Source organism: Gobius niger, assembly GCF_951799975.1.
Source record: "Gobius niger genome assembly, chromosome: 21".
Lineage (NCBI taxonomy): Eukaryota > Metazoa > Chordata > Actinopteri > Gobiiformes > Gobiidae > Gobius > Gobius niger.
Window position 1 is genome coordinate 22,060,777 of NC_136872.1, and position 72,089 is coordinate 22,132,865.

Here is a 72,089-nt window from a genome sequence, read left to right on the forward strand (position 1 = left end):
AGGTCAACACCTTTGCAGCTATAAGCCTTAATCTGAACGACCCTTCACTCAGCTGATCGCTGCTCGGGCCGTTCAGACTGAAACCCAGGTGAAACCCAAGACTCGTAGCTACACAGATGTTTACCTCCAGGTGAGAGCAGACAGTAAGAGAGGCGTGGCTTAGCCAAGCTGAGCTCCTCCCTCTGGTCTGTATCTAGTCTGCGAGCTGAGCTGAGACTTTAGTGTCGCTGACGAAGCCTTTTGGATCAGAGGTGAAACGTTCTACACTTCAACTGCACAGTACAGAAGACGACTCAAAAACCTTCGCTGAAGACGGACGACTCCTGTGCGACTGAGAGCCTGCACGGACGTCTCATTGTCACAGCTGTTAATGGGCTGTAAACTAAAGCTTAACGACACAAAAAAAAAGAAATATATGTGATTAATAATGGCTGATAAAAGCTTAAAGGTTCGATCCAAATTTGACTTTGCAGGATTCACACGACGTGTCTGCTTCCAGAGCCTTTAAGACGTCCTCAAAGTCGCTCTGCAGGTCCGCCTTGCTCTCTGTGAGACACGTTATTATGTCTCGCTGGGCTGCGATGGTTGAGAGATGGGCTTTCTCTCTTTCAGAAGAATAATTCGTCTTCTGTAGGACACGACGCTCCTGCTCTAAGCTGGAATCTCTATCTCGAAGTTCGGCCTTGTCTGATTCCAGAGCCTTTAAGACGTCCTCAAAGTCGCTCTGCAGGTCCGCCTTGCTCTCTGTGAGACACGTTATTATGTCTCGCTGAGCTGAGATGGTTGAGAGATGGGCTTTCTCTCTTTCAGAATAATCGTTCATCTTCTGTAGGACACGACGCTCCTGCTCTAAGCTGGAAACTTTGTCTCGAAGTGCGGCCTTGTCCGATTCCAGCTTCATAACCTCCTCAGCATAATCCTGAATTGTTATTTCTTGAGCGACTATTTTCTCGTCCTGCTCAAACTGAATAGTCGTGACCTCGTTGTCAAACGCCGCCATGCTGTCCTTCAGGTCCTCATACGCCGTCTGCAGTTCGAGGATCCTCTCCTGATCACACTTGGCACGAGCCTCCATCGCGGCTTGTAGTGATTCAAGACTTGCAATTTCTTCAGCGTGATCCTGAATTATTGTTTCTTGAGCGGCGAGTTTCTCGTCCTGCTCTGCCTGAACATTCATCATCTCCTGCTCAAAGGTTTCCATGTTTACCTGCAGGTCGTCAAATGCTGTTTTCAACTGTAAAATCTTTACAGAATTCTTCTCCTGTTCGGCCTTGGCTTTAACCTCACTCTTCCTCATCTGGAAGTCAAGTTCATTCTTCATCTCCTCCAGATGTAAGATCTCCGCCCGAGCTTCTGTGAGTTGTTTCTGGATCTTGTCATTTTCCATTTTTAACCTGTCGGCGTCTCCCTCGGCCGTCTGTCTGTCCTCCAGAGCCGTTAAGACGTACTCAAAGTCTCTCTGCAGGTCCTCCATGCTCTCTGTGAGACGGGTTATTGTGTCTCGCTGAGCTTTCTCTCTTTCAGAAGAATGATTAATCTTCTGTAGGACACGACGCTCCTGCTCTAAGCTGGAATCTCTATCTCGAAGTGCGGCCTTGTCTGATTCCAGAGCTTTTAAGACGTCCTCAAAGTCGCTCTGCAGGTCAGCCTTGCTCTCTGTGAGACACGTTATTATGTCTCTCTGGGCTGAGATGGTTGAGAGATGAGCTTTCTCTCTTTCAGAATAATCGTTCATCTTCTGTAGGACACGACGCTCCTGCTCTAAGCTGGAAACTTTATCTCGAAGTGCGGCCTTGTCTGATTCCAGCTTCATAACCTCCTCAGCATAATCCTCAATTATTACTTCTTGAGCGACTATTTTCTCGTCCTGCTCAAACTGAATAGTCGTGACCTCGTCGTCAAACGCCGCCATGCTGTCCTTCAGGTCCTCATACGCCGTCTGCAGTTCGAGGATCCTCTCCTGATCACACTTGGCACGAGCCTCCATCGCGGCTTGTAGCGATTCAAGACTTGTAATTTCTTCAGCGTAATCCTGAATTATTGTTTCCTGAGCGGCAAGTTTCTGCTCTGACTGAACCTCATTCTGCCTCATCTGGAAGTCAAGGTCATTCTTCATCTCCTCAACAATCTGCTTTTGTTGAGACAGATTCTGTTCAGCCTCAGAGATTTTCTGAACTTCACAAAGATGAAGTTCTCGCTTCAGAAAACGTACTTCTGCGTCCAGAGCAGCGTTGGCCACGGTGAGTTCTTGATTTGTTGATTGTAGCTCGGAGATTTCTGCGTCTTTGGTCTCTTTCTGGAGACGCAGTTTGGCTTCCAGGTCTGAGATGGTTTCCTTGTGCATCTCAAGTTCGTCGAGGTTGACGTGGTCGTTCCTGCAGCGTTCCTGTGTGGCCAGGAGCTCTGCTTTGAGACGAGCGATCTCTCTCTCATAACGGCACAGTTTATCTTCTGAATCTTCACTCAAAACGTTCAAAGTCTTCTTCTGATCGCCAACAACCATGTGGACATCGACCAACGCTCCCACGAGGGCGCCGCTCTCCCCTCGGAGGGTCTGAACCTCCTTCTTCAGAGTCTTGCCCGGCTGGAGACTCTTGAGACCTTTTGCAATCCTGCGTTTGGCCTTTCCGGCGTAATTCTTAATTTGCTGGGCCAATATGGGGGGAGGCTTTGCATTTCCTTCCCCAAAGCCCCTGTTCCCGCACTCCTCCATGGAGGGGAACCGCTCTGAAAAGTCCCAGAACTCCAAATCTGCCCCAAAGGATGAGCCAGAGGCTTGGATCTGAGACATTTCCAGATCTGTGTTTTGCAACAGTGAAACTGTGCTGTGATTCTCCATTTTCTGAGAAAATAAGAGAATTAACAAGGTTTTCGTGGAGAAATACCTGAGGTTTTGATAAATACTGTGTCTGCTGAACGAGATGTGTGCGAACGTGTGTCAGGTGAGCTCGAATGTGGAGGTCAGAGTGTTTGCTAATGCTAGAACTGTCCCGTTTATGATGACGTCACCGCTGTCGTTATGGCGATGAGCCAGTTGTAGAATTCAGATCCGAGAATGGGACGATGTCGTGTTCTCAGATGGGAGGGGCTTATCGTTGCCATAGCAATAAGGAATTCAGTGGTGAAATGTCATGTGACTGAACCCCACCCACAGATACAGATGGAAATGCCCATATATGGTCATGTTCGAAGCAGCCAGAGGGAAAACAAAGAAGAGAAATAAACTCCCATTTCTCCACCAAGACTTTAACAAAGGCTGAATTATGAATAAATGTTTCTACTAAATAAAGATACAGAGACATGGACTGGAACAAAGTGGTTCAACAGCCCAAAAACTCTTACAAAATGGACAATGCTAACCAGGAAGCTACGTTAGCTTCATGCTACATATGCTAACGCTAGCAACGAGTGCCATTTTTTGCTTCTTGTTTTGAAAAAACATCCCCATGGACCCAATTTTGACTTGACTTTATTGGTGTGAGATAAATATGTTTATAATCCGCCAGAAAACTTTAAAAAACTTTCGTCCAATTTCTCCAGTTTTGGCATCAAAGAAATCCAAAAGCTTCTCTAAAAAAGTGTTTAACATAGCGACAAAATGAGACGAAAAGCAAAGGCAACAATGGACAAAAAGCAACAAAAATGTGTGACGGAAAACGCACGAAAAAAAAAGGTGAGAACAAAGCGAAGAAAAGGCTCCATTTAGATGCGTTTTGTGGGTCTTTCAACTGAGGCATTACACTGTCCTATAAACTGCAACCTTTTAGATTTTGGTAAAGCTGAACTGGAGAAAGTACACTCGGTAAGGCGGGGGTTAAGAGGTTAAAGTGTACACATCATATCAAGGGACCTTCCTAAACCACAACTCAGCTGTAAACAGTAGAAGTCGAAAGCCTACGTTATGAAATCAAACCACAAAATTATTGCGCAAAACGACGCATGAATCACTAAAAACAGTCAGATTATCTTCGTCACGTTTTTGGTTGCCAGTTTCACGTGTATATTTCTGGCACGCATCATTAAGGGGCCGGCTTTTGCGCTGAAACTGGGCGGAGTCTCGCTCTGACCTGGCAACCCCCGCTCCCTCTGACTGACCCAAAACTCGGAAGAAACTACACTCTCTCTCTCCCAGCGAAACCCGATCCTCCCGCGGGCGCCTTTGCATAAAACAACACCGGCATTTAACCAGCTTTACCCACGGACACTCGCATCCAACTTCCCCCCAACTTTGAGCGCGATTTCGGGGGTGAATTTATCGGTTTTCCGCCACTTTTACGCACTTGTTTTGGTTGCGCCGCGGCGGTGTTGGTGGTGGAGGCGGTGAGTTGTTGTTGGAGGAATAATGTTGGTTCAGCTGTCGCAAACTGCGCGTTAAAGCCAGCGCTGTTTTGCCTCGCAGATAACCCGGGGAAGGGCACGCAAACACGGCCACAGAGGAGGGGCGGAGATGGCCGAGGCTCGGTCCGAAGAGGACGAGGAGAACATGAGGGAAAGTCGGGAGCAAGTGGTGAGGAGGCAGAGCAACAGCTCCGGAGGTAAACACGCGCACAAAAACCTGTTATTTTCATCAAGATTCAACATGTAGGTGCGTTTTTATGCTCTTTTATGTAGGAAGAGGCTTGTCATTTTGCTAAGTGTGAGAGAACTTACTTTCGCAAACGTAGTCCATTAATCACTCTGACGTATTCTCAGGTGTTTCTAGCATTTGCGTAACCAAAAGGAGAGTTTACTGCACGTGTTTGTCAAAAAATACTAGAATAAGACGCGTTCAACCGCAGTTTTGGCTGAAACTGTTGCCATTTGTGTCTGATTCGGTTTTGATTACTGCCGTACGATATTGACCAAAAATTGCGATAAGATACCTGCGATATTGCGCATTTGCGATATTAGGCCGACTGTGATATTTCTCACAAATTATGTCAAAACAAGACGGGAGACAAAATACGACAAGCAGAACCAAAACGAGGCTTAAATGTAGCTCAAGGTGAATTTCAGGCATTTGTATTTTATGTTTACCTTTTAACTCCCGCCTTAACCCTCGTCAAAATAGAGACAAGAAAGAGACGTAATGAGGATGGAAACACAGCACAAAAAGCATCAAAAGAGCAACAAAAAGTATAAGATAAGATAAGATAAGATGACACTTTATTGATCTCACAGATGGAGAAATTGCATTCGATGAGAGAGCATCCGGCAGCAGCACCCATTCAGTGCGCACCACTCTTTTTTCTTTTTTTTTTCTTTGGTGAAAGATCGTTGTGTCGCGGCCGCCATCTTCACTGTTTTGGTCACAGGAGGAGCACTGGTTGATGGGAAACGATGACCACGGCGGTGGAGCTCTTGCGCTTGGCCACGATGTTCTTGGCCACACAGGTGTAGTTGGCCGTGTCGGACAGACGCGCCTGCTTGATGATCAGGTTGTGTCCACGGTGATGTAGAAGTTCCTGTGACAAAACAAGTAAAAATAGTGAAAAAAAAAGCAACATATAGGGCATTACACTGCCCTACACTCTTAGCCTGGTAAAGACCCTGTCGTAGAAAAGCTACTGCTGGAGGCGGGACTAATGTGGGACAACCGAAGCGCAGAGCAGCCAATGAGAACATAACGGATGTGACGACAGAAACAGCGACAAGAAAGTTGTCGTCATTCGGACATTAACAATGGCGCTCCTGCCACACGAGTTCAGTAAATGACTTCTGTCGTTTATGTCAGAAAAACTTACGAATACAAGCAAACCGGAGCATTACGTGAAGTGGTTGCTTGTGTTGAAAAACTACAAAACAAAGGCGCAACAACGTGACGTTCAGGGAGCTGCTCTGATTGGTCGGTAGGCTCCATATCGCTGCGTCACTTCCTTTGAAAGCGCACAATGGAGTGTTGCCAGACCCTCTTCTGTAAAGAAGCGGAGTCTGGTTGGCGAGACTACTATAGTCTAGGGCTGAACGATATGGACAAAATTTCATATCTCGATATTTATGCCCAATATCTCGATATCGATGCGATACAATATAACTACGGGATCGGTGAAAACCAAGCATTTTTCAGAAAAATGAAAACATCATAATACAGAAGAGTGCAGTCTGGAATGTTCATATCTCGATATCGATACGATAACGATGTATCTTTCAGCCCTGCTATAGTCTGTAAGCTCCAGTTAAGAAGCTTTTTGATTTGGGTAAAGCCAAACTGCAGAAAATGTGCTTAGTTAAAAGCTTCCCAACTGAAGTTTACAGCCTATAGGCCAGAATATCACCTCATTTGAAAGCTAAGACCTACAATTGATTGTATCTTTTTTGCAGCATTGTCACTGCTTTTTTAAATCTCGTTTTTTGACGTGTTTTTGTTGCTTTTTTGTCGCTCTGTAGCCGTTTTTTTTAATCACTTTTTGGTCATGTTTTTCATCCTCGTTTTGACACTAGTTTAGATTTGGATAAAACCAAACTGGAGAATATGTGCTCGGTTAAGGCGGGGGTTAAGAGGCTGAGTTTGTCAAAAATGTGTCAGACTGACAGAGGAATTTCGTGATTTTTTATTGCGGATCCTGCCTCTCTTAATAATGCAATACGATATTTGTTGGTGATATTGTGCAGCCCTGTTTTGTCAAAATTTACACCCATTCCTTCATTTGATGGAATATTTGCAAATCTTACAAAATGAAATGTACATATTTTTTCTTCTGTGGCATTAAGAATATAGTATTTCTGTATAAAAATGTCATTAAACAGCCTTCAATTTGAGTATATGCTAAAAAGGAAACGTCGAACCGCAGGACATTTGAGAATTATTAACCCTTTTTCTTCAAATATCTAACCCTAGACCTTTCCTTGGTTAATGAATCACATGTGGACTGTTCATAGGTTTCTTAATAACGGCCAGATTCAAATTGAACCCTTTTTGTTGCACCGCAGGACAATAGCATGAAACATACGGATAACGATGCCATTTAACTTCATCTAAAATAAATCTTATGAGTGCTACATGTCCAAATAAGAAAAGATTTGAAATAAATGTGCTTAAAACTTATTCAGTTGCATAAAATAGGTCCTAGTTTGTGAGACAATAATGGAAGAAAATGGATGTCGTCTGTCTTGATTAAACCCAGCCGGGGTCAAGGTTAAAACATGGGCGAGTGCCAAGGAGGGAAAAACGAAAACAAAGCATTTCCTGAGTCTGTCCCGAGCTGCTGAGCATTCTGAAATTATTTTTAGCAACCTATCATTACAGTGGAAGCTGTAATCTCCCCAAGTCGAGTCACGGCGGTGTTTTTAAACGGAGATAATTGATATTTTTGTGCAGGGTTGTTGCTGAAATGCCCTGATGTTGGAAGGCAGAGAGAGTGCACTTGTGTGATTTGCTAAAGATGTTGCTTCTTGAGCCTTTTTGCTGCTTTTTGGTGTTAAAGCGTTGCATACCTTGGCTAAAATGACAGAATACTGTGGCGTAGGATCTGAAGCATTGTTGGCAGCGTGTAGAGTTTGTCCATGTGAGTCTCTCTGTATGTTTTCGATCAGCCGGGGTTTTCACGTGCCGCATTCTTCAGCTCTGACTCGGGTCTCTAAGGGTTTTGCTCACGTTTGGAGCCTATATGTAGCATTACTGACCTTCTCTGCATGGTTTGGAGTGAAAACTGATAGAGAATGATTGTAGGGCTGCAAGATTTTGGGGAAAACATCTGGAATGGCTTCATTTTCTGACCGTTATTCCTGTCAATATGAGTGATCGCTGTTGTTTACTTTTTACAGCACAAGGGAAGCAATGCCCTGTTAATGAACATTGTTTTTGCCGATTAGGGTAAATGGTCTCAACTTATATAGTGCTTTTCAACCTTCATCAGGCACAATCTGTGGGCTAGCGTCACTTAAAGGGACTGTACGGAGTTTAAAAATGTTAAAATTATGTGTTTCCTCCCCCTACATGTTCCAACAATGTCCTACTAATGTGTAGAATGAGCTCAGACCTGTTCACCACCTCTAAAATCCTGCACTGTCACTCAAAACGGTGTTAATTCGGGTCCGAGGTGCCGTCATGCACAGCTTAATACAGAAGGTGCAGTTACACGTATGACCTGAGGTGGCAGTAGTGAGTAAAATGGTGAACTTATATCTAGTCTCTTTGAAGATAAACTAAACACCAGTGCCCGGCCTTACTCCGCCCACAAGAAAAATGTAGAAAATTCTATCTGAAAGGGGTGTTACTCAGCGGACCAGGTGACCTTGACCTTGTATTGACCCAGCGGCTGTTTGAGTGGTCAGCATGGCGCCTTTACTTTCCTTTCCTTTTTCTACAACAGTCCAACTTTCGGTTGATTGATCCTGGAGTGTCCGAGAGACCACTGTGATGGAAAGTCATGCCGACCACTCATGCAGCCGCTGGGTACCTTTAAATTGCCAACACTGCCCCGGATGTGACCGCATCGCGATAAGATCTGTAACTTTAAGTTCACAGTGTGCATTTCAAACACGTCTAGGAGCATTAAAGCAGAACTAAGTAACTCATGCCCCTAGAGGCCATAAGCGCCACTGCAGGTGTCGTAGCATGTTACATTTTTTTACTCATGAATTGTCCGTGAGAGTAAACACTACGCTGACAGAAAAGACAAAGGGACAAAGGGATTGTTCATCCAATTGCACAATGGAGATCATTTCTTTCACTCAAACTTGGCAGTAAATACTGTTTAAGTGGTGCTAGCCCACAGTTAGCTTTGCCCGTTAGCCTGTTAGCTTCTTCTTCTTGATTCCATTAGTGTGTATTGGTGTGTAAGACCCCAATCATCCCATTAACACTTGTATTACACCCAAAGGGACTCCGGAAAGGATTTATTAAGGTAAAGACGTTTCCTAGTTCTGCTTTAATATTTCACAGACGATATTACCAAAAATAATGTCAGCTTTGTTTATTTGCACCCAAGGCCAGTCGTAACCATCCTGCAGAACTGCCGACATTTTTAATCTATTGTTTTGTATAGCCTGATATCACAGCAGGTCCCTGTCGTTGTGGGAAGATCAGCTTGAAAACTCTAGTTTCTGACACTAAAGATCACAAGTCTCTCATTACTTCAGCTCTAAAGTTATGTCTGATGAGTGATGTTGTAGAAACATCAAATCTGGCCCTCCAGCACTGAACCTCTGGCCCCCAAGATGATTTTGAGAAATATTAATATGCAAATAAGATCAAATACCTGTTGAAGTACTCTTAAAATGCGAGAAGTAGTGTCAGTATTTTAATGTCCTGTCAGAACATCCCGCTTGGTCATATATAATGATAAACAGTGATTCTCTACTTGTAGGACGGGACCCTAAAGTGGGTCACGGAACCATTTTCAGTGGGTCGCGAGTCCAGAGGGAACTTTTAGTCAATATTTTCCATCCGAAACTACATGGAAACACTAACTGTGTCTGTTAGAATGAATGTTATGGGGTTGTTTTGATCATAATTTCAGTTTTAAAAAGGGAAATCTACTGCTTGTTCAACAAACACTTGTGTGGAAAGTACAATATTTGATACGATATATGACAAATTGCAGTTTTATTTGGGGCCTCGGCTCGTCATCCGAGGGGAAAGGCGCGTCCCAAAGCCCTGCCACCTGAGAACCGCTGATGTAAAACAGAAAACAGTTCTTTACTTTAGGCTGCAATGTTGAGGTTCGGCCCTTGGGTGTGTTGGCAATGATGAAAATCGTCCCTCCACGAAGCAAACTTTCCTACCCCTGTTGTAGACGGTGCGGGATGGACCTCACAGGGTTAAACAAAGAAGCACAATTCCACATCCCCTCCGGCGTTTGGGCAGGGCCTGTTTGCACCTTTTTGTCCTTGAAACCTGTCATATCAAGTCCAGAATGTCCCAGGTTTGGACTCCCGCACCGCTCTGTTACTGTTACACTGGTGCCTGACTTCCCCTTCTCATGGCGAGGGAAGAGTCGACTTTCCCGTGGTTCACAGCCCGGTTTTTTTGCGGTTTGTCCTTTTGCTCCTCGTGGTTTTGGTTTTGACAAGAGAGTTTTCGCTGACGCAGACCAAATGTGGAGATGGGACACACCCAGAGCTCGACTGCAGTGGTTAGAGGCGGCGCCAGTTCCAGCTTGTTGTTGTCCCGCACTTTGTCTCTGAATCTTATGTGCACGAATGAGCTTCAGGCAGTGTTTGTGGTGCTTCGTATCGTCATTGCACATACACTGCCCGACCCAGAAAGAGGCCACACATAGATACACAGTAAGCTTCTGCAAAGTCAAAAGAATATTTGATTTGTATTGATGATGGGAGAGTGTGATCACTGCACAAAGCCTTACCCAGCACATCCCAAATGTTCTCAATGGGGTAAAGATCTGGACTCTTTGAAGAAGTAATCCATTGATCGAATAACCTGGTCATTCAGGATGTTCAGCTGATCTCATTGTTTGGGCTCATAGAGTTGCTGAACCTAAATATATTTGAAGAGTTACGCGGTGCTAGGCTAGTGCATTTCTATGGTATCAGCTAGCCTGCATTAAAGACAGTCTAACCCGCTCCACAGTGCACCTGAGGCAAATCACCTGTAACACCAGACTAACCATATACCGTAAATGCTCTAATATAGGCCGGGGCCTTTATTTACTCAAGGGCATCTAGGATCAGGCCTTTATTGGAACCAGGCCACAATTAGAGACAGGCCTTTATTTCTATTTGAGCAAAACGGACGACCAGGAAAATGAAGAAAAACGAGACTTGTGTCCATTCGCACCTAAAATATTAGGTTCATTTATTAATTAACTTTGCAAACCCTCTCCCAGCGGCTGGAACATTGACGCCTTTTATTTTGTCGGGACAACAGGAAGTGTTTCGTTGCTGTTAGCGGAACATTGACATCAATGTCACTGCAGATTTCTGTTTCGTTTTTACCGCGGACCGGATTATTTGTTGTTTTCTTGTGTAAAAGGCGAGTTTAGACGGAGCGTTTGTGTTTGTGATCGATCATGAGACTGACCCGAGAGAAGACGAGACGCTCGCGCTGATGGGAGGAGTTATTTTGAGGCGTGGGACTGACCTGCACACGGAGCAGCTGGACGTGCTTTGAAGACGCGATGGAGGGTCACACAACATTTGTTGCTTGCCCTGCTTCTAAATATTGTCACAGGAGGTTTGACAAGAGGCTAAATCTGTGTCAAAGTTGCGCTTGGATCAGCTCCTCCCCAGCGTTCCCATCAGCCCGGGTTACCGTTTGTTTACTTCCTGCACTTGAGTTATCATTTACACCAGTATGAGACAAATTCCTAACATGGGGAATATTTCTACCGCTATAGTTTCTAATAGAAGCCCCGGCCTGTTTTAGAGACCGGCTTTAATTTGCCTCCCGGCCTCTGTTAGAGACCCGGCCGCTAATGGAATACAGGCCAGTATTAGAGAATGTGAATGATCGCATTTTGAGGGACTATTTTCTAGCAGATCACTCCGCCGCTGCGTAGCTTATACAACCACGAAGCTGATGCTGCTCAAATATAAGGTCTTTTAAATGCAAAAATGGTTCAAATGATTCTATCAATCTTTTGCAACTAGGGAGATATGGCCTAAAAATCTATATCACAATATAAAAAGGCAATATCACGGTAATATATTTAACGATATAATTAACAATGGACAAATTACCTCAAAATCCCAGCCTCACGCTTACGATTAATTCAGTGATATTTCATTCTTTTTTTAACGCCACACTTATTTCCTCGCAAATATGATCTACTCAAGCAGTTCCTTCATTTCATTTTACTTTATAAGCCTCTGTTCTTGTGTCTTACATGTTTATGCTGCTCTGATGGAGCTGAGCGGAACATTAATTATATCATGTCCACAACAATATCAAAAAGTTATATCGCGATACGATATGGCCGATGATATATTTGCTCCTATGGCATTAAAAGAGCTACATTTAGCTTTAGCTGCTGCCTTTCTAAACCCCGAATTAACAGTAGGAGCTGCTTCTTGCGCAATATTTGTTGATATGTTTTGCCCAATGCCAGACTCCACTTTAATATTGCACAAAGATTGAACACACGTCTCCACAGTTCAGTCTCTTTCGCTTCAGAACAAAGTGACTCCAAGTTTAGAGCGAACAGAGAAATCTCACACCGTCACGTTATAAATGTCTCATGACGGTGTTTCTGTGAGTTTCCCCCGACCGCACAAGAAAACAGCTCAGTTAAAGGGACTCTTCTGTAAACATTCAGGCGCCACAGAGGAAAAAAATGAAGAAAATAAAGAAACCTAAATCACACTACATTTGAGATGAGATAACAAACTTGTAATGGGAAAAGTGCACTTCCGGGTGAATCCTCAGGGGGCGCTGTTCTTTCTGTCATTTCCTTGGGAGTTGATGGCAGTGTCTTGTCCAAATAAATAAAGAGCTCAGATTACATGGCAGACAGTGAGTTACTAATGGACGGTCATTAGCATCATGTGAAAAACAAATCGACTTCACCGGAGGAAACTTGTATTTATGGGCCTATTTTTTGTATTACTTTAGTTGTTTAATTGTTGTTGTTGTTGGCGCTTAAATAAAACAGTCCCTCCAGGATTTTCCTTGACTTTTTGATTGCGATGTCGATGTGTGACATAAACAGACATTCGTCCTTTGGTCTGGTCTCCTCGGGTTCTTATTCATGGCTTTATCTGATCAGATTTGTGTGGAGTCAGGAGGAGTTAGCCCCGCCCACTTTCTGTAGCTGAGCGGACGAGACGAGAGGGGAGGGGAGGGGAGGGGAGGGCACATGGTTCTGTTTTTTTTAGATGATTCAAATATTTAAACAGATATGTTAGTGTTTTCTCATTCCCCAGAGTCTCTTTGGTTAAAATTGATGTAAAATGCAAAGAAAAGTTTATTTTCCCCACATTTTTCCCAATTTTCCCACACTTTTTTCTCCCAATATTGCTCTATTTATTCCCAATTTTCCCTATTTCCCCCCCCCACATTTTTCCCTATTTTCCCACAATTCCCCTGCACACATTTCCCCCGTTTTCCCACACTTTTTTCTAAAAAATATTTCCCTATTTTTCTTTTCAATTTCTTTTTCCACATTTTTCTGTATTTATTCCCAATTTTCCCTATTTTCCCCCCCACATTTTTCCCTATGTTTTATCAATTTTCCCACTATTTATTCCCTATTTTCCCACACTTCCCCCGCACACATTTCCCCCCCGTTTTCCCACACTTTTTAAATAAAAAATATTTCCCTATTTTTCTGTTCAATTTCTTTTTCCAAATTTTTCTGTCTTTATTCCCAATTTTCTTAATTTTTTTCTTAAATTTTTTCTCTCTTAAATTTTTTCTTTATTCCCAATTTTCCCTATTCCCCCCCCCCCCCCAATTTTCCTTATGTTTTCTCAATTTTCCCACTATTTATTCCCTATTTTCCCCATTCCCCCCCACACATTTTCCCCTATTTTCCCCCCAATTCTCCCGCACGTTTTTCTAAAAAAATGTTTCCCTATTTTTCTGTTCAATTTCTTTTTCTCCAGATTATTCCCTATGTTTTCTCAATTTTCCCACATTTTTTTCTTCAATTTTTTCTCTATTTATTCTCAATCCCCCACCACCACACATTTTTTCCTATTTTCCCCCAACGTTTCAACATTTCATCCAAACCGAACAGCCTGTTTTTGGAGCTTTAGGGAAACCGTATATGATCCTCTGAATCAGTGGGTTTGTCCCTGTCTCAGAGCGTGGCGTCCTGCACTGCTCAGCTCCTGCTCCTTCCTCTTCCTCCTGCGCAGCTCCCTCCGCTCCCACGGCCTCCTCTCTCCTTCTCATCCTCGTCCTCCTGACAGGACTGTGTCTGGTTTCCCGATAGTGCTGGAAATAGACTCGACTGACTCATTACATTTGGACATTGATTCCACTGTTCTCGCTAAAGTCACCGAGCATTTCTGTGTCGATTTGAGCTGATTCAGAACCACAGAACACGGTGACAACAAAGAGCTGTCGCTATGGTTTGTGGAAATGTTTAGGGAGTGTTCTTGTGCTTATCAGTGGTACATGACTCCAGTATCAGACGGGCTTTCTGAGGCATGTGTCATCAGTGGTGACGTCATTCAGATACTGAGCTTTCCTGATTCTTTGACGCCGTTCTTCACCTGTGAAACTCCGCCTTAGTCTTTCACCATCTTCTGACAAGAGCGTAGCAGCCGAATATAATCCATCTTATTCTCTAGTGAGCGTACATTAGCCGGAACAACAGTAGGTATAGAAGATTTGTGTGAGTCTTGCCCAAATACCTCCTTGTTTGCCCCTTTTTTGTTTCCTATAGGGCCTCTTGTGACGCCTCCTCTGTGCTGCAGGTGTGAAGCAGTGTTCATTTCGTCGACTAAAATATTTAGTCTTAATTTTAGTCAAAGTGATATTTTTGACGACTAAAATTGGACTAAAACTAAATTAAACGTTCCTCATGAGACTAAAACTCTGACTAAAATCTCCAGATATTTTAGTCGACTAAAATAAGACTAAATAAAAATGAAAAGGAGAGACTAAAATCATCCAAACTTCTATTGACCGTCTGAAAGAGCCTCATATCATTTAAATTCACTGCCAAATGAACAGGTTTGTGCTTTATTCATGTGGGAGAAGCTCCATTAAGTCGAGGACCTTGATTAAATATGATTATAATGACTATTATCAATGCAAAGTTGACTAAATTAATCTTAACTTTAGTCGACTAAATTGACATGCAATTTTAGTCGACTAAAACTAGACTAAAATTGAGATGTTTTTTTTTTGACTAAATCTCGACTAAAATGAAATTACATTTTAGTCAAAAGACTAAGACTAAAACTAAAATAAAATATTTTGTCAAAATTAACACTTCTTGTGCCTCTACAGTGTTTCAGAAGATCACATTTGTAGCTGTTTATTTAAAAGACAATATGTTTCTTTTAGGGCCATTAAAGCAGAACTAACTTGTTTACCTTCATCGTCCCTCTGGGGGTAATGCAAATGTTAAAGGGATGATTGGGGGGTCTTTCATATCCCCCTGGTGTCTCTGGCCAGAAAACCACACTTGCAGCCTTCCTGCCTCCAGGTCGGAGTCACCAATACACACTAATGGAATCACAAAGAAGCAGCTAACAGGCTAGCAGCCAAAGCTAACTGTGGGCTAGCGCCACTTAAACAGTATTTACAGCCAAGTTTCAGTTAAAAAAAAAAGATCTCCATTGTGTAATTGGATGAACAATATCCCTCTGTCCCTTTGTCTTTTCTGTCAGCGTAGTATTCACTCTCACGGACGATTAATGAGTAAAAAAGAACGTGAAATGCTACGACACCTGCAGTCGCGCTTATGGCCTCTCTTAGTTCTGCTTTAAGGGCTCTCTCCTGTAAAAAAAATAAACAGCCAATCCTTATAAAAACTTGGCACAGATGTACAAAAGCACTGTCCGCCAGGTTTCATGAACTGTTTATTGATTTGAGCAAGAGAGGAGAAGGAAGGAGGACTAAGAGCGGCCTTCAGAGAATTAACTTGAAAGTTGTGAGTCACATGTGTTTTCTTGGAAGTGCTAACAGGCTTGTAGAAGCAGGTTTTGTACTTGGCAAGTCAAAATGACTCATAATTAAAAAACACAATCTGTCCATGAAGTTTAAAAAAATTGCCCTATGGGATGATTTATTGAAATGAGTCGCTCAAATCAAGGGCAAACTTACATTATGTCACTTTTTTCTAGATTATTTTGCAGTGTAGGCACGTGAAGCAGTTTAGATGAGACTATAAACAGCAAGAGAGCCCTACCTCGTGACATCATCAGGTGAGAGTGAGCGTTTTGAGCTCTCGAGGAAGAGACTGACTATGCAGAGTTACTTCAAACATGGCAAAGCAATGTAAAACAACATAGTAACACGATCTAAACCTCCATAAAGTGAAGCGCAGCTGAGCGTTTGTGCCTTTGTTCTTAGCCTCGTGTAAAGCTGTTTTCCTGAGAGGCTAAAAAGTGCTTAGTTCGACATGACTTGGTCTTTTAAAGCTGCTGCGCCGTAGGACAAACATCTGGAAGTGTTAAGAAAAAAACCCTGATGACTCAAGCAGAATCCAGCCTCGGCCAATCGCGGCGCCACTTCCTGGTCCCTCTCGGCCAATGGGAGAGCGGCATGGAAAAAGCTGCCTGTCCACTTGGCGTTTTACTGACACAGAGAGGGTCTAAGAGGAGGAAAAGGGCAAAAAAGTTGGAGGAACTTGTTGCGTTTTTGACTTCGGATGCAGCTGAAAGCGGATTGAAGTTTGCAAAAGGGAATAAACGCGTGAGGTAAGACGGAGAAATGCTGAAAGTTCACTCTCAAAATGTCGTCTTTATGATGCTGTGTTGACAATTGGCCTCTTTGACTGACATGTTTAACTTTTCCAGAGGTTTCTTGTGTCAAGCTTTGTTCTTCCTTTTCAATCTCGCGTGAAAAGAATCCGCTATTGACTTATTAAGACAGGTTTCATGTGTAGATTTTGTGTCATTTTGCGAGATGTGACTAAAACATTTACAAAACTCTGCTCGTCATTTGTTTCTCATTTAGAAGCAGATAAATAGTGACGACCTTTTATTGTGCCATCGATGAATAACTTTAGACTCTGTTATACGAAATGCCCAAAACATTTTCCTGAACTTCACCATTTCGGGCTTGTTCCAAATAGGCCTGGGCGATGCTGATAAAATGAATATCTCAGTAATGTTGGACTTTGTCGATAACGATGATGAAGCGGTATTTTTGCAAAACATCAGAAATATGCAAATATGTGCGGCAAACATTTGAGTTTATATTGCTTTGTTGCTCAAAAAGATAATTGTCCGAAGTCTATCCCTATTTTTCCCCAATCTTCCCACACTTTTTCTAAAACTATTTCCCTATTTATTCCCAATTTTACTATTTTCTCCCCCACATTTTCCCCTATGTTTTCTCCATTTCCCCCTTTTTTCCCCCTTTTTCCCCCACATTTCCCCTCCACCCCCCCCCCCCCAATTTTTTTTTTACATTTTTGCCCATATTTGCCCCCTATTCTCCCACACTTTTTTCCCTATTCCCTATTTTTTTCTCCATTTTTCTCTATTTATTCCCAATTTTCCCTATTTCTTATCCACATGTTTCCCTATGTTTTCTCAATTTTCCCAACATTTTTGACCTTTTTTCCCAAATTTTTCCATATTTTTTCCTCCAAATTTGTCTCAATTTATTCCCTATTTTCCCTATATTTTTTCCACATTTTTCACAATTTTCTCACACTTTTTTTCTCCAAATCTTTCTCTATTTCTTCTCAATTACCCTATTTTTTTCCACTCTTTTCTCAATTTACCCCAAAATGTTGCCCTATTTTTCTGCATTATTCCCTATTTTTTCCTAAATTTTCCCCCACTTTTTCCCCCCACATTTTTCGCTATTTATTCCCAATTTTCCCGATGTTTTTTTCCACATTTTTCCCAATGTTTTCTCAATTTTACCACTATTTCTACCCCATTTGTCGCTATTTTCCCACATTCCGCCCCCCACATTTTTCCCTATTTGTAATTTTTTCCCCCCAATTTCCCCCCTTTTTTCCCCCCTTTACATTTTAAGACATAATGAACACAGATTTATTGTCATTTTCCGAGTCTTGACGTGGTGATTGATAAAAGTGAAACTAAAAGCTGTTTCTGTGTCTCCACAGGACGCTCGGACAGACGTAAACCCGAACATCGACACAGGTAAACCACACGTCATTAAACATTACCACATCTATAATCAATGATCGATTTTTTTTCCCTTCACGGCGTCACTTCCTGCTTCTGCTCAAGCCTGTTTTTAATCTCAGCCAGATTCTTCGGTTCATGTCGTCTCCAGATGCTGCTGTTTGGAAATGTAGAACGAGACGTAAATCTTTCCTAACCTGGACATAGAGACGCTTCACTCTGACTGTACAAAGTTTCCTTCTTTTACTCGTTATTGAATCAAAAGACTCACGTTTTTACTCCAGGAGTTTACAGAAAATACAAAAGTACAGCCCAGAACACATCCAGTTGTAAATCTCCTGTGAGTTTTACACAAATCTTTGCTCAAAAGTTTCCCGTTGTGTCCGATTAGCTGTTAAATATCTTCTCATGTTTACTGAAACGGAAACAAATCAAATCATAAAGGTTTAGATTATTATGTATTTAAAAAAGTATGTGATTTTGCATTGAAAGGGTTAAATTTGACTTGCGGTACTGACTTTTTCACTGCAGATTGGTTTACTCATTTACATTTCCTTGAGTAAAGTAGGCGACACTTTTAAGAGAAGTTTTGAATAGATGCCTTTTTTTTTTTTTTTTTTTTTCAATATTATGTTAAATCTTTATTTTTCTGTCCATTATAGACAGAACAGCTCATGTCCTAAAGCTCCTCAGTGCTTGTGCTTTATTCATTTATGTATTTTTATTTAACAATAGTATTGAGATGTTACTTATTACTGCAGATAAAAAGTCTTCAGCTCTGTGTGGATTTTCTCGTGTGTTTATGGCAATTTAGCGAGTAGCTAAGCTTTTCATAGTTTATCAGATGAATAAGCTCCTGGGCATAAAACAGTCTTAGAATCTCCAGAACTGTTAGCTGCGAGTTAGCGGCTAGTTTAGCAACATTAGCAACATTAGCCTGTATGTTGTAAACACTGCAGACGCTGCAGCACCATTTAGCTCTGGTTAAATCCAGCTCAGACTCTGGTTTAGGGAGTGTCGTCTGTTATAAAGTCAGTTCTACGTGGAATATTGTGTTTACACTAAACTATTCTCCAGTTTGTTGCTATTTTCTCTCCTCAGTGGAGCTGCTCCTGTAATCGGTCTCTGGTATCGGGACCTCATGAATGAGTACGAGTATGAGTACAAGCATGTGGTATCCCATATTAGAGGCATCTCTAATGTCTCGTTTCACTGGATATTATGTTTCAGCTGGTTTAGGTCAATATTGCATTTTCTAACCAACAAAGAGTAAGAAAGTGATAAACATTTGTTTAGACATTATACATTTGTTTAGTGTGACGTCAGACACGATAAGAAGCTTCTTCCGGGTCCAAACTCCTGAGCTCCAGAGACAAACAGCAAAAAAAACAAAACAGCAATTTCCTGCTGAAATAACAACAGCTAAAAAGCCAAAAACTATATCCTCACCAGCAGACTGTGGGGTTTGGGGCGTGTTCTGTTTTGGTGCTGAAGGAATAAAGATGACTCAGTTGTATCTTGTGTCTCCTTCTGTCTCACCACTAATTACAATAATACAGCTCACAATGTTTCCAGGCAAAACAGAGATATTTTAATTTTTAAAAGGGGGGTATTATGCAAAATCGACTTTTTCAAGTTTTACATCATGTTATTATGTCACTCCCTCATTAACAACATGCCTGAAGTGTTGCCTTGGCACATTCACGTATTTTTCAGTAATCTGTAAAAACTCTGATGGCGGCCATTTTAGGGATAGGTTTGCCTGAGTCCTCCTAGGAACGCCCCCACCTCCTGGAGACGCCTCCGAGCTTTCGTCACCAGCCGAGTAACCAACCACTGCCCCACAGCAGAACCCCCTCCCCACTGATGCCACAGACAGCGTGTGGAGGGGGCGTGTCTGAAAGGCTCAGAGGTTCTTAAAGAGACAGAGGCCTATTTCAAGACATTCACTACAGCCATTTTGAGAGAGCAATTTTATACAAGGCAGTTATTCTAATTTACTGCATTTACAGACCAACAGAAGGTTTGGTCATCATTGTAGTGTGATATAGACTGGTGCTATGTGACTGAAAAAAGCAGAATACACCCTCTTTGAAATAAGCCTTCATTGTGTAGGAAGTGCGTGCTTTTAAAACTTGCGTTGTAAATCACAGAACTGGTCACTGTCAGAAACTTCTTCTCAGTGATGTCCTTGTATCAGGTTTCTGTTCCGTCTCCACCGTCTTTGACCCAAACCTCGGACGCCGTCGTCCCGGTCGCCTCGAAAATGCAGCTCTTAAACTCAGAGCCTGTTTTACTTTTACACTGGACTGAATGACTCTGACGTTACCGTGGAAACCAGCGAGGTCGAGGGACAACGGGATAAACAAAGAGATTCCAGCCTTTTGTGGAAATGTGCGGTCAATTCTTTGGAGACTTTGGATCGACGTAATTAAACCCGGCCTAAATGAAGTGTTGGACAAATAAACTCTGACCACATCACTTTAGTTTAGCGTCTGTTTTTCCCTCTTTTGAGCTGAGATTTGCTTTGTTTTCTGGCATTTATAACAGTATGTCGTGTCCAAACTTTCACATGAATTTGCCGTCTCTTCCGCAGTCAGGGGCCGCTCTCCTCCATACGAGCCGCCATCAAGAGAAGTAAGTTTGATATTTAAGTACAAGCTGTGAAGTGTTATTCACATGTAACGATTATTATTTAGCCGTGATACATTTCTTTATCTTTGTTTTTGTGTCAGCGTCGAACAGGTCGACCTCGCTGTCAGAAACGACTCCGAGAGAAAGAGACCGAGACCGGGAGCGCGAGAGAGACAGGAGGTGAAAGACTGACATGTGTTTCTTATTTGTAATTAAAGGGGAGGTGTTACACGAAATGTACCTTTAACAGCTTTTTACCATGTTACAATGTTGTTCTCTAATCAAACACAGAGCTGGAGTTGGTGCTCCGCTAGTGCTAATTTGGGTAATCCTTGGCTGTGTCCGAACGTCAACCCTAGTCCCTCCTAGTCCCTAACTCCTAGTCCCTAACTCCTAGTCCCTAACTCCTAGTCCCTAACTCCTCATTCACTACATAGGCCCGAACTATAGTGCAATATCATCATTTCATCGTAACCATAATTTATTAAAGTACTTAATTCATGAGAAATACACAGCACACGAGTGAAACAGCTGATTGAATTCAGTCGTGTTGTTTAGTTCAAAGATCTGTCTCTGTCGGCCGTTCTCCTCCGACTCTCGCAATGCATTGTGGTCTATATTGACCTGTGAAGTGACCGTCGCCGCTCACTACTTTTCAGAATGCATTGTGGGTAATATTGCATGCTCTACTTTTTTCTGTCCGGACATTCAGACACCCCTACAAAATGGCGTGACCATTTCTTGTTACCTGTACCTACACGTGGAGCTTTTTTTTTTTTTTTTTTTTATTGAATCAAAGAATCCAAACTCTCGCTGAGACTTGAACAAGGCACTCAAACACAATGAGAGCAAAGTGAGGGCAGCTGTTATAATTATGGAGCATATTCTTTTAAAATAAAAGCAAGTTTGAAAATTGGTGGCTGATTGTTTCCAGTCTTTTAGTGTTTTTAGGGAGCTGTAAAACATTTTAAATTCATTGATAAAACAGGGAAAGGAGGGCTTAATTCCCCTCCATTTGCAGCAATGAATATGGTATTTGGCTAAAAGCAAAATAATATTAATGACATTTGATAATGAAGGGTCCAAATTGTCCATATAAAACAAAACGTGTGCCATGTTAATCCAGACAACATTCCAGAAAACGGCTCGTAGTTTCAACATCTTGGTTGCAGAAAGTACATGGGTCAACATCAAATTTAAATCTTCTTTCAAGAAATTGGTTTATTAATTTAAAATGAGTCTCCTTCACTTTAGGGGAAACTGGCCTTTAATAAATACAGAGTGCGCCTTGAGTTTTGCTTCATGACTGACTGAACAGTCCAATTTCCTGAAAGAAGTTCCATTAGAGTCGTGATAAATGATTTGCCTCAGACACTTATTGATGCACTTATTATTAGGCCCGAGCAACGGACACGCAGTGTCCCGCGAGGGACTCATTAAAACCGTTAACGGGGGACGAAAACGCAAGAATTCACGTAGCAAACGTGAACTGATATGCAAGCAACAGGGGTCAAAACGTAGTGCTCCGCAAGCTCTAATTTTGGGTGGGGTTCGCGAGAGAGAATAATAAAAGTTGACTCTGTGGCGCCCCCTCAAACAGGCAGTTTACATTGACCCAATGGCGGAGCGGTCGCAAAAAAAATCATCGTACAAAAGTGACATTGGCCAGGGACATAGACCACGTCAGGACATGTCAAAAATGATATTATGACCCCGCCCTAAATGCTACAGGAAGTCGGCCATCTTGGCCCGAACCTCAAACCTTCAAAATCGTACCTCTTGAACTTCTGGCCCCTGATCCCCGAGTTTTCGATGGAACGCCTCCAATTTTGGCCAACATGTCCCAAACCCATGTGGCTTTCAAAATCATCAACTACATTTTTTTTAAACTATTGGGCGTGGTCATGACAAGGCCGCAACTGAGAGGCCATTTTTAGCAAATTTCAAAGCCTCATAACTTTCACAGACTTGGCCGGATTGGAACGGACCCAATCCGGCGCGCGTGCACATTCCCCACCTGGACCTAATGGTGGGCACACGCAGCCGCTAGCGCCAAAAATGACTCACTGGCGCCCCCTCAAAGTTTTGATTTTAAACATTTGTATAAAAAAAACGTGATGGTATGGAGGTGTGGAAAAAATCATACTGACCTTGTCTGTGATGGGGAACAACATATCAAAACCACGGCTCTCTGAGTAATGTCTTTGTGGGAGATAAATAATGGCCGAAAAATCGTTTCCATTATTATTATTATTATTACGTCTTTAATCTCGATTTTGACCCCCTGAACATTAACGAAAAGTCAATTTTATTTGACCAAATGATCAAAGTTGGTGTAAAATTTACTATTTTCAAGTCTGCGAAAGAAAGGGCCCAACGGCGCCCCCTGTGCACATTACATGGACGGGAAAAAATTCGTTTCACGAAAGTGAAAACAAAGTTCATATTCTGATTCTCCATGTCACACTGATCAAAAAAGTCAATCACAACATGCCTCTATCTCGCTTTATTCTTTTATAATTAGGCCCGAGCAACGGACACGCAGTGTCCCGCGAGGGACTCATTAAAACCGTTAACGGGGGACGAAAACGCAAGAATTCACGTAGCAAACGTGAACTGATATGCAAGCAACAGGGGTCAAAACGTAGTGCTCCGCAAGCTCTAATTTTGGGTGGGGTTCGCGAGAGAGAATAATAAAAGTTGGCTCTGTGGCGCCCCCTCAAACAGGCAGTTTACATTGACCCAATGGCGGAGCGGTCGCAAAAAAAATCATCGTACAAAAGTGACATTGGCCAGGGACATAGACCACGTCAGGACATGTCAAAAATGATATTATGACCCCGCCCTAAATGCTACAGGAAGTCGGCCATCTTGGCCCGAACCTCAAACCTTCAAAATCGTACCTCTTGAACTTCTGGCCCCTGATCCCCGAGTTTTCGATGGAACGCCTCCAATTTTGGCCAACATGTCCCAAACCCATGTGGCTTTCAAAATCATCAACTACATTTTTTTTAAACTATTGGGCGTGGTCATGACAAGGCCGCAACTGAGAGGCCATTTTTAGCAAATTTCAAAGCCTCATAACTTTCACAGACTTGGCCGGATTGGAACGGACCCAATCCGGCGCGCGTGCACATTCCCCACCTGGACCTAATGGTGGGCACACGCAGCCGCTAGCGCCAAAAAGTCCTTTAATTGGCTTTTAAGTGGCTTGTAAGTGGCCCGCCCATCCTCCGTGAAAATCGCCAGAGGTCTTAGCCTGGCAGCATGCTGGCTTCTGTCAGAGGTTTCTCCTGAAATTCGCCAGTTTTCCAAATTTCCCCCTTTCTTCACAAAAACTACACTTTTGGACTTGTATATACTTATACTACCCCTCTGTCACAGACATCAGCTTTAATTTGGACGTTTTTGCCTCCAAATTCACGTTTTTCTCAACTGTACAATAACAGGAAGTTCAATTCGACTGTTTCCTGTCCGTCTCTCTGTGTGTTCCTCATACTATATGGGTCTTACCAAATAATTGCTTCAATATCGAGGGTGCTGCAGGGCTGAAACCCCCTCTCAACGATTCTTTGGGCAGCCAGGAATTTACCCCAATTACAAAATGATACAATATATTATTTTCTAAACTGTTAATACGTTTCCTGCAAACACATAAGTGCGGAGTCTCTCATGACATTTATTTCACATCCACTGTTTTTTCTCAGCTGAAGTAGCTCCATTGGTAGAGAGCTGGGTTAGTGTACAAGAGGTTGCTGGATCAAATCCCAACCTTGACTCTTTTTCATTTCTTTTTTTTTGGACACAGCACTTTCTGAGAAGAACATGCATCGTCACCGATGGTTCCACACTCATTAAAAACAGGGAAATGACCCCTCAAGTGTGTTGCTGGGATCAAATTTCAGCCTGTGAATTTAGCAAACCCAAGCAGTCATCAGGCCCATGTTTCAAGTGAAGGAGGTTGCTAGTCCAAACACAGCCTTGACACTTTTCTATTGCTTTCACCTTTTACATGGGCCACTGCACACATTGTCACATGAGTACAGCACGTTTCATAAGATTTGCTGTGCCCGTGTAGCGTTATTGCTTGTGCATTGGATTTCCAACCATGAGATTGCTGGGTCAATTTTGACCTTTGCTCTTTTTTTTTTTTTAACCGCACCTACGGTCCCACTCTCATGAAAAACGCTTTCATATGCGTCACTAAAGAGCTAGAAATGGGCGGATCGTAGGAAAACAATTGAGGCAACACTAGGGAAAATGTCGAAAACAATCGGGGAAATGTATGGGGGGCATGACTTGAAGCTACCTCTCTCCTCCAGTGGGATGCTGGGAACTAACTTCTGCTCGATAACATAGACAAAAGTAGCGCACATCAGTATCAATCTACTATGGAGCTACAGCTCAGTGATAGTGTGCTTGTCTTTGGTGTAGGAGGTTGCTGGTTCAAATATGGCTGTGACACTTTTCTAATGCTTTCTCTTTTCTTGCCGGCATTTTAATAGAATTATGATACAGTGAAGTCTGTCTGTGATTTTAACAGTTCATACAGTTTTAAGAGTTTCTGCAATTTCAACAGTTTTTACAGTTTCTGCAACAAAATAGGGAACACAATTATGCCACTACATAGGGATTTTCACAATAGCACTATAATGCAATTAAAGAGACTTTCGCATATAATGCACAGTAATGCAATTTAAAGAGACTTTCGCATATAATGCACAGTAATGCAACTTAAAGAGACTTTCGCATATAATGCACAGTAATGCAATTTAAAGAGACTTTCGCATATAATGCACAGTAATGCAACTTAAAGAGACTTTCGCATGTAATGCACTGTAATGCAACTTAAAGAGACTTTCGCAATAAATGCACTGTAATGCAACTTAAAGAGACTTTCGCATATAATGCACAGTAATGCAATTTAAAGAGACTTTCGCATATAATGCACTGTAATGCAACTTAAAGAGACTTTCGCATATAATGCACTGTAATGCAACTTGATAGGGATTTTCACATATAAAGCAGAATAATGCAACTTAATAGGGATTTTCGCGTCAAAATGAGCGAGTTCAATCATGGGGCTCGCAAGGACCTAGTGTGATGAAGAGTGGTCGCAAGGGACGAGAGCGAGCGGGTGGTCGCAAGAGACGAGAGCGAGCGGGGAGTGCGCCAGGGGCGAGGGCCTTTATCGCCGCGCGCGGCTTTAATTACATTTGAAATCAATAAAATTATAGTCATTTACCTACACGTGTTACCTTTTTTCTCTTTGATGAAACAGCAGCTCAGCAAAGGGGAGCAACTAATCAGAGGGGGAAACTGGATGTATTGTTTCAGCTTTTCCTTTAGATAGAGATTGCATTTTCTCACCAACAAAGTGTATAACTGTGATAAAGATGTTTTGAGATTATCGGCTAATACCTGCAAAAAGGCGACTGGTTGGACTTTACAATCCGAGTTTTAGACCCTCCTCAGTCAATCCGCTTTGGTCGCTCTGGAGATCGAAGCAAACACTGAATCAAGATTAAACTGAGATCTAAACTTGATTAAATCCTCGCAGGCGTCCTGAGATCACGATCCTCTCCGCGGAGCCGCTCTCCTCCTGGTTTCCTGGAGCCGGTTTCCCCCCTCCTCCTCCGCCCTCGGCTCAGATCTGGGGGCCCACACTCGTCCCCTCTGTACAGGAACTACAGGTACGCGATATTTAAATACACAACGATCTACGGATACAGCATGAACCACTTTTAGGTGTACGGGTTCATTTCTCTTTAGTTCATTTCTCTCTCTCTCTCTCTGCAGCCGCCTCCGTCGTACGAGGAGGTGATCCGAGAGAAGCACCAGGAGCAGGTCATCGTTCCGGCCGCTTCAGCTTTTCCGCCATCTTTAACTCCGGCCCACACGTTCTCGGTTTCCACGACGACCATCGCGACACAGACCGACACCGGGGCAACGCAGGAGACGCCGGGGCAGACGCAAGGTGAAGGCCATCGAAAAGCTTTTACTCTACACTACTGTCAAAAGTTTGGGGTCACCCAGGCCAGTTCTGAAGCCCGTTCTATCTGAAGGGCTGTCCGTTCCCTGTATGACCGCAGCAGGAGCTTGGTTCGCATTGCCGGCAGTAAGTCAGACCTGTTCTCGGTGCGTGTTGGTCTCACCCAGGGCTGCCCTTTGTCACCGGTTCTGTTCATTACCTTTATGGACAGAATTTCTAGGCGCAGCCAGGGGCGGAGGGCGTCCTGTTTGGGAGCCTCAGGATCTCATCTCTGCTGTTTGCGGACGATGTTGTTCTGATGGCTTCAACGAACCAGGACCTTCAGCTGTCGGTGGGGAGTCCTTGCCTCAAGTGGAGGAGTTCAAGTATCTCGGGGTCTTGTTCACGAGTGAGGGACGGATGGAGCGTGAGATCGATAGACGGATCGGTGCGGCGTCAGCAGTGATGCGGTCGCTGTATCGGTCTGTCGTGGTGAAGAGGGAGCTGAGTCGGGAGGCAAAGCTCTCGATTTACCGATCGATCTACGTTCCCACCCTCACCTATGGTCATGAGATTTGGGTCATGACCGAAAGGACAAGATCGCGAATACAAGCGGCCGAAATGAGTTTCCTTCGCAGGGTGGCTGGGCGCACCCTCCGAGATCGGGTGAGGAGCTCAGTTACCCGGGAGGAGCTCGGAGTAGAGTCGCTGCTCCTTCATGTCGAAAGGAGCCAGCTGAGGTGGCTCGGGCATCTGTTCCGTATACCTCCTGGTCGCCTCCCCTGGGAAGTGCTCCAGGCATGTCCTATTGGGACAAGGCCTCGTGGAAGACCCAGGACACGGTGGTGGGACTATGTCTCCGAGCTGGCCTGGTGTCGCCTCGGGGTCAGAACAGCTGGAGGAGGTGTGTGAGGATCGGGATGTCTGGGCATCTCTGCTGAGACGCTGCCCCCGCGACCCGGCCCCGGATAAAGCAGAAGACAATGGATGGATGGCTTTCAAATGAGTCGTTACACTGGCCTGTAGTCTGTTAACTCCAGTCCAAGAAGCTTTTAGATTTGGGTAAAGCTAAACTGGAGAAAATGTGCTCGGTTAAGGCCGGGGGTAAGAGGTTTGATTTCCTGGTTCCTGTACAAACCCTGTAACTTCATTTGTATGTTGTCTTGCATTAAAACATGGTACAAAACTTAAATGCCCGTGTGTCTCTTCCAGTCTGCAGACAGTCGAGGCCGCCGCGCCCGTCTCTGCCCTTCCCCGCGTCCAAACCCTCCATCACGGACCAGGCTGAGCCGCCGCCGCCGTTCTCAGACTCTGACTTCGCTGCTTCCATCTCCACCCAAACCCCGTCGTCCGATCACCTCCTCCCGACGCCGTCCACCTCTTCTGCGGCTCAACCCGAGCGACCACACGCCGTCCAGCAGCGCCCCAGGCCACGCCCACGCTCACGGGTCAACCTCCAGCCAATCAGAGACGAGGTGAGAGTCCAGACGCTCGTCAAGCTGCGAGACGACGGGCTGCGGACGCTCGCGGCGAGGGCTAAAGCTAACGACCAGGTACGTTTTATTGACTTTAACCGTCATTCTCCATGAACTCCTTTAGCCAGAATAATAGAAGGCATGTGTGGCTTAGCTGTGAGTCTTGCCCGGATACCTCCTCCTATGTCCCTTTCCTTGTTTCCTACTGCACCTCTTGTGACGTCTCCACTGTGCTGCAGGTGTGGAGGCTCTTGTTGACTCTTCAGTGTTTCAGAAAAAAAAATTTGTAGGTCTCAAACGTCATTAGCTCCTATGCTAGCTGTTTGTTTACTTTTTAAAAGCTGCTTCTTCAGGACCATAATGGATTCTCTGCTGTAAAAGAATCCACCGATCCCCAAAAAAGCACGGCAAAAATGCACAAAAGCATCCAGTAAAACAATGTGGACACAGAAACTACAACTGCAGTTCACAGAAAAAGCAGCTGTACTGAGAGAGAGGGAGGTTGCTACTTGTTTATTTTGAGTGAAGCACAACTGGAGTAAATGTGCTCGGTTCAGGTGGGGTTAAAAGGTTAACCTCTTAACTCCCGCCTGAACCGAAAGGATCTTTTTCCTCACGTCAACAGATTTTTTTTCCATTATTTTTTTTGTTGGGTATTCAACTCATTTTTGTAACTTTTTTGTCATTTTTCGTCACATTTTTGTCATTTTTTCATCATTTTTTCTTAAATTTTTACTCATTTTTTTGTCATTTTTATGTCACATTTTCGTCATTTTGTTCTTCAATTTTGCATCATTTTTTCGTCATTTTTTTGTCCATTTTTTATCCAATTTTTGTCATATTTTTGTAATTTTTTGTCACATTTTTGTCATTTTTTCGTCATTTTTTTCTTCCATTTTTTATACATTTTTTGACATTTTTTTAAAAATTTTTAATCAGATTTTTGTCATATTTTTGTCACATTTTGTCACATTTTTGTCATTTTTCCGTCATTTTCTTGTGTGACATTTTTGCCACTTTTTCGTCACTTTCCAACATTGTTTTCGTCTCAGTTCTGTTGCTATTTTCACAGCTGTTTTCCAGAAGCTTTTGGACTGGGGTAAAGCCAAACTGGAGAAAATGTGCTCGGTTCAGGTGGGAGTTAGGGGTTAATAATAGGATTTGAGAGAGAATTTCGATGTCTTCCAAGTCTTCCACTTTGTTTTTATGAATTATTATTAAACCTTTACTTTCACTTCTCTGTTTTCAGGTCTCTAATCCGGACGTGATCGGCGGGAAATACTTACAGGAACTTCTGGAAGCGTTCAGCTCCGACGACTGGGGTTTCCCGGAGCAACGCAGCGCCAGCCAATCAGAGAGCGAGGACGAGCCGAACCAGGAAGAAGACGAAGACATGGCCACGCTCAGGGCTCGGATCCAGGCGTTCGAACAGATGCATGATGGGAATATAGAAGAGGCGACCGCGGAGGCTTGTGCGTCGTCAAAGCCACGGCCCGAACCGAAGCCACGCCCCAGATTACCGCAGAACAAACCTCCTACGGTCGCGCCGAAACCGAAAAATGCACCATGTTCGGCGAGTGTGTTAAACGCAAAGGACTGCAAGGGATTACGGGAAGATGGCGGACATAGTATAGAGGAGGCGGAGCAAAGGGAATCTCCGGAAAAGCCGGTGATAGCCTCCAAACCAGTGTTAAACGTGGAAGATGCTAACGCTACGCCTGTTCCTGTAGCGAGGTCGTCTGGTTCCACTCCTCCCGCTCAGCCCAAACTGCCCCCCAGACCCTCCATCGCACCCAGGACCGCGCCGCCAAGACAAGCCCAGGAACGAGGCGTGATCATGGGGCAAACGACGCCGACGCTGCCCCCGAGGCCCGCGGCAGACCTGAGGACCAGAGCCAGGACGGAGGCGGCGAACGGAGACGAGAGTTCAAGCAAAAATGGTAATTAATGCAAGAGACATTTATCATTGTCTTACACCGGGAACTTTTGCTGAGCCACGCCCCCTTTTAATTAATATTCTATACCAGTGTCAGAAACACAGGAAAATGGCCGTTCTTGATTACGGACACGGAAATGAAATGAGCGAGTTAATCAATACCTACTATCTGCTACTATCTGCCGTGTATTATTCTCACTGTGACGTCTATAAGCAGTAAATATTCAGACTTATTAAAGCAGTAATAAGTAACTCATGCCCCTAGAGGCCATAAGTGCAACTACAGGTGTCGTAGCATGTTATGTTTTTTTACTTATTAAATGTCCGTGAGAGTAAATACTACGCTGACAGAAAAGACAGAGGGATATTGTTCATCCAATTACACAATAGAGATCATTGTTTTCACTCAAACTTGGCTGTAAATACTGTTTAAGTGGCGCTAGCCCGCAGTTAGCTTTGCCCGTTAGCCTGTTAGCTTCTTCTTCATGATTCCATTAGTGTGTATTGCGCCTCCGGGTCCGTGCAGGGAAGTTGCGATGGCCAGAGACACCGGGGGAGATGAAAGACCCTCCAATCATTATTACCCCACTTGTATTACCCCCAGAGGGACTACGGAAAGGATTTATTAAGGTAAAAAAGTTACTTAGTACTGCTTTAAACGTGCTCAGAGTTAGGCCTAATTAATGATTTTCTGGGTCTTAAACTCGCATTAGCATTAGCAGCTAGTAGCTTAGCTACTGAATGAACCATGTATCATTTGCTCATAAGCTACTAAACTTAATCGTAGGCTACATGATTTTCATTTAATCACAATATAAAAGTGACAGACTAAAAGCTGAAGCTGTAATGACATAATGAACTAACCAGCGAAAAAGTTACAGAAGCAAATGTCACTGACGTCATGATCACAGTGGGTTTCGCTCTGTTTAAAAACGTTTACCGTCTTCTCTGTGAATTATCTGAAGCGACCGGTCACTTCCATGGCTTCATTTTCACATTCAATAAATAAAACCAAGCTTTTTTTTCATATGTAAATAAAGTTCTCAGATGTAGGACTGTCACGATAATGACTATATCGACTTATTGTTCAATAAATAACAGATAAACGATACATTTTTGGGCTTGATCTTTATCGTCTATACCAGTGTTGTTTTTGGCAGCCCTTTTAGTCTTAGTCTTGGTCTTAGTCTTTTGGACGAAAATGCTTTTAGGTTTAGTCACATTTTAGTCATTTCAAAATGTGATCGTTTTAGTCACGTTTTAGTCACGTTTTAGTCACACAAAAAAAACAGATAGATGACACCATGATAGGCACTGGCAGAAGTGGTCGGCCGACTGTGAACCGTACTTTTCCCAAAAGCGCCCGCTCTCCTCGTCCTCTGATCATCGCTTCGAGATTATTTTTTTTACCAACAGCGCTGTCTGCACATACGTAGCCTACCTCAACGTGCTTTCTGTGTTCATACGCCACGGTATTGAAAACTGTCCTGAGAAACAATAAAGTCCCTGTGACCTGGACGTCAGACGCTCCGAGGAGGATGTACGCGAGCAGTGACCGCACGCCACGGGGAGAGAGAGAGAAAGAGGCACCGCTGCCCGGGCGTTCTCCCATTTTTGTCTCGTCTCGTCTCATTGACATAAACTCGTAAACGTCTCGTCATGTTCTAGTCCCAAAAGAGCTCATTTTAGCTCGTCATCGCTACGTTATCGTCGTTAGCGTCAATGAACAGATATCGTTATCGTCTTCGTTGACGAAAACAACACTGGTCTATACATTTATTAGCATTTCCCCCTGTTTTTTTCTTTTGTAAAACTTATTTTTATTGCAGCTTGTGTGGTATTTTAGGATGTGATGATACACAAAGGTTTACTGTCATTTTTATGCCTGTGAGTCGACAGTATCAAGTATCGTTAGAGTGAATAATATCGTTTATCGCAATACTTTCCATCCTCAATATATCGAACTTCAAATTTGTCATCGTGACAGGCCTACAAAATGTAACCCATGGATTTTGTTTTTCAGTGAAGGCTGGTGCCCCTCGTCCAGGCGTCCCGTCCAAACCCACCACAGTGACTCGACGATCCAGCGGTGAGAGCCTGAACAAAGCTTTATTTAAAACCATAAAGCATCTTATTTCCATCAGAAACACTCGCAGAGCCTGAACAAAGCTTTATTTAAAACCATAAAGCATCTTATTTCCATCAGAAACACTCGCAGAACCTGAACAAAGCTTTATTTAAAACCATAAAACATCTTATTTCCATCAGAAACACTCGCAGAACCTGAACAAAGCTTTATTTAAAACCATAAAGCATCTTATTTCCATCAGAAGCACTCGCAGAACCTGAACAAAGCTTTATTTAAAACCATAAAACATCTTATTTCCATCAGAAACACTCGCAGAGCCTGAACAAAACTTTATTTAAAACCATAAAACATCTTATTTCCATCAGAAACACTCGCAGAGCCTGAACAAAGCTTTATTTAAAACCATAAAGCATCTTATTTCCATCAGAAACACTCGCAGAGACTCTCTCCAAACGTTTAGCCGCGGCGCACAGAGTCATATTATACGATACGAGCGAGGCGCTGCTCCGGAGAAGGCGTTTATTGTGTTCACAGATAAAGACCTCAGTGTTGGGAGTCAGAGATATACGAGCCGCTTCAGTCACTGTGTTTTTTCATTCGCTAAATTCCCAGGATGCAACTGGGTCACCGGGTTCCTGCTGGTGGTGAGGCTTTAACTTGAGGATGGCAGTGTTAGAGATTGTTTGTGTTTTCCTCTCGTCAGCTCCAAACCTGGTCTCAAACGCCGCTCCCGCTCCAGAATCCAGCCCGGTTCCCTGTCGACCCTCTGGACCCCCCAGACCCGGCCCCGCTCCGGCTCTGAGGAAGTCCACCTCGGTCCAGAGCGGCCCGGACCCGACTCTCCCCCCGCGGTAAGAAGTGACGGCAAACTTTAGCAGGAGAAGAGTTTCTCGCCAATCTTACACGCTCTAAAAATACAAAAAAATTAAGAAAAAAAATGGGGGGGAAATGGGGGAAATTTTGGAATTGGGAAATTTGGGGGGAACATTTTTAGGAAAAATTGGGATAAAATAGGGAATTTTTTTTTTTAATTTTGGAGAAGTTGGGGGAAAATTTAGATAAAAATTTGGGAAAATGGGAAAATAATATTAAAAAGGAAAGTGGAAAACATTGGGAGAAAAATAGGGAACATTTTGGAAAGAATAGGTCAAATTTGGGGAAAAATTGCGATAAAAATATGGGAAAATGGGGAAAAATATATAAAAAAATTAAGAATGGGAGAAAAATAGGGGAAATTTTGGAAAGAAATGGGAACATTTTGAGAAGAAAATTGTGATAAAACTTGGGATTATTTGGGAAAAAGGGAGATGAAAATGTGGGAAAATGAGAAAAAATATTTTTAAAAAATTGAAAAAAATTGGGAGAAAAATAGGGGAAATTTTGGAAAGAATTGGGAAAATTTGGATAAAATAGGGATTTTTTTTTTTGAATTTTGGAGAAGTTGGGGGAAAATTGAGATAAAAATTTGGGAAATTGGGGAAAGAATATTAAAAAGGAAAGTGGAAAACATTGGGAGAAAAATAGGGAACATTTTGGAAAGAATAGGTCAAATTTGGGGAAAAATTGCGATAAAAATATGGGAAAATGGGGAAAAATATATTAAAAAATTAAGGGGGAACATTTTGAGGGGAAAATTGTGATAAAGCTGGGGAATATTTGGGAAAATGTGAGATGAAAATGTGGGGAAATTAGAAAAAAATTTTTTTTAAAAAGTGGAAAAAATTGGGAGAAAAATAGGGAACATTTTGGAAAGAATAGGGAAAATGTGGGGAAAATAATTGGATAAAACTGGGGAAAAAATTGGGGGAAAATAGGTAAACTTTTTCGAAGGAATTGGGATAATTAGGGTAAAGTTTGAGGAAAAATTGGGATAAAACTGGGATAAAATCTGGAAGGAAAAAGTGGGGAAAAATTGTGATAATTTGGGAAAAAATATACCAAAAAATGTGGACAGTGTCTGTTCTGTTCTGGACAATTATTTTTGAGTGACGAAGTGATTTAAATCGATGTTTGAAGGACATTTCTGACAGTTTGCAAAAATATCGCTTCATCATCGTTATCGAGAAAGCTGTATAATATTTGATCATTGTTTCCAGGCCGACAGGTGTGAAGCTCCTCCCCCTCCGTCCTCCACCAATCAAATCCTTCCCCGGGCGCCCGCCTCCCCCCAGCGTCACCTCGAACCCTCCGCCATCTTTGAACAAAAGCCCGTCGTCCCCGTCGCTGCTGAGCGAGGCGTCTGTACCGACCAATCACAGCCCAGGTCAGAGGGCGCTGAAGAAGGGGCCGCCGCTGCCCCCTCGACCCAAACCGGGACACCCGCTTTACAACAGCTGCGAGGTGAGACGTGGCTCAAATAGTCCAGGTCTCACTGAGGATCTTAACCAGGACTAAACCAAGCAGCTCCACATTGTTCATTATTTTCTTGTTTGCGTTCTAGAAACAGGAAGTGCTCATCGTCCTGGATGACCCGAGTCCCGCCCCCTCGGAGCACAACAGCCAATCAGACGACGGCTCCGGCCCTGTCCCGGTCGCTCTTCTGTCTCTGCTGGATTTGGACTTAAACCTGGGCCCGAATCTGGACCAGGATCAGCACCAGACTAAGACGGCGCTAGAGGAACTCACTGAGACTCCGGTAAGACACAAACACCTGGATTTGTAGCTTTAAAGACCGTATTTTAACATCGCTGTGATGGATTTTCCAGATCATTCTTCCAGTGGAGTCCATTGAGCTGAAGAAAGAGCCAGAGCCAGAGCCCGCTACAGTGAGGTGAGTCATTTTAACATTTCATATTAAAGTTCTGACAGTATATTCTGCTAAATAGTCTTAAATAACCCTCTCTTTATCGCCTGTGCCTCGTCTTCCCGCAGTGGTCCGAGGTGCGTGGCGCTGTGCGACTTCAAGGCGGCGCTGGACGACGAGCTCGCCTTCTCTCGCGGCGATGTCATCTCTCTCCTGGAGCTGATTGGTGGAGACGGAGACTGGGGGCGGGGCAAGCTGCACGGACGAACGGGGCTCTTCCCCCTGAACTTCACCCAGACGCTGGAGCCCCTGCCCACAGCGCCACCCGATGGAGAACCGGGCAAAACCACAGCCACGGAGACGGGCGGCTCGGACAAGACCGGTAAATCTGTTTCGGTTGTTTTAGTCGTTCGCAATTTGTTCTTTTCTCTCAAACCGTGTCTTTTTTCCACACAGAAACAAGCTCTTCTTCAAAAGACCAAGATCCTGTGGTATGATTTTTATTTCTTATAACCAAAAAAACAGGTGTCCTCCGTCCCATGAGTGATTCCTCATTGTGTTTGTCCCAGACGGAGGAGGAGGAGGAGTGGGCAGTGGCCGTGTTCGACTTCCCCGGTCAGGCCGCGGGCGACCTGTGCTTCCAGAAGGGGGCGCTCATCAGAGTATTAGAGCACGTGGACGCCGAGTGGAGGAGAGGAAGAGTGGAGCAAAGGGAGGGGCTGTTTCCCGCCGCTTTCGCCCAAACCTGTGCAGGTACGAACCCGGAAAAGGAAAGTTACAGCAACAGCAGCTTAAAGGAATCTAGAAATATGTTTGTCCTGGATTTAAGGCTGTCAAGAAATCTGTCCGTGGGGCAAGTTTGTTTTACACATAGTCTCTTAACCCGGCCAGCCCACATTAAATCTTTTTAAGGTCTGGTACAGTCTCCACGATCTTACAAAGTCATTAAAATCCGCGAAGTCCGGGTCCCGTTACCGAGGCCGTCCGGCGGCAACGGGAAGAATCTGGAAGAAGTCTATTTTTGCCGGAGGTCGAAGCCCCGCGGATCAAGCTAACGGAAAAACACGAAACAGGGAGTCAGGTCTCTTGAGGAAAGAAGATCCGGTGTATTTCAAAATAAAACTTGTCTGCTCACTACTTCCTGTATCTGGCACAGCCTAGAGGAAAAGGTGTGGTTGGATGGTAAATGCTAGAAGATAGCAGATACACTTACAAAACAGGTGCTCTTCAAGCTTGTAGGGTGTTTCCTTACTCAATCTTAAGGAGGGGGTATTATGCTTTTTTCAGTCACATAGCACCAGTCTATATCACACTACAATGATGACCAAACCTTCTGTTACTGTAAATGCAGTAAATTAGAATAACTGCCTTGTATAAAATTGCTCTCTCAAAATGGCTGTATTGAATGTCTTGAAATAGGCCTCTGTCTCTTTAAGAACCTCTGAGCCTTTCAGACACGCCCCCTCCACACGCTGTCTGTGGCATCAGTGGGGAGGGGGTTCTGCTGAGGGGCAGTGGTTGGTTACTCGGCTGGTGACGAAAGCTCGGAGGCGTCTCCAGGAGGTGGGGGCGTTCCTAGGAGGACTCAGGCCAACCTATCCCTAAAATGGCCGCCATCAGAGTTTTTACAGATTACTCAAAAATACGTGAATGTGCCAAGGCAACACTTCAGGCATGTTTTTAATGAGGGAATGACATAATAACATGATGTAAAGCTTGAAAAAGTTGATTTTGCATAATACCCCCCTTTAAGGAAACGCTGAAGAGATGTTGTCTAGTCAAGATGTGAGGTTTATTACGCATGCGGAGAGTTTACGCACAGAACCAGTCCATGGAAAGTTATGTAGACCACACATGAAAGAAAAGCACAGCAGGATACAGTGATGCCATGTTGGCAGATCCCCACAGACTGGGATGCTAATGCACTAGGAGGTTGGTGGAAGGAGCAGACCTTTTGGTCGATTGTCTTAGGTGCGAGAAGAGCCTAGAGGGGAAGGAGGAGGAAGCCGGTCTTCTAGGCATTGATGAAACGCCCAGCGGGACACCAGACGGCATAAACTAGTCTGTGTATTCTTACTACAGCAGCTTGCTTTCGTCTGGTAACTAGTTAACCTACTAAACTTGTCACAACAAGGCCAGGCAAACCACATGACAGAAGAGCTGGGCTGAGGCAGTCAGTTTGCAGATAAACTTTTAATAGCGTCCCGAGCCGGCGGAGCCACAGTGTCAGCCGGACTCACTGTGAGTGGTAGTTTAAAAACCTGGACTGGATCAAGACGGGAGTTAATGTGAGCCGGGGGTAAAGCATCTGGACTGGAGCTCGCAGCCTATAGGCAAGAGTAACGCCTCAACATTTGAAAGCTAAGACCCACAAAACTGATCGTGACTTTTGTTGCGTTGTCGGATTTTTTAAGCGTTTTTTCCCCCCGTGTTTTCATCTCTTTTTTGGATCTTTTTTGGGCCGTTTTTGTCATGTTTTCGTCACTTTTTTTGTAGATCTTTTGATTCTTTTTTGTGGCTTGATAGTTGTGTTTTTGTTGCTTTTTTAATTGTGTTATTGTTTTATTTTTGGCACTCCTTTGTTCCATTTGACACTTTTTTCAACAAGCTTTTAGATTAGTCGGTGGTTAAGTTAGGGGGTTAGTCCTTACTTTCAACGCGATCCATTGCTCAGTTTTAGTAAATGATGGAACGTAAACCACAAACTTCCTGTTTTGTGCGCAGCTCGGCCAATCACAGCGCAGAGTCCGGACGCCAAAGCCAAGGCCCTGTTCGACTTCACGGCTGAGAACGAGGATGAGCTCACGCTAAAGGTGACGAGTATTTTAACGTCCATGATGATAAAATAATGATAAATTAAATCAAAACGGCCTTAACTTAACCCCTTAATGCCTGCGTTCTAGGTCGGGGACGTTTTGACCCAAGTGGAGCCCGTGGACGAGCAGTGGATTGTGGGAATTGTGGGCGGGAGACGAGGAATTGTCCCTAAAAACTACATTTCCCTCCTTACATGATCCCATGATCCATTTTTAAAGACACTTTAAGACTTTTTTCTGCACTACTTTGTATAACACTGCACAGAGACAGAGGCGTCCATTTTGATTTCCTGCTCATTTTGTTGAATGTTTTTTTTTTTTTTTTCATCTTTTGGACCAAAACTTTATTTTTTTCCATCAACTCGACACAAGCCACGAGAGGTAACGGTAACTAGAGTAAGAAACCGTGAGACGCTGCAATTTTTATCACACTAAATTTAAGATTTTTATGCTAATGTAATACTTTCACTGGAGAATGGTAAGTTTCGGACCAAAATTCTTTTTTTTATTTTTATGTTGAGATGACATGACAGGACAAAACTGAAATATTTCTCTGTTGAACCACACTACAATCAATTACACTTTCTTTTTTAATGGCACCTTTTATTGGAAAATTACATAACTTTTACTGACTTGGCGACAGGGCTGGGTACCGCTACTTTTTTCCAATACCAGTACTTTAACTATACTTGGTTTCCGATACTTTTACCAGGGGCGGACTGGCCATATGTCCATTCTGGAAGAGCACAGAAGGGCCACTGGCTCTAGGGCCCCCCATCTGGCCCCTCAATTTTCTCCTTAAAGTGATAGTCTGGAAGTCTAAATGTTGTAGTAGTAAAGTAGTAAAGTAAGTAATGATATGCAAATTACTTTGTGTAAAGTCCCTTCTTCTTGAATCTCAGCAGCTAATCAGAGTTTAGTATCCTCCCGCGTTGACCAATGAGACGAGCTTTTCCTGTGAACCAGCCTGTCAGGTCCAATCAGGAGGGAGGGGGAGGAGCTTCATTTTTCAAACTAAGAAGGGCTTTCTGGTCCAAGAAGGGAGGAATTTACTTTCAAACTTCACTCTATCTCTCCTCACTCTGCAAACTTACAGACTATCACTTTAATTTACTCTAATTTGGGCCAGAGTCCAGGGCCGTTTTTCAGTCCCAGTCCGCCCCTGCCTTTTACTAAAATATTTGTCATAGAAACAGAAAACGGAACTGTGGGCCATGTGCACGGTGCCCCCACGTGATTTCCGGAAAAGACTGCAGGTTTTTGTCTTGAAGCTAACGGCAAACACAAAAAAAGAATGAGCCTGTTAGTGGTTAAACAGGCTGATTTGTTGTTGGCATGTTCTGTTGTCATTGTTTAAAGGGACTATACAGAGTTTAAAAATGTTAACACTTAAGTATTTTCATCCCCCTACATCAGGGACGCCCAAACCTTTTGTCTCCGAGGGCCTAAATGAAAACGTCCCTGTGGTTTGCGGGCCAAACACGGCGATGTCGAGCGTGAAACACATATAACTGCATCTATATATAGCAATAGTCACTTTATCTTCTTTTTTGGTAGACATTACATTAAAACAAATGTTAACTGTGGCTTTCCTTATCTTTGCGAAAGGAGTGAAACAGCGCCCCCAATTTGACGCTGGTGGCCAAACGGTGTACTGCATCCATATTTCCCATTGAGAATGAACGGGAGAGAATTGGTATTAAACACACAGTAGGTCACAGTAGGCGGGCTTAATGCAAGGTGCAGTTACGCATGAGACCTGAGGTGGCAGTAGAGAGCATAAAATGACCAACTTGCATCTGGTCTCTTTAACACTAGCCTTTAGCTCGGAATTGGGATTAAATTGGGTAGAAATGAGGTGAAAATAGGAATTATGTTAGTAAGATAATAAGGATAAGGTAATAGGGAAAATGGAATAAACATTATGGAAAATCTTTTTGAAAGGATGGGGAGAAAAATAAATAAAATTGGGCATAAATGGGGGGGAAAAAATGTATTTGAGCTGAAACAACCACTTCCTTTTAATGCCCAACAGCATCCAAAGATTGTTTTCAGTGCCTGCTTTTGAGTTTAATGGTGCCCAGCCCTGCTTAACAATGAGAATTCTCTAAACGTTACAATTTTGGTCTCTGTTATTTTAACTTTCCACTGGAACATTATTTTTTTTACCTACATAAGGATTTCATGTCTTTTCTGTTCTGCAAAGGCTTCGACGGGAAACGGTGCCTTCTTAAAATAAAGACAAGAAACTCATTCAACACTTTAGGTCCCACATTTCAACAGATTTATCTTCAGGATTCAAACTTTGATTTCGACCAGTATTGTGACACTTTTCTTGATGATAAAAGCTCGGCCTTTTCTGAACTGAAGCTCATTTTTGGAGCCAACTCTCGGATTTAGCGAGGATTCCATGATCACACACATTTCTCATTTTTATAACCAAGGAGTAGTTTAGTTTTGACTCAGTCTTCACCCTTTTCTACTGGATTTGTTACATCAACTGTGGATTCTTTTTGTACTTCAGCTATAAAAGTGTTTGGGCTACTTCGAAACATTAGCTTTTTGTGGAATATACTGCACTTTTATATACAATCATTCTAGAAACACAATTAATCTCTCTCAGAATATCGTCTAATTGCATGTTTGAGAGTAAAACAAATGTACAATGGTTGTTGAGAGCTGGTACTGTAAACCTGCTACTGCCCTCTAGTGGGTGAAAGTGGAAGCACAACTTTTCTATGGTACCTTTTGAAAAGCATGTATGATTTCTGTGTAAATCCCTGTGTTTTTAAACAGTGTTAAATGTTTCACCAGATTCGCCAGACTTTCCGTGTCGAACCATTTCAACTCTAGTATTTATAGACAAAAGTATAAAGATCTGCTCTTCAATGACTCAGTGATAAAACCAATAGCCTTTGTGGATATTATCGATGTAACCAGACATGATTTTTAACGCTAATAAAAAGTACAGCCATGGACTGTTGCCCTGAAGTGTTTTCATGTTTATATAAAGGACAAACTTTCCCCACTGAATTTTTAATATGGCTTTTTTGTGGCCTTTGTGTGACACACCCTGAAAAAGAAGGGAGTGATTTAGCCGTGTGCGATTGTGCACAATGAGAGATGCTTTTTGATTTATTTTTTTTAAACTAAACTAACCCCAAAACTGCAAAAAGGGAAATACAGGTGAAACTCGGAAATTAGAATATTGTTAAAAACTGCATTCACTTTAATTCAACTTAAACTGTGAAACTAATATGAGACTCATTACATACAAAGTGAGATATGGCCTTTGTTTTACTTTTCATTATTATGGCTCAGCTTGTAAAACATTTTAACCTCTTAACTCCCACCTGAACGGAGCCCATTTTATCCAGTTTGGCTTTACCCTAATCAAAAAGCTTCTTCGGAAAAAAGCAACACAACGGCTGCAAAATATGAAAAGAAAACAAGGCAAGGCAACTTTATTTATACTGTGCATTTCGTACACAAGGCAACTCAATGCGCCATACAAGGATGTAAACGCAACAAAAAAGTGACAAAAATTCAAACAAAAAGTGACAAAAATTCAACCAAAAAGTGACAAAAATGTGACAAAAATGTGACAAAAATGTGACAAAAAGTGACAAAAATTCAACCAAAAAGTGACAAAAATGTGACAAAAATGTGACAAAAATGTGACAAAAATGTGACAAAAATGTGACAAAAATGTGACAAAAATTCAACAAAAATGTGACAAAAATTCAACAAAAAAATTACAAAAATTCAAAAATGTGACAAAAATTCAACGAAAATTCAACAAAAAAATTACAAAAAATCAACAAAAAGTGACAAAAATTCAACAAAAAAGTGACAAAAATTCAACCAAAAAAATGACAAAAATTCAACAAAATTCAACAAAAAAATTACAAAAAATCAACAAAAAGTGACAAAAATTCAACAAAAATGTGACAAAAATTCAACAAAAATTCAACAAAAAGCGACAAAAATTCAACAAAAATGTGACAAAAAGTGACAAAAATTCAAACAAAAAGTGACAAAAATGTGTCTAAAATGTGACTAAAATGTGAAGCAAATTCAACCAAAAAGTGACAAAAATGTGACAAAAATGTGACAAAAATGTGAAGCAAATTCAACCAAAAAGTGACAAAAATGTGACAAAAATGTGACAAAAATTCAACAAAAATGTGACAAAAATTCAACAAAAAAATTACAAAAATTCAAAAATGTGACAAAAATGTGACAAAAATTCAACGAAAATTCAACAAAAAAAATACAAAAAATCAACAAAAAGTGACAAAAATTCAACAAAAATGTGACAAATTGAATAAAAAAAAACATAAACATAAAAAAGGTGACACAACACAGCAACAACAGGAGGAAAATGATCAGTTATGTGGGTCTTAGCTTTCAAATGAGGTGTTACACAGACCTATATAATGGCCAAAGAGGACAGAATGCACTTGGTTTAGGCGGGTGGTAAGAGGTTACATATAAAACTAGAATATTTTGAAAAAGGTCTGGAAGCCAAAATCATCAACATTATAACAAAGGCTCGACATATGTCACTTCATGTAATGAGTCTATATCATATATTAGTTTCACATTTGAAGTTGTCTTATATATAAATGAAATGCATGGCTATAAAGAATTATTTTTGTGCTTCTGTGAGTCATTATATTCCATTCTTCCTCTGAACAACACTCATACTTTGCTGTAAATATTAGTACATTCTGACAAAGATGCATTATGAACATATGGGTGGGTTTCAGTCAAATTAATCTCACACCAATAAAGTCAAGTCAAAACTGGGTCCATGTGGATGTTTTTTCATAACAAGAAGTAAAGAACAGCACTCGTTGCTGGCGTTAGCATATGTAGCATGAAGCTAATGTAGCTTCCTGGTTAGCATTGTCCATTTTTTAAGAGTTTATGGGCTGTTGAACCACTTTGCTTCTGTCCATGTCTCTGTATCTTTATTTAGTAGAAACATTTATTTTGTTAAAGTCTTGGTGGAGAAATGGGAGTTTTTTTCTCTTCTTTTTTTTCCCTCTGGCTGCTTCGAACATGACCATATATGGGCATTTCCATCTGTATCTGTGGGTGGGACACAGTCACATGACTTTTCACCACTGAATTCCTTATTGCTATGGCAACGATAAGCCCCTCCCATCTGAGAACACGACATCGTCTCATTCTCGGATCTGAATTATATCAGATAGAAATATCGCCATAACGACAGCGGTGACGTCATCATAAACGGGACCTCTTGCATTAGCAAACACTCTGACCTCCACATTCGAGCTCACCTGACACACGTTCGCACACATCTCGTTCAGCAGACACAGTATTTATCAAAACCTCAGGTATTTCTTCACGAAAACCTTGTAAATTCTCTCATTTTCTCAGAAAATGGAGAATCACAGCACAGTTTCACTGTTGCAAAACACAGATCTGGAAATGTCTCAGATCCAAGCCTCTGGCTCATCCTTTGAGGCAGATTTGGAGTTCTGGGACTTTTCAGAGCGGTTCCCCTCCATGGAGGAGTGCGGGAACAGGGCCTTTGGGGAAGGAAATGCAAAGCCTCCCCCCATATTTGCCCAGCAAATTAAGAATTACGCCGGAAAGGCCAAACGCAGGATTGCAAAATGTCTCAAGAGTCTCCAGCCGGGCAAGACTCTGAAGAAGGAGGTTCAGACCCTCCGAGGGGAGAGCGGAGCCCTCGTGGGAGCGTTGGTCGATGTCCACATGGTTGTTGGCGATCAGAAGAAGACTTTGAACGTTTTGAGTGAAGAAACAGAAGATAAACAGTGTCGTTATGAGACAGAGATCGCTCGTCTCAAAGCAGAGCTCCTGGCCACACAGGAACGCTGCAGGAACGACCACGTCAACCTCGACGAACTTGAGATGCACAAGGAAACCATCTCAGACCTGGAAGCCAAACTGCGTCTCCAGAAAGAGACCAAAGACGCAGAAATCTCCGAGCTACAATCAACAAATCAAGAACTCACCGTGGCCAACGCTGCTCTGGACACAGAAGTACGTTTTCTGAAGCGAGAACTTCATCTTTGTGAAGTTCAGAAAATCTCTGAGGCTGAACAGAATCTGTCTCAACAAAAGCAGATTGTTGAGGAGATGAAGAATGACCTTGACTTCCAGATGAGGCAGAATGAGGTTCAGTCAGAGCAGAAACTCGCCGCTCAGGAAACAATAATTCAGGATTACGCGGAAGAAATTACAAGTCTTGAATCACTACAAGCCGCGATGGAGGCTCGTGCCAAGTGTGATCAGGAGAGGATCCTCGAACTGCAGACGGCGTATGAGGACCTGAAGGACAGCATGGCGGCGTTTGACGATGAGGTCACGACTATTCAGTTTGAGCAGGACGAGAAAATAGTCGCTCAAGAAATAACAATTCAGGATTATGTTGAGGAGGTTATGAAGCTGGAATCAGACAAGGCCGCACTTCGAGACAAAGTTTCCAGCTTAGAGCAGGAGCGTCGTGTCCAACAGAAGATGAACGATTATTCTGAAAGAGAGAAAGCCCATCTCTCAACCATCTCAGCCCAGCGAGACATAATAACGTGTCTCACAGAGAGCAAGGCGGACCTGCAGAGCGACTTTGAGGACGTCTTAAAAGCTCTGGAATCAGACAAGGGAGCACTTCGAGATAGAGATTCCAGCTTAGAGCAGGAGCGTTGTGTCCTACAGAAGATTAATCATTCTTCTGAAAGAGAGAAAGCTCAGCGAGACACAATAACCCGTCTCACAGAGAGCATGGAGGACCTGCAGAGAGACTTTGAGTATGTCTTAACGGCTCTGGAGGACAGACAGACGGCCGAGGGAGACGCCGACAGGTTGAAAATGGAAAATGACAAGATCCAGAAACAACTCACAGAAGCTCGGGCGGAGATCTTACATCTGGAGGAGATGAAGAATGAACTTGACTTCCAGATGAGGAAGAGTGAGGTTAAAGCCAAGGCCGAACAGGAGAAGGATTCTGCAAAGATTTTACAGTTGAAAATAGCATTTGACGACCTTCAGGTGAACATGGAAACCTTTGAGCAGGAAATGATGAACGTTCAGGCAGAGCAGGACGAGAAACTCGCCGCTCAAGAAACAATAATTCAGGATCACGCTGAAGAAATTGCAAGTCTTGAATCACTACAAGCCGCGATGGAGGCTCGTGCCAAGTGTGATCAGGAGAGGATCCTCGAACTGCAGACGGCGTATGAGGACCTGAAGGACAGCATGGCGGCGTTTGACGATGAGGTCACGACTATCCAGTTTGAGCAGGACGAGAAAATAGTCGCTCAAGAAGTAATAATTCAGGATTATGCTGAGAAGGTTATGAAGCTGGAATCGGACAAGGCCGCACTTCGAGACAAAGTTTCCAGCTTAGAGCAGGAGCGTCGTGTCCTACAGAAGACGAACGATTATTCTGAAAGAGAGAAAGCTCATCTCTCAACCATCTCAGCTCAGCGAGACATAATAACGTGTCTCAAAGAGAGCAAGGAGGACCTGCAGAGCGACTTTGAGGACGTCTTAAAGGCTCTGGAATCAGACAAGGCCGCACTTCGAGATAGAGATTCCAGCTTAGAGCAGGAGCGTTGTGTCCAACAGAAGATTAATTATTCCTCTGAAAGAGAGAAAGCTCATCTCTCAACCATCTCAGCCCAGCGAGACATAATAACGTGTCTCAAAGAGAGCAAGGCGGACCTGCAGAGCGACTTTGAGGACGTCTTAAAGGCTCTGGAAGCAGACACGTCGTGTGAATCCTGCAAAGTCAAATATGGATCGAACCTTTAAGCTTTTTATTTTTACATATTTTTCTTTTTATAAAAAAGTACAAATAAATGTCCAGATGCCCAAACATGTGTCGCTAAGCAGGGCTTTAGTTTACAGCACATTAACAGCTGTGACGATGAGACGTCCGTGTAGGCTCTCAGTCGTACAGGAGTCGTCCGTCTTCAGCGAAGGTTTTTGAGTCGTCTTCTGTACTGTGTAGTTGAAGTGTAGAACGTTTCACCTCTGATCCAAAAGGCTTCGTCAGCGACACTAAAGCCTCAGCTCAGCTCGCAGACTAGATACAGACCAGAGGGAGGAGCTCAGCCTGGCTAAGCCCCGCCTCTCTTACTGTCTGCTCTCACCTGGAGGTAAACATCTGTGTAGCTACGAGTCTTGGGTTTCACCTGGGTTTCAGTCTGAACGGCCCGAGCAGCGATCAGCTGAGTGAAGGGTCGTTCAGATTAAGGCTTATAGCTGCAAAGGTGTTGACCTACAGGGGAGAGTGGCTTACGAGAGGGGCGGGACTTAGCCAAGCTGAACGACTTCCTGTGGTCTGTATCTAGTCTGCGAGCTGAGCTGAGGCTTTAGTGTCGCTGACGAAGCCTTTTGGATCAGAGGTGAAACGTTCTACACTTCAACTACACAGTACAGACGACGACTCAAGAACCTTCATTGCAGATGGACGACTCCTGTACGACTGAGAGCCTGCACTGAGATCTTACTGTCATGCTGCTAATGTCCTGTAAACTAAAGCGCTGCTGATCGATCCATGTTTGGGCAAAATATTTATCATGTGTACATTTATTTGCACTTTGCCCTTTTGATCAGATGTGAAAAGCATTGTACATAAAAGTCATTTGGTTTTACAAACAGAAAACGCAGCTACATGCTAATGTGGTTAAACTATTAGCAGGAAACACATCCTGAAGCTTCTTCAGAGGGAGTTTTGAGGGTTCACAGATTATAAGTCGCTGCATGTTAGTTTATAGGACTCGCACCATGTTTGTTAATATGGTTCGTCACAAACCCTGACCAAAAATATTAGCAGGAAACGTGGTGTGTGAAGTCTTTGTAATAACATGAAAACAAAGGTAAAATACATGATCCACTGCAATGCTATTCCCTTCTTATTACTCTGTCTTTGAATAATCTGTATCTGTTCATCGATGGTCACATGGTGTCCTCTGTTTCAGGTGGGCCTGTCCGCAGAGGAATCCCTCTCTGGACCTGGACAACAAAAACTGAAGCTCCGGCAAGGACTGGATGTTTTTCTGTGGTTAAATAAACTTTCTTTCTATTGAAACATTAAATACGTGTTTTGTCTGTTCATATTTAGGCTTAAGGTTGAGGTTAGACTTTATTGTCCTGTAGGGAAATTTGCCTCTGACACCAATACTGTGTTTATCTGTGAGGAACTTCACTTGCAGAGGAAGTGACAGCACAGGCCCAATAAAAACAAGTGCAAAAATAAATACATTTAAAAAAGGAGGTGCATTCATTTGTTTAACAGAAAGATGGAGGTGTGAGGAAAGTGGAGGTCGCCCTCTTTGTCCCCAGTGGGCGGGACTTGAACCTGCGTCCTGACGGTGACAGGGCGTAGTGAGAGATCTGGGTGCCTTTTCTAAGAACTCTTAAATATATCTTAAATATTGTATAAAATAATCTCACATGTGGCTGCCTTTACTCGACATCTCCATGGAGACGAGCTGGACACGCCCCCTCCCAGTAAAGTTAGTCTGAGGAGAGATGGAGCCGCTCACATGTTGTCAAATTTCCAGACATTTTTCAGCGATATAAATAACTGAGCTAAAATAAATGCTTGTATTATTTTTCTGTTTATTGGGTGAAAATGTTACACGGTGCGGCTTTAAAGTGACGGTCTGTAGAGTGTTTTGTACATTGTATATTTCAAATGAATTAGCACTTAGAGTCTCTTACAAATGTTCACTTTAAGTTTACTCCATCAACACGTCCACAAGCGGCACCACTTCAGCTTCATGTGGGAAAAAGATTGAAGATAAAAATACAATTATTATTTTCTTTATCGATTAATCGTGAACATAATGAAAATGAAGAGCCAGATTATCAACTCTCTCTTAACGGTCACTATTGGTGAACATCTCCCCCTGGTGGCCGTGTATTATGCCTTTATATATTAGGAAGGACCAGGTCTTAATCACTTCCTGTTCCAGAGTTAAGTCCGAACATCGGCGAGTTTATTGATCTTTGGTTTGTTGCTTTTGCTGCTCCGTCATCGTGACATTTCTGAACATGAGCTCTTTCAGCAGAAAACAGCCACATCCTGCTCCACTGTCTGTTTGCTCAAGTCATTATCGCTCAGACTTTCACACTGTGGATCCAGCATCGACATCAGAATAATCATGTTTACTCCTCCCTGTAAGTCCATCTGTATCGTGACGAAAGCAGAGAATATTATTTAATCATCAATGTGACGATGACGGAAAGACTTTATCGAGATGACGACGTTTACATCCCAGTACATTTTGTCTTTAATTCAGGTTTTTTTTTCTTTGCCAAGGAGTTAAGAAAGTCGTCATAAACAGTTTAACTTCATATTTCAAGCAAGATCCCCTGGTAACACTTTAGATGACAAAGAAAGTGTTTACACCTGTAGGGAGGGGACGATAATGAAATTTGGGCTCTCGATTATCTTGGCCAAAATAATAACGATTAACGATATCATCACGATATTTGCCTTTGGTTTAAAAAATCATTGAAACTGCAGATGAGGATTGGGCGATTATGAAATATTCCTCTTCACTGTCGGCTGTAAAAGTCACATTGAGTGAGACATAAAGTAAGTATTTAAAGGCTGCACTGTGTAACATTTTGTACTGTTGTCGTCAATACAAAACATGCAGCTCATGAGCAGCTCGATACGTGGGTAATCAAAGAATGGATTTGGATGAGGAACTAAAAGTTACCGGCACCGGTCGTCTGATGGATTTAGCGATTATCTTCTTGCACAATAATCACCATAATCAAAAAATGTGCCGATCGATTAATTGCCGCATTTTTAATCGCGATGAACGATATTATTGTTTATCGTCCCTAAACAACCAGTGGTTCTTAAAGCAGTACTAAGTAACTCTTCCCCCTAGAGGCCATAAGCGCAACTGCAGGTGTTGTAGCAAGTTACGATTTTCTAACTTATTAATTGTCTTGGAGAGTAAATACTGCGCTGACAGGAAAGGCGAAGGGAGAGCGGGATATTGTGCATCCAAATATACAGTACAATGGAAATGTTTTTTTTCACTCAAACTTGGTTGTAAATACTGTTTAAAGTGGCGCTAGCCCGCAGTTAGCTTTGCCCGTTAGCATGTTAGCTTCTTCTTCGTGATTCTATTAGTGTGTATTGGTGGCTCGGGACCGGTGGCAGACAAGTTGCAAACATGGTTTTCTGGCCAGAGACACAAGGAGGCGATGAAAGGCTCCCCAATCATCCCATTAACACTTGTATTACCCCCACAGGGACTACGGGAAGGATTTATTAAGGTAAACACGTTACTTAGTTCTGCTTTAACCTTGTTAGAGATTCTGAACCCAACATTTTCTTATACACATTCACTAAACCCTTCACGAATAATATGAGTCGAGTGTCTTGACCTCCACGAACCCCTGAGACCGACTCACTGAACCCTGAACTCCACATCACAGTGAAGGTTTAATAAAGGTTTAATAAAGAGTAGTTGCATGTATGTATGGTTTGGCCGTCATTTAAAGGGCAGACGAGTTTCATAAATTGGGGAAAATGACAAACTAATACATGTATAAATAATGTGCAAATACACCTAATGTGTAACTGCACGTGAGCGATTCCATAACACGCAAATCTACAAGAGACTTTTTATGGAGTTTGAGTCAGAAAAACTTAAAGCTTAGATTGAATCCTCTCTAATAAACGTGACTCACACTCGTTCTCTCTGTTCTGCTGCAGAAAAGCCTCAGAATCACAAAACACCTGCTTGTTTTATGAAATTCAATTCAATTCAAGTACATTTCTGTGAGGAAGTAAGTGCTTTATTGTCATAGATCAGACTCATGTTATTTCTTCCTTTACATGATTCTGTTTCCAGAGTGACCCGGAGTCTTAATGAGTGAAAACCACTGAGAACCAGATCAGAACTCTCACTTCAAACCCATTTAAACCCAGGCTTCATGTTTAGTTCTTGTGGTGTTTAATCGTTGATCGTGACATTAGGCACTCACTTATAACAAACACATCTGACCTTTGACCTCAGAGGATTTCAAACCCCACAGTGAAAGAGTTCATTGTTTCTCCACAGTCTGTTTACTCGGGTCATTAAGTCGTGGCATTTAACCAGGGCGTTGACCCTTCACTCCTGCACTGACACGTCTGTATAAAAAGAGCTGCACTGAACACGCTTTAACACCACAACTCTGAAGAACTTCTGACTCCGAGAAGAATCCAGACCACCTCAGGTAAGACGACCGACCCACAGCTCTGCTCTTCTGTGCTTCTCCTGGACTCGTGATCGAAGCTCCTTTGTCTGCAGTGACCATGAAGCCCATGACTCTGGCCGTGCTCTTCGCCCTGGTGACCTTCGCCGTCATCGGTGAGTGTCTGAAACCAGATTCTAGAACGTATCAGAAATGTGACGTGATTCTAAAAGCTGTGTCCGTCCTCAGCCGTCGACGCCGCTCCAGCCCCCGGTGAGGAACACAAACACTCACAAGACACCGCTTTATTTACGTCATGACAAGGAGAAAGCAACGGATAGTCATAAGATCAACTACCAAGACCTAAAACAAGAGCAAATCAGGACTAAACTGGGACTAAAAAGGGTTGAAATGAACCTGAATTGGATGAAGGCGAGACGCTGCAGGTGAAAAGGGAAAAAGGCGTCCAAAATGTTCCATATTTTTGGCGACAAAATCTGAGCAATGGATCGAGCCAGGTTTAAATTTATGATTGTTTCTTTCTTTTATTTCAGGGGGGATTTTTCATATCTTGCGTGATATTTTGCCTTGTTTTTTGAAATTCAAAACTCAGTAAATCTGTTGGGAATTAGATATTTCAAAATCCCTCTGAAAAAAACCTTCAAAATATCCAAGTCCAAGGCTGGAAAATCTGAAGTCTGTAGGAGCGACCATTTTGAGAACACACAGTTAAAGCAGAACTAAGTAACTTTTTTACCTTAATAAATCCTTTCCGTAGTCCCTCTGGGGGTAATACAAGTGTTAATGGGATGATTGGAGGGTCTTTCATCGCCCCCTGGTGTCTCGGGCCAGAAAACCATAATTGCAACTTCCCTGCACCAGGTCGGAGGCGCAATACACACTAATGGAATCCCGAAGAAGAAGCTAACAGGCTAACGGGCTAAGCTAACTGCGGGCTAGCACCTCCATTGTCTTATTGGATGAACAATATCCCTCTGTCCCAACATGCTACGACACCTGCAGTGGCGCTTTTGGCCTCTAGGGGCATGAGTTACATTATTCTGCTTTAACATCATTCAGTCTAACTCATTCTTCTTCTGTTGTTTTCATCTGTAGAGGCCGCTGCTGAGCCTGGTGAGTTCTTAAGCTAATGTCACACACATAGATCACCTTTTAAAAATCATTTTGACTAACCACTGTTTCCCCGCCCCCAGGTCCAGCACCGAACGGTAAGTGGACTCACCGACATCCACTCACCGCTGGTGTAAAGCAACGGTTCAGACGATTTGTATCTTTTCAGAGAGAGACGATATTCGCGCCGAGGTGAAGGCGGCAGTGAAGACGGCAGTTCGCGGTGTTCTCGTCAAGCACATGCGTGAGTCCTGATTCAGTATCACGCGTGTAGTTAGTCTGGTTTTAGTCGACGAAATGTCACAGAAAAGTGATGACAAAATCCTGATTCATTTCTAAATCCCTGTGTGTTTGTCTGGTTCCAGCAAAGAAGTCTGCTTAAAGACTCCTCCAGCCGAGTCTGAGCCGAGGGGACGACCTGCCACAGATGCACTTGCCTCCCGCCCCCAGCAGAGGTCTCTCCTGCCGGGGTGGAAGCTCTGACCTTTAAAGCTTAAATAAAAACTGCTGGCATGCATTTGTGTCTGACTGTCTTGTTTTGGGTTCGATATCAGTGACAGTTACAAACAGAGCAGTGCAGTCCTGTCAGTGTAATGAATAGTGCAGTGAGCAGTGCATTGTCGGGGGAAAACAGCTGCATTTTCACACTTTTACACTTCCATCTTAATGCCACTAAACACATTTCTGTTGAGAAATAGGTCAAAGCTTTAGTTAAAGAGATAGAAAGTGTGTGAAAAAGCACAGACCTGCCCTGAACTGTCCGGGGCGAGGGGTTGCGACTAGTACTAGTACTTTAACGATACTTGATTTTCGATACCGGAATAATACTTTTTTTTCGATATCTACACTAAAATATTATTCATCTAGAGGCAGAAAGCAGAACAGAAATGTGTGAAAGATCTGCACATTTGCAAGGTGAGGAAATGTGTAAAAAATGGGGGATAATTCTGGAAAAAATCGAGGGAAATTGGAGAAAAGGGGAAAAAAGTAAAATAGTGGAAAAAATGTGGCAGAAGTTGAGAAAAAATAGAGAATAAATTGGGTAAAAATGTGGGGGAAATGCTAGTAATATAGATTGACAAAAATTAGGGGGAAAATTGTGAATACTATAAAAAACCCGGGGCAAGAAGAAGAAAATTTGGCAAAAAATTGGCAAAAATCATTTATTTGAGCAGAAGCAACCGAGTCACTTCCTTTAATGCTGGTCCAACAGTATCAAAACTTGGATCTAAACATTTATTATTTTCTTCCAGTACCGGCTATCTTTTTTTCCATACCATCCTGGTATTGTTGTGACATAACCATAATTTAACGTCCTCCTCATATCATAGGAGCAGCAGAGCTTTGTTAATGCAAATGGGATTAACTCCTCGTGAGTTTCACCCACGAACCAAGATTTCAACTGGTGAAATAGAGTAAGAGTTTAGAGCGAACAAGATGCAGCGAGAGGTTATGGCGCTCCAGACTTCTTCAAATTGACCTCTCGCTCGTGTGTTTATTGTTTAACCAGTCTGACATTTGGCTTTACGCTTCTTAAGAAATGTCCGAATAGCCGATATAATAAATGTCTACATGTGGTGGTGGTATTTTAACAAATTAAATAAGACAACGCAATCTAGTGTTACTGGAAAAATATGCCTTTAAATCACATATGTTCTACCCAAAGGACAAAGGCAGACTGTTCCTTTTACATATCATTTATTTCTATATTCAGTTCACAGCTCTTGTTACATCAGCAAGTTCACATTAGCTTTCCATTGAAACAGTTTGTACACAGTAGTTAGTTTGAGTTACAAAATCCATAGAAATTGACAAAAAAACAAACATTTTAAAAGCAATCTGACACTAGTGAACAGGATGAAGAGCAAAGGAGACAGTACACATCCCTGTGGCAACCCAGTGGCACTGCACATTTGGTCTGGAAATGATCCATTGAGTCGTGTTCTGTCTGTGAAAAAGTCTATCCAGCAAAATTCTATTAAAGAATCGACTTTTTGGAGCTTTTAGCCATGTTGTTATGCTATTTCCTTATCAAAAACACCCCCAGAGTGGTTTGTGGCTTCATTCACGCAGCTCTCAGTAATCCTCCTGAATCCTGCTCTCTGAGCAGCTGCTCCTCCCTCTCCTGGTGAACGACTGAGTGTTCAGTTGTGTCGTAACAACGGCACAACTGTAATGTAATGTCGTCTGACATTACATTACAGACGACATTACATTACGTCTGTAATGTAATGTCTTAATTCTTTGCTTACGGCCTGATTTTAATTTGTAAAACAGCGTTTTCATTATTTCTGTCGTAAGAGAGAAACAAAGAGTAAAAAAAAAAAAAAAAAAAAAAAAAAAAAAAAAAAGGATGTGCCCGAGGTGCTTCCAGGTCAGCTGTGGCCAAAACAAACACATCCCCTGAGCGTCTGAACAGATCAGTCATGTTTGCGCTGCAGCTGTGAAGATGGAGCTCGTTACCTACTCTGGACACCTGTTCTTCATTCTTAACTAACGATAATGTCACGGAGAAAAAGAAGCGCGTTTGGCTACGAGGACGAGGAGTTTATATTCAACCTTTTTCAGGAAGAGGCCACTCAGCTGTTTTTTTCTCCGGGATTCAGCGACTATCAGCCAAAATATTGTTTTTCTGTGATTGTCACTGATGGATGTTTGGTGAACCTTCGCCAGAATCAAAGTGGATTAACTTTTATAACCAACGCGAGTCCCACATTGTAAACAGTGATGGAGCAGAGGGTGAGTCAATCCAAACGCGGGTTAGCTTGTGTGTTAGCATATTAGCATGTGTGTTAGCCATTTATGAAGCTGTGTTGCAGATGTCAACTCCGTATAACTGCATCGTGAAGTGACTTCACTTATTGCTGTTTATTTATATTACGGTAAAGTTGTATGCGCGGAGAGAGGGGGCGGAGTTAACTGGATCGAAGCGTTGTGTCTTCCGGGTTTGAAAAATACCTCCAGAAAACACTTATATTTACCACAAAAATGAGTGCTCCATAGTGGTAGAGGTACAATATATCATATAAATGCCTATACTTAACTTTGGAATGGCTAAAATAGCATGATATAGCCCCTTTAAGCTAAATGGTCTTAAAGTCTCTGAGTTCAAATGTTAAAGGGATATTTCAGGATTTTTGACATAGAGCATAATTTCCAAGTTATCCAGAGTGTTGTTGATTTCTGGAGATATTTTTTTTGTAAAACGCCTGTTTTGTAAATGCATTTGAACCATTTTGCATTTAAAAGACCTTATATTTGAGCAGCATCAGCTTCGTGGTTGTATAAGCTACGCAGCGGTGGAGTGATCTGCTAGAAAATAGTCCCTCAAAATGCGATCATTCATGTGATGCAAGGTCAGTTATATTCCAAAAATTATTCTATGGACACAGACATTTATGTGGTTAGTCTGGTGTTATAAGTGACTTGCCTCAGGTGCACTGTGAAGCGGGTCAGACTGTTTTTAATGCAGGCTAGCTGATACCATAGACATGTGCTAGCCTTACACTAGCCTAGCACCACTAAACATAAGAACTGCATGAAATACAAAAAAATCTCCAGAAATCAGCAACACTCTGGATTACTTGGAAATTGAGGCCCCATGTCAAAAATCCTGAAATATCCTTTCATGATGGATTGTGTTAAAAGCTGAGGATACAAGAAAAAGGAGAAATATTTTTATTTATTTGGTTCCTGCTTTCGATACTCGAACTTTTACTTTTACCTGTTGTACCTAAACTTTTTTTTTCAAAACCAGACTGGTATTGTTTAATGGTACCCAGCCCATTAGGAACTTTGAGGTCATATGTTCCATCAAATATTCTTGACTGCAGCAATTTTCAACGCGAGTTTCTGTCGTAAGGCCTTTAAAGTTCCAGCTCTGTACAGAAACAGCAGAGGCAGGACCAGGCTGTTGGGCAGACCAAACCAAACCACCACTAAAAACAACAGACATTTATTGATCACCGCGACGCCCACCATGAAGTGAATAGTGTAGTACTCCACCCCGGACACAAACTTCATCAGCAGCGTGCTCAGTATGACCGCCATGGTGTTGAAAGCCCTGCGCTTCGATTGGTCGACCCTCTTCACGTCTGCGGTGGACTCTCCCGGCTTTGGACGAATCAAAACGCACAGGACGGAGACGCAACAGAAGGTGACACTGTGGAAAGCGAGACGATGAAGCTGCTGATGTGCTCGTCGAAGTTGTCCATCACCGAGAGGACAGCGAGTCGCCCGATGCACGCCGTCCAAACCAAGGCGAGGCTCGTGTTCCTCATCGTGACGGCGCTTCCCTTCCGCAGCCTCAGGTAGGTGACGGGGAAGACCACGGCCAGGTATCGATCGACGCAGGTGAGACACTGAAGGAACCCTTGTCCGAAGCTATTCACGTGCATCAAGCTGACGCCCGCCTTCCCCGGTGGACTCAACAAGCCCTGATCGAGGCCACAAGCGAACACGACCGCGCCTACGAGGCCGAGCATCTCCATGAGAACGATGTGGAAGGTGAAGACGTCGGAGTGGCTGAAGCTTCCCGCGCCGCGCCTCTTCCATTTTCCGAAGCCGACGTAGAAAACAAACAGGAAGATGGGGACGCAGAGAGAGTAGACGACGACATAAAGCCAGAAGCCTGTCACCAGGTCGGGTTGGTTGCAGGAGGAGTTGAGCGACGCTTCCATCTGGAAACACAATCACTGATCATTCATTTGCTGCAGGAGAACATACACTAACCCTTTGTTGCTTGAATTCCAGTCTGGAAATGAAAACACTCACTTTACGCGGCGATGGATGCTGCTCCTTTGGCTCGGAGTCCGTGTTTGTTTAACCGGAGCAGTGCTGTGTTTTATGTGTCTCTAGAAATGATACATTCAAATGAAGACGAGCTCTGTGTTGGATGTTGACGGTTCATTAACCTCTGCTTAACATAATCACCTGTTTGCACGAACACATCAACCTGATGCGCTTATTCGATAAAAAAGCGAAGCTTGAAAGAATAAGCTTTGAAAGAAGTTATTACCCTTTCTCCAGGTAGAAATGGACTGATTTTATTTTTGCATGGGTGGCACTGAGTGAAGCAAGCAGCCAAAAGTCCATAAGCTTTGCAGATGTTTGATCCCTATTTACAAGACACATTTTGATCCAGCAAAGTCATATCATGAACTGTTAATGCGAATACAGACCACTGCTCTACATGAGAATAGCATCATTAAGGAATATAATATGTACATCAGTGTCATAGAGTTTGATTAACTGAGACAGCTGGATCGTCATGACTCCAAAAAGATGACGTTTCATGACTGTCAAACACTGGAGACTATTTGGAGACTATTTGGATACTATTTGGCGACATCCCCACAGATAAGGCCAGTCTCCAGGGAGTCTCGGTGAAAACGAACAGCATGAATTTCAGCAGAGACAAGCAGTTGTGGCGACGTTGCGGACACTATTCACCGTCTGCAACCTGTGAGATGTTTCTGTGACGTCCCTGCAATGTCTCCGAGACCTGTCGGACACCAAGGAGACCTGAAAGAGACGTAGCAGTGATGCTGCAGAGAAGTCATGGAGATATCTCAGCAACGGAGATGACATCTCAGAGACGTCACTGTCACGTTGTCTGGAAATGGCTCAGAGAGGTGGCGGTGACATAATGACGGCAGAGACAGTGGCGCAGATGTTGGAGCGGGTCGTCTCATGATCGGAAGGTTGGGAGTTTGAATCCCACCTTCTGAAAGTGCACCCCGTTGTTGTGTCCTTGGGCAAGACACTTCACCCACATTGCCCCCAGTGTCTGCGTTCACTGGTGTATGAATGGGTGAGTGGATCCTTGCTGTAAAGTGCTTTGAGTGCCTAATGTAGGTGGAAAAACCCTATATAAGTTGAGACCATTTACCATAAGGAGGTCGGGGGGAGGTTGCCCCTTTAGTTATGAAATGTCAGCTTTTATTGAGTCATGAAGATCCACCTGATCGGACTTCATGATGTATCAACATCCACTACAGCCCTAAAGCATTCAATCAATCAATCAATCAAACTTTATTTATAAAACGCTTTTCATACCGAAAGGTATCACAAAGTGCTTTACAGATTACATTATTTAAAACAATGCGCCTGGCACAACCTCCCATATATATATATTTTATATATTAGGATTAAATAAATAGATTAGTCAGTTAAAAGCTAAGCTAAAAAGGTGGGTCTTGAGCCTGCTCTTAAAAACATGAACGTTCTCTGCAGCCCTGAGCTCCTCCTCAGGTCTGAGCTCCTCCTCAGCCCTGAGCTCCTCCTCACGCCTGAGCTCCTCCTCAGCCCTGAGCTCCTCCTCAGGTCTGAGCTCCTCCTCAGGTCTGAGCTCCTCCTCAGGTCGTTCCAGAGGCGAGGGCCGTAATATTGAGTCTTTTTGTTGACTTTAGGAATAACTAGGAGACCCCTGCCGGAGGAGCGAAGGGGCCGTGAAGGTTCATAAGGTAAAAGCAGTTCTGAAAGATGAGAAGGACCAAGACAATTAAGACATTTAAAAACCATTAAAAGAACTTTAAAATCGATCCTGAAACACACGGGAGCCAATGCAGCGATTCTCAAACCGGTGTAATGTGGTCCCGCCTCCTGGTCTTCGTCAGGACACGAGCTGCTGAAGTTTGTAAAAGTTGTAAACCTGAGATCCTCTTTTTGGGAAGACCATAAAGCAGGGCATTACAGTAGTGGATACGACTGGTGATAAAAGCATGCATGAGCGTCTCCGTGTTGGCCCGAGAGAGAACGGGGCGACTCTGGCTATGTTCTTTAGATGGTAAAAACCTATCTTTGTGATATTCTTAATGTGTGGATCTACGTCTTATCTCAATCTACGCCTTGTCTCATTCAGTCAGATAAATGACCTGGACTACAGTAAATATCAGCCAAAGTCTATGCTATGATAAGAGCACATATCGTCTCTCTATATATCAAACAACTATATTATATATAATAATTCAGTCAGGCTCTACTTTGGCCTTGATAGTTCCAGCTCTGTACAGAAACAGCAGAGGTAGGACCAGGCTGCTGGGGAGACCAAACCAAAGCACTGCAAAAATGGCCAAACAATTGTCAACATTCATGGTGAGGCCGATAACGAACAGCATGTCACACATTAACTTCAACAGTAACACCCCGAGTATGACCACCATGGTATTGAAAGCTCTGCGCTTTGATCGGTCCACCCTCGTCCTGTCCATTTCCCCTGGCTTTGGACGAATCAGAACGCGGAGAACAGAGACGCAACAAAAGGTGACCATGGCCACGGCCAAAACTACGATGAAGATGCTGCTGATCGGTTCCAGAATGAAGTTCTGGACGTAGACATACACAGCTCGTCCGATGCACGCCAGCCAAACTAAAGCAATGCAGATGTTTCTGATCACGACGCCGCTCCCTCGCCGCAGCCGCAGGTAGGTGACAGGGAAGACCACGGCCAGGTACCGATCCACACAGGTGAGACACTGAAAGCAAGTCTGTCCGATATTGTTCAGATACAGCAAACTGGCAGCTGCGTCTGCTGTTGGAGTGTTTATTAAGACGAGATGAAGGCAGATCGTGAGAACAACTGAACCTATGAGGGCGCTTATCTCCATTAGAATGGCGCTGAAGGTAAAGACGTCAGAGTGGCTGAAGTTTCCGGTGCGACGTTTCTTCCATTGTTTGTAGGCGACGTAGAAAACCAACAGGAAAAGGGGAGCGCAGAGAGAGTAGACCACGACCCAAACCGAGAAGCCAATCTGCACTTTGTGGAGGGCACATAGTGACTGAGGGCTGGAGGAGCTGGACAAGTTGGAAGAGGTTTCCATCTGGACTCTCACTCATTCCACCCTCATGTGTTTGACTTGATAACCCTGAACCCAGAACATATAAGAGTCTTAGTCTTCAAAAGCAAGGCTAAAATGACTTGGAACAAAACAACAATGTCAAAAATACATATTTTACTTGATCGACGAATGCAGCGTCTTTTCAGGCCTCTCGAGACCTCTCTTTCAAACGCTCAGTCTGTTCTGGATCCAAAGCTGGTACTTTAGCCTCGTAATCTGGGCGAGTGTAACCAGACCTGTGCCGTGCGTCTTTCACACCCACTAATGACACAAACAAATGACAAACTACGGCTCATTGGCTTTTCGTTTGAGATAATGATGAGTTTGCAAATGCAGTTTGTCCTCTGTTTACCCGAGAGCTCAGAAAATCTTTCCATGTATCTTTAAATAATCCTGTGCGATACATTTGACCTAAAGCTGTTGTCATTTTTTTTTTGTTGTAGTTGGGACGAGCTGGAGAATCTATGAGCTGGAGACGAGTTTGTGCAGCTGCGAAGAGATTTTATTCAGCTACCTCCGACTTTCACGGTGTGAAAATAATGGGGTGGCAGAGAAGGTCTCCGTTATTGTGGATAATAATGTATTTGTTAAAAACAAACAACTAGGTGAGATTGGATAATTTCCCAAGGCACACCAGACAATATCTCACGGCACACTAGTGTGCCACGGCACAGTGATTGAAAAACACTGGTTCAGAAGACCAACTGAAACAGGGAATATAATCATTGATAAATCAAATGATTGTTGTTATCGATCAATCTTTATTTCAGATTCAAAAAGGTCCATAAAAACATATAAAAGAGAAAGACAGACGAAACAGAGAATATCACTCATATAGTCCATATAAACAGTTTCTCCAGTGCCTCTAAAGCACCGAGCTGTTCCTGATTCTGCTCTGGTCAAGTCTTATAAGAACAATTATAATTTCATTATGTGAGTCCATGAGCCTCATCATAAATGTATTTACAACATTTCTTATACAGCATTTAATGTGGTCACAATCCTCTGCACAGACAGTAGACTGGCTCTTGCCCAGCGAGGGATTTTCAATAGAATCCTGAGAACATCATTGTTTGCTACTTGCAGCTCATGGAGTTTAGCTTTTGTGTAGCAGCACCACAGGGGGGCAGTGTTTAAAACAAAGCTATTTTTTTTTTTTTTTTACATTTTCTGTACACATTCAGAATCAGAATAGGTTTTATTGCAATGGTTTGAGAACAGGTTCACAAACTAGGAATTTTTCTTGGTGCAAACGTGTGACATAAAACACATAACATAGAGTTAAAATGAAAATAAGATAAGCAATTTTCAACTATATTGCTTTGGGGCATGCATTAAGAATATGAAATAAATAACATTTAAGTAAATAAGATAAAATGTAAAGTGACATGGTAAGACAACATCAATTTGACCCTGAACAACAGCAGATTTACAACATTTACAGAAGTGTAGGCGTATAAAGTGATATAAAGTGATATAAAGTGATGAAGTGATGGCAGCGGATCTAAGTGTGGACACACCACACAGTGCAACTTGGCAGATTATATCTATGAGTCTGTAACTATTGGCTATAGAGACTTGCTTCTTGTTCATGAGTCTGATGGCAGTGGGGAAAAAACGTATCAACTTATCAAGATCAATGGGTCTGGATGGACCGTAGCCTCCTGCCTGAGGGGCAATATTTCAGTCAGGCTCTACTTTGTACAGGCCTTGATAGTTCCAGCTCTGTAGAGAAACAGCAGAGGAAGGACCAGGCTGCTGGGGAGACCAAACCAAAGCACTGAAAAAAATGCCAAACAATTGTCAACATTCATCGTGAAGTGAGTGATAATGTACAGCATGTCACACATTAACTTCAACAGTAACACCCCGAGTATGACCACCATGGTGTTGAAAGCTCTGCGCTTTGATCGGTCCACCCTCGTCCTGTCCATTTCCCCTGGCTTTGGACGAATCAGAACGCGGAGAACAGAGATGCAACAAAAGGTGACCATGGCCACCGGCAAAACTACGATGAACATGCTGCTGATCGGTTCCAGAATGAAGTTCTGGACGTAGACATACAGAGCGGCCGATGCACGCCAGCCAAACTAAAGCAATGCAGATGTTTCTGATCACAACGCCGCTCCCTCGCCGCAGCCGCAGGTAGGTGACAGGGAAGACCACGGCCAGGTACCGATCCACACAGGTGAGACACTGAAAGCAAGTCTGTCCGGAATTGTTCAGATACAGCAAACTCCCGGCTGCGGCTGTTGTTTGAGTGAGTAATAAGGCAACATTGAGGCAGATAGTGAGAACAACGGAACCTATGAGGGCGATTATCTCCATTAGAATGACGTTGAAGGTAAAGACGTCAGAGTGGCTGAAGTTTCCGGTGCGACGTTTCTTCCATTGTTTGTAGGCGACGTAGAAAACCAACAGGAAAAGGGGAGCGCAGAGAGAGTAGACCACGACCCAAACTGAGAAGCCAATCTGAACTTTGTGGAGGGCACATAGTGACTGAGGGCTGGAGGAGTTGGACAAGTTGGAAGAGGTTTCCATCTGGACTCTTACTCATGTATTTGACTTGATAACCCTGAACACAGAACATATAAGAGTCTTAGTCTTCAAAAGCAAGGCTAAAATGACTTGGAACTAAACAACAATGTCAAAAATACATACTTTACCTGGTCGACGAATGCGACTTTTCAGGCCTCTCGAGACCTCTCTTTCAAACGCCCAGTCAGTCTGTTCTGGATCCAAAGCTGCTCCTTTAGCCTCGTAATCTGGGCGAGTGTAGCCAGACCTGTGCCGTGTGTCTTTCACACCCACTAATGACACAAACAAATGACAAACTACGGCTCATTGGCTTTTCGTTTGAGATAATGATGAGTTTGCAAATGCAGTTTGTCCTCTGTTGACCCGAGAGCGCAGAAAACCTTTCCATGTATCTTTTAATAATCCTGTGCAATACATTTGACCTAAAGCTGTTGTAATTTTTTGTTGTTGTAGTTGGGACGAGCTGGAGAATCTGTGAGCTAGAGATGAGTTTGTGCAGCAGCGAAGAGATTTTACTCAGCTACCTCCGACTTTCACGGTGTGAAAATAATACAGGTTCTGTTCCAGGCTTTGTTCTGTAGCAGGGGCGGATCTAGAGGGGTGGCAGAGAAGGTCTTGCCACCCCATTGATGTGATGTCTCTCATCTGCTCTAGAAGCTTGGGTGCGTAAAGCGACTCACTCTTAGTTAGTACTTTTTGACAGAACAAAGAATTATAACTTTATAGCTAAATAAGGAGCTAAATAAGGAGCCAGGTGCCAACTCCTGTAGCTCCCAAGATGATGATGATATAAAAAAGATGATTATGATGATATAAAAATCCCATGCTTATGTTATGGACAATGCAACTATTCAACAACCCTGCTTGCCACTCCGTGTTTTTTTTTGTAGATCTGCCCCTGAACCTGTAGAAATTCAAACTAGAAGCCTGAGTGTTTGACTGACAGGCCTTGGAGCACTGTGGAGGCGAGCCGTGGGGGGCGGGGCTTCACAGCTTTTTTGTTACTTTCACAAAGCACACGAGACCATTGCCATGAACGGGGCGGAGTGGCTCCCGTCTATCTCTTGTATATTATATCTATGGTCTGGGCTTGGGACGGATACTTTTGTATTTTTTGGATCAATTGTTTGGTCCAGGTGCTTAAGGTTAATTACATTCCTGATAATTATGGAATTGGTTCAACTCAATGGTTTAATTTCTCTTTCCATGTGGGGCAATTTAGTTTTCAGCCAGCAGTCACAAGGTACCATCAACACAAAACAAAGTAACACCAGTCGATATATTTATGTTCATCCAATGTGATCATTCACAAGACCAACTGAAACAGGAAATAAAATCATTGATAAATCAAATGATTGTTGTTATCGATCAATCTTTATTTCAGATTCAAAAAGGTCCATAAAAACATGTAAAAGAGACAGACAGACGAAACAGAGAATATCACTCATATAGTCCATATAAACTGTTTCTCCAGTGCCTCTAAAGCACCGAGCTGTTCCTGATTCTGCTCTGGTCAGGTCTTATAAGAACAATTATAAATTCACAAACTAGGAATTTTTCTTGGTGCAAACGTGTGACATAAAACACATAACATAGAATTAAAATGAAAATAAGATAAGCAATTTTCAACTATATTGCTTTGGGGCATGCATTAAGAATATGAAATAAATAAGATTTAAATAAATAAGATAAAATGTAAAGTGACATGGTAAGACAACATCAATTTGACCCTGAACAACAGCAGATTTACAACATTTACAGAAGTGTAGGCGTATAAAGTGATATAAAGTGATAAAGTGATTAAGTGATGGCAGCGGATCTAAGTGTGGACACACCACACAGTGCAACTTGGCAGATTACATCTATGAGTCTGTAACTATTGGCTATAGAGACTTGCTTCTTGTTCATGAGTCTGATGGCAGTGGGGAAAAAACTTATCAACTTATCAAGATCTATGGGTCTGGATGGACCGTAGCCTCCTGCCTGAGGGGCAATATTTCAGTCAGGCTCTACTTTGTACAGGCCTTGATAGTTCCAGCTCTGTACAGAAACAGCAGAGGAAGGACCAGGCTGCTGGGGAGACCAAACCAAAGCACTGAAAAAAATGCCAAACAATTGTCAACATTCATCGTGAAGTGAGTGATAATGTACAGCATGTCACACATTAACTTCAACAGCAACACCCCGAGTATGACCACCATGGTGTTGAAAGCTCTGCGCTTTGATCGGTCCACCCTCGTCCTGTCCATTTCCCCTGGCTTTGGACGAATCAGAACGCGGAGAACAGAGATGCAACAAAAGGTGACCATGGCCACCGGCAAAACTACGATGAAGATGCTGCTGATCGGTTCCAGAATGAAGTTCTGGACGTAGAGACATACAGAGCGGCCGATGCACGCCAGCCAAACTAAAGCAATGCAGATGTTTCTGATCACGACGCCGCTCCCTCGCCGCAGCCGCAGGTAGGTGACAGGGAAGACCACGGCCAGGTACCGATCCACACAGGTGAGACACTGAAAGCAAGTCTGTCCGATATTGTTCAGATACAGCAAACTCCCGGCTGCCGCTGTTGTTTGAGTGATTAATAAGGCAACATTGAGGGAGATAGTGAGAACAACGGAACCTATGAGGGCGATTATCTCCATTAGAATGACGTTGAAGGTAAAGACGTCAGAGTGGCTGAAGTTTCCGGTGCGACGTTTCTTCCATTGTTTGTAGGCGACGTAGAAAACCAACAGGAAAAGGGGAGCGCAGAGAGAGTAGACCACGACCCAAACTGAGAAGCCAATCTGAACTTTGTGGAGGGCACATAGTGACTGAGGGCTGGAGGAGCTGGACAAGTTGGAAGAGGTTTCCATCTGGACTCTTACTCATGTATTTGACTTGATAACCCTGAACACAGAACATATAAGAGTCTTAGTCTTCAAAAGCAAGGCTAAAATGACTTGGAACTAAACAACAATGTCAAAAATACATACTTTACCTGGTCGACGAATGCGACTTTTCAGGCCTCTCGAGACCTCTCTTTCAAACGCCCAGTCAGTCTGTTCTGGATCCAAAGCTGCTCCTTTAGCCTCGTAATCTGGGCGAGTGTAGCCAGACCTGTGCCGTGTGTCTTTCACACCCACTAATGACACAAACAAATGACAAACTACGGCTCATTGGCTTTTCGTTTGAGATAATGATGAGTTTGCAAATGCAGTTTGTCCTCTGTTGACCCGAGAGCGCAGAAAATCTTTCCATGTATCTTTTAATAATCCTGTGCAATACATTTGACCTAAAGCTGTTGTAATTTTTGTTGTTGTAGTTGGGACGAGCTGGAGAATCTGTGAGCTAGAGACGAGTTTGTGCAGCTGCGAAGAGATTTTCCTCAGCTACCTCCGACTTTCACGGTGTGAAAATAATTCAGGTTCTGTTCCAGGCTTTGTTCTGTAGCAGGGGCGGATCTAGAGGGGTGGCAGAGAAGGTCTTGCCACCCCATTGATGTGATGTCTCTCATCTGCTCTAGAAGCTTGGGTGCGTAAAGAGACTCACTCTTAGTTAGTACTTTTTGACAGAACAAAGAATTATAACTTTATAGCTAAATAAGGAGCTAAATAAGGAGCCAGGTGCCAACTCCTGTAGCTCCCAAGATGATGATGATATAAAAAAGATGATTATGATATAAAAATCCCATGCTTATGTTTTGGACAATGCAACTATTCAACAACCCTGCTTGCTACCCCGTGTTTTTTTTCTAGATCTGCCCCTGAATCTGTAGAAATTAAAACTAGAAGCCTGAGTCTTTGACTGACAGGCCTTGGAGCACTGTGGAGGCGAGCCGTGGGTGGCGGGGCTTCACAGCTTTTTTGTTATTTTCACAAAGCACACGAGACCATTGCCATGAACGGGGGGGAGTGGCTCCCGTCTATCTCTTGTATATTATATCTATGGTCTGGGTTTGGGACGGATACTTTTGTATTTTTTGGATCAATTTTTTAATTACCAATTCCTGATAATTATGGAATTGGTTCAACTCAATGGTTTAATTTCTCTTTCCATGTGGGGCAATTTAGTTTGCAGCCAGCGGTCACAAGGTACCATCAACACAAAACAAAGTAACACCAGTCGATATATTTATGTTCATCAAATGTGATCATTCAGAAGAGTGTTTTTCAACCTTTGTTGAGCCAAGGCACATTTTTTTCATTGAAATAATCACGAGGAACACCGTATAGTCTCACTAGCCACAATGCCTCAATACATCACTAATTCTCTTGTCTCAAAGAAATTAACTACCTGATATGGAAGAGTATAATATGGTTTCTCTGCCGAACACTAGACAGCAGAGACACTCGAAAACGGTACATTATTTGTGGATAATAATGCATTTGTTAAAAAACAAAACAAAAAAACAACTAGGTGAGATTGGATAATTTCCCAAGGCACACCAGACAATATCTCACGGCACACTAGTGTGCCACGGCACAGTGGTTGAAAAACACTGGTTCAGAAGACCAACTGAAACAGGAAATAAAATCATTGATAAATCAAATGATTGTTGTTATCGATCAATCTTTATTTCAGATTCAAAAAGATCCATCAAAACATGTGAAAGAGACAGACAGACGGAACAGAGAATATCACTCATATAGTCCATATAAACAGTTTCTCCAGTGCCTCTAAAGCACCGAGCTGTTCCTGATTCTGCTCTGGTCAGGTCTTATAAGAACAATTATAAATTCACAAACTAGGAATTTTTCTTGGTGCAAACGTGTGACATAAAACATATAACATAGAGTTAAAATGAAAATAAGATAAGCAATTTTCAACTATATTGCTTTGGGGCATGCACTAAGAATATGAAGTAAATAAGATTTAAATAAATAAGATAAAATGTAAAGTGACATGGTAAGACAACATCAATTTGACCCTGAACAACAGCAGATTTACAACATTTACAGAAGTGTAGGCGTATAAAGTGATATAAAGTGATATAAAGTGATTAAGTGACAAAGTGATGGCAGCGGATCTAAGTGTGGACACACCACACAGTGCAACTTGGCAGATTATATCTATGAGTCTGTAACTATTGGCTATAGAGACTTGCTTCTTGTTCATGAGTCTGATAGCAGTGGGGAAAAAACTTATCAACTTATCAAGATCTATGGGTCTGGATGGACCGTAGCCTCCTGCCTGAGGGGCAATATTTCAGTCAGGCTCTACTTTGTACAGGCCTTGATAGTTCCAGCTCTGTACAGAAACAGCAGAGGAAGGACCAGGCTGCTGGGGAGACCAAACCAAAGCACTGAAAAAGCTCCCAAACAACTGTCAACATTCATCATGGTGCCAATGATATAGAACAGCATGTCACACATTAACTTCAACAGCAACACCCCGAGTATGACCACCATGGTGTTGAAAGCTCTGCGCTTTGATCGGTCCACCCTCGTCCTGTCCATTTCCCCTGGCTTTGGACGAATCAGAACGCGGAGAACAGAGACGCAACAAAAGGTGACCACAGCCACCGGCAAAACTACGATGAAGATGCTGCTGATCGGTTCCAGAAAGTTCTCGACGTAGAGACATACAGAGCGGCCGATGCACGCCAGCCAAACTAAAGCAATGCAGATGTTTCTGATCACAACGCCGCTCCCTCGCCGCAGCCGCAGGTAGGTGACGGGGAAGACCACGGCCAGGTACCGATCCACACAGGTGAGACACTGAAAGCAAGTCTGTCCGGAATTGTTCAGATACAGCAAACTCCCGGCTGCCGCTGTTGTTTGAGTGATTAATAAGGCAACATTGAGGGAGATAGTGAGAACAACGGAACCTATGAGGGCGATTATCTCCATTAGAATGACGTTGAAGGTAAAGACGTCAGAGTGGCTGAAGTTTCTGGTGCGACGTTTCTTCCATTGTTTGTAGGCGACGTAGAAAACCAACAGGAAAAGGGGAGCGCAGAGAGAGTAGACCACGACCCAAACTGAGAAGCCAATCTGCACTTTGTGGAGGGCACATAGTGACTGAGGGCTGGAGGAGCTGGACAAGTTGGAAGAGGCTTCCATCTGGACAAGGACAGGAAGAATGAAAAGTTAACTTGAAATTTCATTGTTTAAAGCAGGGGTCTCCCACCTTTACCTGGCAAGGTACATTTCACAAAAATGTCAGAGAGCTAGATACTCATGCTTCAAAGACACTTGTGTAAAATGCTCCTTCAGTGGAGGTCACCCAAGAGGATAGTGGCCAAGGAGATAGTTCAAAGAAAATGACTTTAGTTTAGTACAAATACTATTTGAGCCAAATGTTTGAAGATTGGGACCCACCCTCATGCTCCTGTGTCCGGTGTCAACAGTGTTTTCTTTTTTCTCTCTATCATATGTGTTTGAATTCCTGAGAAAAAAATAGCACTGATTGATGTTCTTCCCAGTCCAAAAAAAAAAGAAAGAAAGTCAAGGCTGGGATCGATCTCACTGTCTCATGATTGGGATTGCACTCTACCTATGGAGCTAACATAGTGGAATAAAGCCGGCGGCCAATGAAACATGCAGCGCGTTCACACTGCCAGGATTCCTCAGTGAACTCTGCGATGGTTAGTGTGGTCTGGTTCTGTACGCGGCAAGTGCTAATTAGTTGAACCTGTCTTGAATTGACCTTTTGCAAAACCACGCCCCAAAGCGGTAATTGTCCAATCAGACATCCTAGCAACCGTTACTATGAAGCGAGGTCCGTCATGCCTCAGGCCTCCAATGCAAAACAATGGGACATACCAGCAATGAGCACTGAGCAGATGCACTTTTTTTTTTTTTTACTGCTAACCACCAAAAACCCACCAGATGAAGAAGCAAAATGGTGAAGCATCTGCCTGTGGAGGATGTAAATCAGACACTAGGGACCACAAGAGTGTGTCTGGAGGAGTCCAGTTATTTTCCTTCCCAAAGCCGAAAACACAACCTGAAAACTGCCTACAATGGGATCAAACAATGTGGACGCCCGACGCCCAGATAAATGTCTCCAAACATACAAGCATACGTCTGCTTTGCTTTGTCATACATCGTATAAAATATTGTATTTACCACACGGTTTTATTGAACAATTTTAATCAAAACAAACCCAATAATACAAATTTTAACAGACTCCAGTGTGTTTCCGTGTAGTTTCAGATGGAAAATATTGAAAAAAGTTCCCTACAGGCTCATGACCCACTTTTGAGTCCCGACCCACCAGTTGAGAATCACTGTTTTACATTATATATGACCAAGTGGGATGTTCCGTAAGGACATTTAAAAAATACACCATAAAAAGACACTATTTCTCGCATTTTTAGTGCACTTTAAAGGGGCTAGATGCAAGTTAGCCATTTTTTACTCACTACTGCCACCTCAGGTCATACGTGTAACTTCAGCTTCTATATTAAGCTCGTGCATGACGCCAATTTGGACCCGAATTAACAACTTTATGAGTGACAGTGCAGGATTTTAGAGGCAATTGTGGTGAATATGTCTCATTCTACACCTTAGGACATTGTTGAAACATGTAGGGGGAGGAAAATACTTAATTTTAACATTTTAAAACTCCGTATAGTTCCTTTAACAGGTATTTGATCCCTTATTTGCATCATAATTTTTCTCAAAATCATATTGGGGCCAGAGGCTCTGTGCTGGAGGGCCGGATTTAGCCCCCGAGTCAGACGTTGCCTACCCCTGGGTTATGGTATCCATCCGTTGTCCCCAACTCTCAAAACACACGCTCACTCATTCTGGCCTATTGCACATGTTTTCTAGTGGCAGGGGAATCGAACCCCTGACTGAAAAGGTTGGTTTCTATTGTCCTACATCTCTTAACAAAGTCAACACAAACATCACAGTGGCAAACATCGCTGTCTTGCACAGGGTATGTACTTTTTTTAAACTTGAGGAAAAACTTGAGGAAGGTGAAACTGAGCAGGTGGAAGAAAACATTCTGAACTTCTGAGATTGAATCACCCAAACAAAACACACAAACTCTCTGAATATTTTTCACGAGGAAACATAAGAAAACAATTGTGGACTCACGTAGGTTGAAGTAAACATCTAAAACATCTTTAAGAAAAAGCACAACTAACTAAATTACATAAATAACTCCTCAATGACCTACTGTATTGGACTTGATGCCTCCAGAACGAGGCCAGAACTGTCCCAGACTGAACCATGTCTTAAAAGTGGACTATGTTCTTGCCTGAAAAGTGTAGTGGAAGTTTTGAAGTACATGTGATCCTTTTATCAAATTTCAAAGTCACAAATTTAGCTTGTTGAGCCTCAAAACTATGTGAAGTAACCAGAACCAGTAACAAAAAAAACCTTGGAACTAAAAAACAATGTCAAAATGAAAATACATACTTTACGTGGTCGACGAATGCGGCGTCTTTTCAAAATGCTGCGCTACAGGTCAGCTCAGTCGGTTCTAGATCCGAAGCTGCTCCTTTAGCCTCCTAATGTGGGCGAGTGTGTAACCCGAGCGCTGGCGTGCCTCTTTCACACCAACAGAGGATACAAACAAATGACTAGGGCTCATTGGCTTTTCATTTGGTATAATGATGAGTTTGCAAATACAGCTCACGTGTTGACATGAGAGTGAAGTAAATCCTTCCATGTATCTTTTAATAATTCTGTGCAATGCATTTGAGATTTTAATCAACGACTTTCTCAGTTTGATAATAATCCAGGTAGTGCAGCTTTAATGATGTGTATGTGGGATGGTGTTGGATCTGCTCTCTGGCGTCATCCACTTCCCGGTCTTAGCGAGTGTGTGTTCCTCGTTCCCCCATGATGTAGACCCCAGATATTCACGTGTGTGTCCAGGTCAATGGGCGAGTAAAGCGCTTCTCTTTGGTCCTCGCGGTGCGTAGCTGACATTGCTGCAATATCACCCCCTTGTGGCCAGGGGCGACTCCAAAAGAAACTTTGTTAAACGGATTCCAATGGAGACTTTGCACCTCCCAAACCCAGTTCATATTGTGAACCACATTGGTTTTTGTTTTTTTGACAGGCCCTGGAGCTCTGTGGAGGCTCGTAGACCATTACCATGAACGGGGCGGAGTGGTTCCCGTCTGTTAGGGAAATACTAAAGGAGTCCGGAGGAGATGTGGATGGAGAGACGGGACACAGTCTGATGTCTTACATGGAAGACGTTTATTACCGTATTACAGGCCTGGATTTGAACAATCAATACAGTGTTCGGGGCATTGATCATTCAGAGTCTGGGGATACTTCCACATGAAGAGAGTTAAATAGCCTTGGTTACTCGTAGGCACTAAGTCTACCTCGCAGACAAGGTGCCACGTTGACTAGGCCACAAGTCATGTAGAAGGTCGGCGCCCGAATGTTCCCCATTCGACAGTACAATATGATAAAGTTTGCAAGGCATGTGTTAAGGAATTAACTCTATAATTCTCCATCATCGTCTATCTCTTGTATTTTATATTTATGGTCTACTGTAGGTTTGGAGCAGATGTTTACGGTTAAGGTAAAGGTATGCTTTATTAATCCCCGTAGGGAAATTCATTCTCTGCATTTGACCCATCCTCCACGCCGCTGGGGTGACCTGTAGGAGCAGTGAGCTGCCAGCGTGGGCCGGCGCTCGGGGACCCGTCTCCATGACGTGCAGCCAGGCTGGTGGTCAGGAACACCTGGCTGGAGGATTAACCTATGGTACATGTTCTTAGTGGTAGGGAAACCGGAGTACCCAGAGGAAACCTACGCAGGCACGGGGAGAACATGCAAACTCCACACAGAAAGGCCCCGTCCCTGGTGGGAATGGAACCCGTGACCAGACTAATTCCCTGCATGGAATGGACAGGGAAAAGAAGGGCAGAGCCAGGCAAGGCCATTGGTGCAGATGCATGGGCCAACACAGGTACAGGGCGCTCTAGGAGTGGCTCTACCCAAAAGGTTAAAGGGTCTAGTGCCAGGTGTGGTGCTACAGAGGCAAATGGTTCTGACCGTGCTCGTGCGGGTGTGTGCTAAGCTGTAAGTTCTCTTCATAATACTTTTTCCTAAACTAAATGAATTGGCATGTCAGACATCTGCAATGCTCTGGTACTTTTTTCTTCTTTTTTCATCCTGCACATTGCCAATAGCGTGTGTTCATCCATCCTTTATACGCCACAACATCATCATAGATGAGCGTGTGGATGTCATTGACCAAATGCAAAACCTTCCAGTCTGCAGTTCCACCTCACTGCAAAAAGCAAAGAATCCGGGCTACACTTCCAACAGGTAAGTCTTCATATATTTTGAAACAGGTAATAGAATTATTGATGATTGATTTTGGTGAACCAAAAGTGAGTCTGGAGTTTTTTAACACTTTTCGGAGTCCATCGACCACTTTTAATACTAAAGTGAAAAACAAATGACTCGATGCTCCTGATAGATGAGTCATATTTGTTTATATTGATGAAAGCTATGTGTTAAGTAACAAACTAACTACCTCTTCACAGGCCAAATGTGTGGACCTGGACCTTTTAGTGGGAGTCCATGTCCTTCCTTCCTCAAGGGTGTTATTTAGACAGCACTCACTCAAAAGAGCTATTTATGAGTAAATGGACAATGTTGCGTTAAAAAAAAAAACTAAAATTCCCCTCAAACTGCAACTTATACATTTACTTTACAGCTTTTCCATACTTTCTTTTTTTGTTCAGTTTCCCCCATTTTATCCCAAACTGAAATAGTCCCAAGTACCCCCTGCTTGGTCCTCGAGCACCAAAGGACCCAGTTTGACACCCCGGCTTATGTCGTGCTGTTACTGTGCTGTGACATCATCTTCATACTCGCTCATGAAATGCAGCTACCAAGAAAAAAAAATCAGTTTTGATGATGATGATCCAGGGACAGCATTAAAGGAACCCATTTTCCCCCAATTTTTTTTGATAATATTCCCAATGTTTTCCCTATTTTTGCCCCATTATTTCCCTGAATGTTTGCCTCATTTTCCCCAATGTATGTGTCAATTTTTTCCACAGTTTTAAACATTTTTAATTACCAATATTTTCCCTATTTTCTCCCAATTTCCCCCCATATTTAAAAAAAAA

At 43.0% G+C, this 72,089-nt stretch overlaps 1 protein-coding gene across 1 annotated transcript; it reads left to right on the forward strand.

Moving 5' to 3' along the window:
- The first annotated feature begins 4,363 nt into the window (after positions 1–4,363).
- On the forward strand, positions 4,364–37,640 carry LOC306980561 (uncharacterized protein). The gene is made up of 16 exons (XM_079579995.1): positions 4,364–4,535; positions 17,640–17,676; positions 20,258–20,298; positions 20,397–20,475; positions 25,856–25,988; positions 26,095–26,272; positions 27,479–27,819; positions 28,991–29,681; positions 32,470–32,617; positions 33,863–34,106; positions 34,207–34,401; positions 34,472–34,536; positions 34,638–34,899; positions 35,091–35,262; positions 37,234–37,322; positions 37,413–37,640. The coding sequence occupies exons 1-16, from the start codon at positions 4,448–4,450 to the stop codon at positions 37,521–37,523; spliced, it is 2,874 nt and encodes a 957-aa protein (XP_079436121.1). The 5' UTR covers positions 4,364–4,447; the 3' UTR covers positions 37,524–37,640.
- Positions 37,641–72,089: the final 34,449 nt, after the last annotated feature.

Bases quoted from the DNA above. Each gene is read 5' to 3' on its own strand.
- LOC306980561 (XM_079579995.1), top strand. From the start codon at position 4,448: ATGGCCGAGGCTCGGTCCGAAGAGGACGAGGAGAACATGAGGGAAAGT. The intron at 25,989-26,094 runs GTACGCGATATT...CTCTCTCTGCAG, and splicing joins CCTCTGTACAGGAACTACAG to CCGCCTCCGTCGTACGAGGA. The intron at 32,618-33,862 runs GTAAGAAGTGAC...CATTGTTTCCAG, and splicing joins GACCCGACTCTCCCCCCGCG to GCCGACAGGTGTGAAGCTCC.